General features: G+C 37.1%; 5 protein-coding genes and 1 long non-coding RNA gene across 14 annotated transcripts in view; 2 read left to right on the forward strand and 4 right to left on the reverse strand.

Moving 5' to 3' along the window:
* Positions 1–3,483: 3,483 nt before the first annotated feature.
* parvb (parvin, beta) lies at positions 3,484–20,633 on the reverse strand. 4 transcript variants are annotated; one of them, XM_048157891.1, is made up of 14 exons: positions 20,483–20,633; positions 19,401–19,529; positions 10,007–10,096; positions 8,519–8,589; positions 6,809–6,911; positions 6,546–6,686; positions 6,334–6,449; positions 6,190–6,251; positions 6,062–6,081; positions 5,670–5,731; positions 5,516–5,584; positions 4,678–4,779; positions 4,098–4,170; positions 3,484–3,872 (listed from the first exon to the last, which is right to left on the reverse strand). In XM_048157891.1, the coding sequence occupies exons 2-14, from the start codon at positions 19,510–19,512 to the stop codon at positions 3,796–3,798; spliced, it is 1,098 nt and encodes a 365-aa protein (XP_048013848.1). In that variant the 5' UTR covers positions 19,513–19,529; positions 20,483–20,633; the 3' UTR covers positions 3,484–3,795. The 4 variants fall into 4 exon arrangements, with proteins under 4 accessions (XP_048013848.1, XP_048013849.1, XP_048013851.1 ...); XM_048157892.1 differs by lacking the exon at positions 20,483–20,633 and adding an exon at positions 20,096–20,218; XM_048157894.1 differs by lacking the exons at positions 19,401–19,529; positions 20,483–20,633 and adding an exon at positions 16,637–16,770.
* A 297-nt stretch (positions 20,634–20,930) lies between these two features.
* hdac10 (histone deacetylase 10) lies at positions 20,931–31,296 on the reverse strand. 3 transcript variants are annotated; one of them, XM_048157865.1, is made up of 21 exons: positions 31,174–31,296; positions 31,000–31,073; positions 29,559–29,693; positions 29,376–29,472; positions 29,200–29,297; positions 27,688–27,792; positions 27,498–27,566; positions 27,081–27,207; positions 26,837–26,902; positions 25,614–25,673; positions 25,391–25,480; positions 25,178–25,284; positions 24,303–24,370; positions 23,439–23,700; positions 23,267–23,357; positions 23,106–23,191; positions 22,943–22,996; positions 22,727–22,805; positions 22,454–22,648; positions 21,231–21,426; positions 20,931–21,070 (listed from the first exon to the last, which is right to left on the reverse strand). In XM_048157865.1, the coding sequence occupies exons 2-21, from the start codon at positions 31,062–31,064 to the stop codon at positions 21,057–21,059; spliced, it is 2,064 nt and encodes a 687-aa protein (XP_048013822.1). In that variant the 5' UTR covers positions 31,065–31,073; positions 31,174–31,296; the 3' UTR covers positions 20,931–21,056. The 3 variants fall into 3 exon arrangements, with proteins under 3 accessions (XP_048013822.1, XP_048013823.1, XP_048013821.1); XM_048157866.1 differs by having other exon boundaries at positions 21,246–21,426; positions 31,000–31,076; XM_048157864.1 differs by having other exon boundaries at positions 31,000–31,076.
* Positions 31,297–33,921: 2,625 nt separating this feature from the next.
* Positions 33,922–39,229, reverse strand: LOC125246837. Its single transcript, XR_007179970.1, has 3 exons — positions 39,073–39,229; positions 38,899–38,975; positions 33,922–34,801 (listed from the first exon to the last, which is right to left on the reverse strand). It is a non-coding gene; the product is annotated as an uncharacterized LOC125246837 (long non-coding RNA).
* LOC125246829 (ladderlectin-like) lies at positions 35,610–37,583 on the forward strand. Of its 2 annotated transcripts, none has more exons than XM_048157901.1 (6): positions 35,610–35,733; positions 35,828–35,900; positions 36,070–36,167; positions 36,511–36,645; positions 37,114–37,225; positions 37,388–37,583. In XM_048157901.1, the coding sequence occupies exons 2-6, from the start codon at positions 35,840–35,842 to the stop codon at positions 37,465–37,467; spliced, it is 486 nt and encodes a 161-aa protein (XP_048013858.1). In that variant the 5' UTR covers positions 35,610–35,733; positions 35,828–35,839; the 3' UTR covers positions 37,468–37,583. The 2 variants fall into 2 exon arrangements, with proteins under 2 accessions (XP_048013858.1, XP_048013859.1); XM_048157902.1 differs by having other exon boundaries at positions 35,669–35,714.
* A 657-nt stretch (positions 39,230–39,886) lies between the features above and the next one.
* Positions 39,887–57,539, forward strand: LOC125246814 (GTPase IMAP family member 8). Of its 2 annotated transcripts, none has more exons than XM_048157878.1 (5): positions 39,887–40,034; positions 44,852–45,553; positions 49,891–50,592; positions 51,048–51,212; positions 57,188–57,539. In XM_048157878.1, exons 1-5 carry the CDS (start codon positions 40,028–40,030, stop codon positions 57,256–57,258), a joined length of 1,647 nt encoding a protein of 548 aa, XP_048013835.1. In that variant the 5' UTR covers positions 39,887–40,027; the 3' UTR covers positions 57,259–57,539. The 2 variants fall into 2 exon arrangements, with proteins under 2 accessions (XP_048013835.1, XP_048013833.1); XM_048157876.1 differs by having other exon boundaries at positions 39,894–40,049.
* Positions 57,540–59,669: 2,130 nt separating this feature from the next.
* Positions 59,670–70,730, reverse strand: part of myo5ab (myosin VAb) — a 26,133-nt gene continuing 15,072 nt past the window's right edge. Inside the window, exons 23-40 of one of the 2 annotated variants that reach the window (XM_048157823.1) lie at positions 70,487–70,580; positions 69,117–69,265; positions 68,867–68,980; positions 68,641–68,778; positions 68,485–68,541; positions 68,176–68,400; positions 67,939–67,976; positions 67,750–67,830; positions 67,267–67,465; positions 67,079–67,172; positions 66,340–66,483; positions 65,990–66,144; positions 65,756–65,842; positions 65,459–65,609; positions 65,097–65,379; positions 61,229–61,403; positions 61,031–61,111; positions 59,670–60,947 (exon numbers count right to left, since the gene is read on the reverse strand). In XM_048157823.1, coding sequence (XP_048013780.1) covers positions 60,795–60,947; positions 61,031–61,111; positions 61,229–61,403; positions 65,097–65,379; positions 65,459–65,609; positions 65,756–65,842; positions 65,990–66,144; positions 66,340–66,483; positions 67,079–67,172; positions 67,267–67,465; positions 67,750–67,830; positions 67,939–67,976; positions 68,176–68,400; positions 68,485–68,541; positions 68,641–68,778; positions 68,867–68,980; positions 69,117–69,265; positions 70,487–70,580 — 2,418 coding nt within the window. In that variant the 3' untranslated portion in view covers positions 59,670–60,794. Of the gene's footprint in view, positions 60,948–61,030; positions 61,112–61,228; positions 61,404–65,096; positions 65,380–65,458; positions 65,610–65,755; positions 65,843–65,989; positions 66,145–66,339; positions 66,487–67,078; positions 67,173–67,266; positions 67,466–67,749; positions 67,831–67,938; positions 67,977–68,175; positions 68,401–68,484; positions 68,542–68,640; positions 68,779–68,866; positions 68,981–69,116; positions 69,266–70,486; positions 70,581–70,730 lie in introns of both variants that reach the window. The other variant, XM_048157822.1, reaches the window with a different exon arrangement.

Consider the following 70,730-nt stretch of genomic DNA (forward strand, 5'->3'; position numbering starts at 1 on the left):
GTGTTTTCAGTTGGTTGTTTGGATGTTGTGGTTCCTTGCATGTTCTGAATGGATTTTAGTGAGTTACTATACAGTTGCCAAGGTAGCTTGAGTGCAATAACCACTCAGACCACATGTGATTACTTAGATGTTTTCTGTGGTTGATAAAGTATTCTGAATGGTTGCTGGAAGTTGCTATGCAGTTGGTAAAATTCTCTGGGTGGTTGCTAGGGTGTTACTATGTGGTTTCTTGGGTGTTGTGGGTGGTTAGAAGAACTGCATGATTAATCGTTAAAGGATTGTGATCTTATTCCTAAATGGCATTTCGGCTATGTCTATTAAAACTTTGATAAGTACGATCACAGTAAACATTCAGGTCTGCATTGATGCTGCTTCACAGTCTTTTCAACCACACAGTATCAATATTTCTGTTACAATTATTCAGATTATAGAGTAAATCACCTTTTAAAAGTAACTAAATAAAGATTGTATCAATTACATCATTACACCAGTAGGTGACGACAAGTGACTGTTAAAAAATGTATTTGTCATTGAATCATTCATTCAAGAGATTCCTTCAAAAACACTGATTCATCCATTAATGAAACAGGTGAAGGCTGTGTCCGAATTCACATACTCTCGAGTATGTACTTATTTTGAATAAGTAATTACTTTGCGACTGCAAAAAAAGGTCTGTTCTATATAGTATGAGTGTGTGTAGTACGAATGTAATCCGGATGTACTGCATTCGCCATGTTGTCAGTATCATGTGACCTACCAGCATCAGTTAAGTCACTTCAGTGCCATTCACAAATCCTCTCCCGTGGCCTTGTGGGATAGTAAAGTGTCCATCATATGCACACTTCAGAATCTTGACGGAAGTATAGATCATTGCTGCCTCTTTTATGACTACTGTGAATTCGGACATACTTCTTTTTGTTTTTCACCTACTATGTAGTAGGGGTAGTATGCAATTTCAGATGCAGCCGAAGTCTTTATGAGTGAGTCATTGAATCATTCATTCAACCTATTTTCAAAAGTAATTCATTCAAATTACTTAAACATTTTTAAATAAGCTGCGTTTCCACCGAAATTACCTGGAACAATTTGTCCCAGGAATTTTTTTCCCAGGAACTTTGTTTTCCCCAGACCTATTGCTAGTTGTGTTTCCATAGCGGTCTAAAGTACCAAGAAGATAGTCTGGTGACGTAGGACTGCGCGTGACTTTCCAGTTCCCGCTGGATTTTGTCCTCTGCATATACACTTAATAAAGCCTGAACCTCATCGTCAGTCCATCGGCCGTATTTTTAAACTCCATCGTTGATTCGAATAGCAAACATCTCTTGCTGCATGTACTCACGAGAACTCAACCAATCAGCATATTCAGCATATTCAACGCCCAAGTCCCACCCCCAAAAGTTCCAGAACTTTGAAAAAGTACTACCTTGCAAGCAGGTACTTTCAGAGAGGGAATTTTTTACCTGGAACTTCATTTAGACCCTGGTTCCTGCGGTCGAAACACACCGAGTACAACCCCAAAGTTCCTAGTCCCTGGGGAAAGTTCCTGTGGCGGAAACGTGGTTATAGACTGCAGCAATTAACATTTTGTCAGAAGCTCTAGTAAAATACACATTTTGTCTAGTTGTCTATTCAGAATCGTTGAAGAATTGTAAACTGTATTTTAAACCAAAAAATCGTGATTCTCTCAGTTTATCCAGACTAGTGCAGCTCTAGTTGTCTCTAGTAAGACTCTATTATAATAACTCTATAAAAAGACATAATAAATCATTAATATCTCCAACACAAACACAGTGAATTACACATCAAACTTTAATGTCTAACACTAGCAGTGTATCTGAAATCGCATACCGAGAAGGTACTACATTTGACTTTGAATTTACTTCACAAACGTTAAAAAAGTACATTCTATATAGTATGAATATGGGTAGTGTGAATGAAATACATCCGTCATGTTGTTATGGTCACGTGACCTACCAGCGTCAGTTGTTGCTTCACTGCCATTCATCACTGCATTCCATTCGGAAGGGCTCATCCCTATGCCCTAATCCCTTCAAAGGGTTTACCTTCCGGAGTGAGAGATTCGAAGGGATGAATTAAGGGTGTAGGGGTCAAAAAAAACTCTTCTTTTGGAATGGACTTCTGCGTCATCTTAACGAGACAATCAAGGAAGGTTAACTTGTACGCTGGTTAACCCCCCAAAAAACATGCATTTTGTTTAACTTTAGTTTATTTATTTACGTTAAATATAATGTATATTGTGTCTATATTTGAAACATTTGAATGAACTGATAAAGGTAGCTGTTAAGTATTTTTGTTTTAGTACAATATCATTTTGACCATAATAATGTACCAAATCTAACTTGTAAATAATACAGCAGTATAGAAAAATACTATACATACAATTATAGGTAAAATCGAACTCCGAGCCCCCTGTACCCATTCTGTGATGCCAAACAACTTCCCAGTGCAAAGGATCATGGGGGCCTGAAGTGTCCATCAGTTGCACCCTTCGAAATCCTTAATTCCTGAGCCCTTTGAAGTGGCCAGTTCTAAGCACTTCGGTTTGCAATGACCCTTCAATATGGCGGCCATGATTGTTTTCTCTCCGAAGTGCCATTCGGAGGGCGATATATCCCATTTGGAATGCACCGTACAAGTCCCCTCCCTCACGGGATAGTAAAGTTTCCATCGAACGCACACTTCAGAATCTCTGTGGAAGTAATAGGTCATCCGGGTACTTTTCACCTACTGTTTTTCGAATACTATAGTTGCGTCCCAAATGATGTTCAATACACTATGTGTGTATGAATTTTAAAAGGTTATTTTGTCATTCAACATCGGAGTCTGCGAGCCCCTCCCCCCTCCGCTACATAATTAAAGCTGCGACAGTTGAGTGAATGAAGTGTCCGACATTCAACACTTCTTTTTTTCGGTTAATTAAACAAATCATCCAGGTATTTAAAGTGTACTTTTTCTCTTGTGAAAATACATTGTGAACACAAACATATAGAATAGTGCATGAGTACACAATTTGGGATGCACCTTATGTATTTGGACATACTACTCATTTGGTACTTTTTTTGCATACTATATAGTGGAGAAGTATTTAATTTCAGATGCAGCATAAGTATAAACGATGTCACAGCAATAGCCAACGACAACCATCCAATTAATTCCTGATTGACAAAAGTCTCATCCTACATTTTGTCTTGTTTGAAAAGCCGTTTCACTCGGATATATGTCACAACATGGAAGAAAAGACTATCACTACTTCTGTTTCATGCCTACTCCAAGCCTGTGTGAGACATGAAGGTGAAATATTTATATGTACCAAGGTTGTTAAGCATGAATAATTCTGTGTATGAAGACGTGATATGCAACTGCTTATTTTGATCAAAAAACCTATATTGGTCGCTCATAAAATCATTTTAAAGACCATCAAGATCCAATTCAGAGATGTCAAAATGAATTCATTCCAGCATGTAGAAAGCACTTGTTTATTTGAAATAATTACAGCATTTCTACTAAAATAATACACAGTGCAGGTTTATGAATCATTCCAGGACAAACAGTCATTCCGTGTGTAGTGCTTAAAGCAGTGGCAGGTAAGTCAAAATAAAATATTTTAATGAGCTGCTACACTGACGGATCATTAAGGCTGAATACATTCGATTCTGAGCATAAATAAGCTAAATTATACAAAATATTTCATTCTTACATACAAAAGAAACACAAGGGATGTGTGAGCACAGAAGTCTTGGCATCAGGGAGGCACGACTAGGATCGCTTTCAGTGTTAGTCTGAGTTTTTGTAGTTTGTGAAAAGGTTATACAGCACCCTGAGAGTTGACTTCAGATTCAAGTTCACCACATCTGCAAGACACAAACAACAGAATTGCTGTTAAACAGACTGAGGCTTGAATATGTTAGCTGTCATTGTGAAAGAACAGAAAGGGAAGGTACAGTGTGTTGCATCTATTGAGGAACATCTCCATCTAGTGGATAATCTAGGTGACACCGTGAACCGGTTCAGATAATGAGCTAGTCTATTATGAAATCTGAAGGTTGTGTATTTAATGCTGATGAATTTTTTGGTACCTTCTGGTCGAGCTTTGGGTTTCTGTAATCCACCATCCTGCATGAGCTCAAAAGCAAATGTGACATTATGTACCTACAAGACAGAAAAACAACTCTAGCAATTCTTTTCCATAGCTAGTAATTAGTACAAACCAGTTTTTGAATGCTAGAAATAGAAATGCTCAGGTAATTTGTCAGTTTAATGCTATAAGAATTCTAGAACCATCATATTATCAGACTTCATGAGTCCACAACAAACCATATCAGAACCGAATTAGACTCATGTGGACTCGTTGAGACTGATGCGGTCTGATAATGGTGTGATGTCATCTGAAGAGTATTCATGAAATCTGATAAGGTCTGATGTGGACTTGTTGAGGCTTATGTGGTCTGATATCATGTGACGTCGTTTGATGTAGTCTGATGTGGATTCATGAAGTCTGACAGGTCTGATGCAGACCTCATCAAACCGCATCAGACCCTTTCAGTCTAATCAAGCACCATTATACTTCATTAGACCCTAACAACAGAACAAATCAGTCCTCTTTAGACCGCATCAGACCTCAGCAGTCCACATTAGACCAGCCTACAGCACGCTTACCTTTTGTTCGAAGCTTTCTGGCGTGAGGTAGAAGTTGTACAGGGGAACAAAGTAATTTTCCAACAGTCCCATCAGCAACACCAGATAGACACCATCTGCAAACTTCACACACACATCAAGAGATTTTGATTTACTCACCCTCGAGCCAACCTAGGTGTATATGACTATCTTCTTTCAGACTAACACAATCAGAGATATATTTAAAAATATGCTTGCTCTCCATCCATCATAAAAGTAATCCATATGGCTGCAGGGGTTTAATAAAGGCCTTCTGAAGAGAAGCTATTGGTTTTTGTAAGAAAAATATCCATATTTAAAACTTTATAAACTATGATAACTAGCTTCCGGCAGACAGACGTACGCATTGATTTGTGGAGGAAGAGAAACCCCTGACCCGATGCATGACGTAATGACGAACGCAGAAGCACAGAGGATAGAGCAAAACAAAACACCGGTCACGTGTCATACATCAGGTCAGGGGTTGCTAATATGGCGCAAGTCGTTTTGCGCAGTATGTGTACGGTCGTCCGCCGAAAGCCAGTTATTTGGATTTATAAATTTTTAAATGTGGATATTTTTCTTACAAAAACGCATCGCCTCGCTTCAGAAGGACTTTATTAACGCCCTGGAGCCGTATGGATTAGTTTTATAATGGATGGATACATTTTTTGGGGCTTCACAATCTAGCCCCCCCTTTACTACCATTGTAAAGCTTGGAAGAGCAAGGATATTTTTAAATTGATCTCTGATTGTGTTCTTCTGAGAAGATGGCCCGAGGGTGAGAAAATCCTGGTATAATTTTTGGGTGAACTATCCCTTTAAGAGATGATGTTTATACCTGTGATTCCAGTTCTGTAACCTCCAGGTTCAATTTGTTCAAGTGTTTATTCACAAATGTGATCAGCGACTGAAAAAACAAACATTAAATGTTAATTTTGGATAATCAGCACCATTACACAGAACTTCTCGTCCCGTCCGGAATAGCTTCTTACCGTTTTCACTACGTTCAGTTTGTCAGGTGCGTGATCCAATAAGGTGTCAAAAGCATCACGTTCTGCAAATGACAATACAAAGAAACTTTTTGGGACTAATAAAAATAGAAAATAAAAATAAAAAACTTTTTGGGACTCAAAATCCAGCTAAAACCAGCTCCTGGTGTTATCTGATTATATGGTTTCTACCTCAGGTCAGGTCGTTTCTACATTTAGCTGGTCTAGATGGTTTATTTTCACCTTGGTCAAGCAGATCAGGGCTTGTAAACCACCTTGAACCAGCTACAATGTGCAAAAAAAAGCTAATTTGACCTCTTTAAACTGGTATGCCTTGGATTTTCCAGCAAAGTATTAAAAAGGAAAACATGAAAATTGTGTGTGAAAATACCCACCTGACCTTCCGATCATCATTCTGTTGGAAACAGTGAAAACAAAGCAAACATCAGATCACACGCTCAAATAAAAAAAAAATTCATGTTATAACCATCTTTCATCACTAGATGGCCACATTGAAGCTTACTCTGTTGTGGTGCTTGTGAGTTGTTTGGTCACATGAGCAGTCTGCAGGATTCCCTCTTTTTTCTGAGACAAAAACAAACCTGTGTATTAGGCTAAAGGCATTTGAAGGCACTTTCACTTTCACACTTTACTGAAGTCGTCATACCTTGACCACGATCACCTGGACGGACACATGCTCAGGTAAGCGGATGGGAGCTGCGTAATACATGGCCAGCGCCAGCAGCAGGTACACGATGGACACCAGGTTCTTCGAGTGGATGGCTGAGGAAGAGACACAGACATAATCAACAATACATTTCTTTATTTTTGTTAATGTATTTAAAGATGATCTAAATTGACCATTTTTTCAGCACTCACAGTCGACACTCCACTCTGTGTTCCACTCCAGCGGTCTGAGAACTCCATTAACGGCTTCCAGAACCGTCTGCAGCTTCTGCTTCTGTCCGATCTCTGACTGCGTCACCTCCGCCACATTCAGCTTATAACCCGACAGCTTCTCTGAAGGAGGCGACCCACACATAGAACATCCTCACTAGTACCACACTGAAAACTTTTGGTACCATAACAAAAATCCAAAACAGCAGAGAATCATAAATGTAAAGTTCTTGTCTTGGTCTTACCGAAAAGTTTCTGCAGGACCTGTCCATCATACAGATCTTCTTCAAGGTCTTTTACGATGATTCGGTCCTCCTCCAGTTCACTGTTGATCCAGTCAATGAGAACCTGAGAGAAAGAGTTTATTAAAAGGTCAGTGAGTAGAATGGTAATTATGCAACGTCGGTGTGGCTTAGAAGTGTTGTGCCATAAATGACGGAAAATTCCATGGTGGGGAAAGAGTTAACTACATGTTAACATACAATATAATAATAAATACATACAATAATTAAAGGGTTAGTTCACCCAAAAAATTCAAATTCTGTCATTTATTACGTACACCCGTAAGACCTTCGTTAATCTTCAGAACACAAATTAAGATATTTTAGTTGAAATCCGATAGCTCCGTGAGGCCTCCATAGGGAGCAATGGACACTTCCTCTCTCAAGATTCATAAAGGTACTAAAAACATATTTAAATAAGTTCATGTGAGTACAGTGGTTCAATATTAATATTATAAAGCGACGAGAATATTTTTGGTGCGCCAAACAAAACAAAATAACGACTTATTTAGTGATGGCCGATTTCAAAACACTGCTTCATGAAGCATCGGAGCAAAAATGAATCAGTGTGTCGAATCATGATTCAGATCGCGTGTCAAACTGCCAACGGCTGAAATCACGTGACTTTGGCGCTCCGAACAGCAGATTCGACACACTGATTCATCTGTGCTCCGATGCTTCCTGAAGCAGTGTTTTGAAATCGGCCATCACTAAATAAGTCGTTATTTAGTTTTTTTTGGTGCTCCAAAAATATTCTCATCACTTTATAATATTAACATTGAACCACTGTACTCACATGAACAGATTAAAATATGTTTTTAGTAACTTTATGGATCTTGAGAGAGGAAGTGTCCATTGCTCCCTATGGAGGCCTCACGGAGCTATCGGATTTCAACTAAAATATCTTAATTTGTGTTCTGAAGATTAATGAAGGTCTTACGGGTGTGGAACGGCATGAGGGTAAGTAATAAATGACAGAATTTTCATTTTGTATGTACTTACTATATGGCTAGGGTTAAAGGGGATCTATTTTCCCCCTTTTTCACAAGATGTAATACAAGTCTCTGCTGCTCCCGCCTCCTTTCCAGAAGAGGGCGGAGCTTTAACAGCTCGTGCTTCGGTTGCTCAACAACAACAAAGGTGGAGAATCTCACGCAGCCAAAATGAGGATTGTCACGATGCTCAGCCTTACATTGATTGGCCTCACTGTTACTGACAATCGTCATTTTGGCTGTGTGAGATTCTCCAGCTTTGTTGTTGTTGTTGAGCAACCGAAGCGTGAGCTGTTAAAGCTCCGCCCTCTTCTGGAAAGGAGGCGGGAGCAGCAGCTCATTTGCATTTAAAGGAACACACACAAAAACAATGTGTTTTTGCTCACACCCAAATAGGGGCAAATTTGACAAACTATAATAAATGATCTGTGGGGGATTTTGAGCTGAAACTTCACAGACACATTCTGGGGACACCACAGACTTATATTACATCTTTTAAAGGGGGCATTATAGGTCCGCTTTAAAACAGCACTGGCTTGAGGGGTTTGAAGTAATAGCTAAAACTTAATCTCAAATTTACAGTCCCACTGGTGTTATTGTCTTTATCTACCATTTCTGTTCTTCTCATTGCATAATCTATTCAGAGATGTTAGTGTAAACAGTCCGAAAATGTGTTTTCTACCTTCTGCAGGTCTTTGAAATTGAGGTCTTCTCTGGACATGGGGTCTAGAATGGTCCTTTCTGCATTTTCCTCTGCAAAAATCAAGGATGAAAGTAGATCATAAACACAGTGTTTTTGCAGACGATTATGTTGGACCATCCTCTAGAACTGTCTTGGGTGTGGATGAATTTCTCCAGCTGTGTGACTCAGAAATCAGGGTGAGTAAGAGACAAGGAGGAAACGAGAAGTGTCCCCCACACCCAACACCACCACAAAATAGGGGTTAAGAGTTCTTAGTAATGTATTGCTCAAGTGCCAGCTTTGTCTCAGAAGCTTTCTCCTGAAATTCTTAAATAGGATAATAAAAACACACACAGATGAGTCAATAGTGCTGAGTTAATTACATATTTTTGTAGGTCAAAAGCTGGAAACAAGCATTTTAGCACTTCCATTGTCCTAATGACAATGGGCTATTTGAATAGGTTGACATGTATGACTTTAAAAAATACAGCAATAATACCCCAATTGTGATTTTTTTTAAGCTTATACTCATTCATATACTTCATATACTCAGTCACTTGTACAGTCTCATTATGTTTATATTCGTGCTCTTGGAAACTATAATAACTCAAACTTTCAAATGGTTGAAAATGGTTTGGAGTGAGAATTATGAAAGGGGGGGGGGAAACCTATCAGCTGGTAATATTATTAAAGGTTAAAATGAACAACTCATTCTTATACAATTAATATAATGTGTTTTTTATAATAATGTTATAATATTTTTTAATGATATAGGCCAAGAGTAAAAATATAATAAATATATAAAAAAGTGCATGTATTTAGCAAAATGCTCCTCTCTTTAGTTATTTTTTCTAGCTAACTAGCATGCTATATGGTCACTAAATGGCTTTCACAAGCTGTTTTATTCACATCTTTCCATGGTTGGAACACTCATTGAACAACTACATGAGACATGATACATAGTACATTTCAGTACTGTATCTTTCAGCATACCTTCTGATGTTCATTCATGTTTATTTGGTGCTATAACTAGTAATAAAGAGGAAGACAGAGATCTGTTTGAATTTTTAACTCACACTAACACATACATACGAAAACCAGGAAGTAACCGTGCATATGGTTAAATGTGCGGTCTCACGCTGAATGCATTGAGTGGGTTGGCAGCCCTGATGAAAGAATTGTTAGAAGCTTATGGTGGTGATGTTGAAGTCATGTGACCATGGTGAAGTTCACTTTAGATTTTTATTTCTGCCGATTGCATTTCAAAATACAAAAATTTTCGAAATACAAAAGTTGTGTTAATTTTTGATTATTATCATGATGAAGAAAAAAAACGTTTGTTGATCTACAATAATCCAAAAGCCAGTGTGAAAAGTCATATTGGGTTTTTGTTGGGGAAACCAGGCTTACAAAAATGCGCCATTGCTGCAGCACTCTATTTCTCCATATTACATTGGGTTTGATGGATGAAAAGGAGCAATATGTTACCAAGCAGTGTGTCCTCTGGGAGCAGCTCCGGGCCGGCGTGCAGGAGGGGGGCGTTGATGGCGTTCTTACCCTCTTCATGAAGGTCACTCACTAAGGAAACAAAAAGAGAATAATAAAGCATCATATTTTCTAAGACATGTACCATGGTAATATTATAAAAGTACCTTGGAGTACCATGTAAACACCATAGTATATGAATACAGTAATAATATGGTAAATATCAAGGTACTATGGTACACAGTTTCAAGAAAATATCAACGGCTAATATCATGTAACTCTCTGCTGTTTCTAGATCAGTAGATCGTTGCAGTCTTAATTAACTGATTAGTGTGCAGTAATTAATCAGCTGATTCATGAGTGACTCATTCTCTTCCTCCATCAGGTAATTACAGTTTGTGTATAAAATGAGCAGTAACCGACATCTCGATCCTATGGAGAACAGCTTCAGTTTAGTGCACTTCCTCTACAATGGAAACAGAGTTCCTCCTGTATGAAACCACACTCACACTAACACATACATACATTAATGTTTGAATATTTAGTCTAAAGAGAAGGTTTTTTTTAAAGAAAATAATAGTTTTATTCAGCAGGGATGCATTAAATGGATCAAAAGTTTCTGTAAATTAAAAAAAAAATGTATATTTCAATTAAAAGCTGTTCTTTTGAACTTTCTATTCATCAAAGAATCCTGAAAAAAAGTATGACATTTTCCACAAGAATATTAAGAAGCTTGTTTTCAACATGTTTGAGCAGCAAATCAGCATATTAGAATGATTTCTGAAGGATCATGTGACACTGAAGACTGGAGCAATGATGCTGAAAATCCAGCTTTGATCACAGAAATAAATTCTATTTTAAAATATAGTAAAATAGAATTCAAATAATATTTCACAATATTACTATTTTACTACATTTTTGATCAAATAAATGCAGCCTTAGTAAGCTGAAGGCACTTTTAAGGAAGGTAGGGAAAAAAACTGAAACTCAACTTTTGAACAGTAGAAGATATTGAAGATATTTGAGTATTTTAATACTGGCGAATGAGAGTAAAACCATAGATATGTATACATAGATGCCACATTCGACCACTCTAGACACGTCGGCGCCCCGCCATATTGGAACGGTTAGCATGCCGTCAGCTTCTAGTTGTGAAACCACAGACATTTAAATTCCTGAAGAAATGGGATAACCTTTCTCAGGTGAGAATATGTTTTTATATGTATTAACTCAATATTACAGGTTTTTACTATGGTATTTTTAATGTGTTTACTTTTACTATGGTAAATTTTTATTGTTGTGTTAGCTGACGCCTTCATCTTGTATTGTGCCAGTTTAGCAAAATCATCTGCTGAAGTCCACTGGAGATATAGATATTCATACATGCGTCTGATTACGGTTGCAGACGCTCAGTCAACTTGCTCTCGAATGTTCACGAACCGGCTTTGACTGTCCTAATATTGCGGATGGCTTACGTATAGTGGCCCATAGAAACAGCCGCTAATGAGGCATCTATGTTTATATACTATGAGTAAAACAGTCTACGATCATTTATTCTGGTTTAGCATTGACTGGCTAGCATGGTTAGCCCCTGGTGGCTGATGACGTAACTACACCATCTGGAGCCAAAAAAGCATTTTTCTCCACTGACAGTCGTTTTTTATGATAAAAAAAATTGTTTGCAAGCATCGCTAATATTTCAATATATTTAGGTAGATATTTTCGCCACTGGTAAATTCTTTTTAGAGGCTCTTAAAAGTGTGAAATGAACCTTTTGACAAATTCAAATCACATGCTTTCAGGAAGTCCTGTTCTGTGAAACTATCATTGAGAAGTTAGTACTTCAACTTAAAGTAATTGAAAATGAGAAGTGTTGCCTTTATTTTTTTCATATTTCAAGTTTCAGTCATTTTATTTCACGTAATGAAAGTGTTAGCATTAGTTAACGATGATAACCCTGTATTGAGATGAATAGGAATGCTAACAGTTTTCTCTTGCTGTCAACAGTAGAGGGTACATTTACACGAAAACGATGTACTAAAAATTTCCTTTGCATTTTTCACGTACAGACGACAACGTTTCAAAACGATCCCCGTTCACACGGATCTACGAAAACGACTAAAAACGCTGCATTCTGCTGCCAGGCCAGTAGTTGGCAATGTCACTTTGTAAAGAAACACTATGTGCCTATAGACTGAACATGTAATATGCATGCGCATGACATCACCCTTTTCGTAGTTTACAGTCTCGAAAACAGTATAGTTTTCAAAAATGTGCACTTTGAAACCCGTTTTTAAAAGTTTGAGTTTTCACGCCCCCAAAATGGCGTTGTCTGTAAATTAACAAAATGCATAAAAGTTTTCCAATTTTAGTTGAAAATGGTGAGAAAAGAAGACAGTAAGAGGCAAAAGCAAAACCATCAGCCATTCATGTGTTCAGCCCCCCATTTAAGCTCAGATAAACATTTGAGGTCCAAAGGGACAGTTTTGTGTTGGCAGTTCTTCATCTGCACTAGCCTATAGAGAGCACTGCATGCATCTCGCGCCCAATCTGCATTTCCTGCAAGATTACGCTTCTTGCTTTTCATCATAATAATGCATTTCTCCTCTGGGGCACCATGAAACATGCCTCATTTTCTTAGGATTACAGTTCCGTCCATGTTTCACGCACAGATAAAATCCTATAGGAAGAGACAGATGCTAGCCAGAAATGCTAATACTGTACCAGTATATTAAATACTATACTAGGTCTGTATATATTCACCATACATATATATAGCGTTCAATATATACAAATGCATTTTTATTTATATTAAATACTGTATATATGTATGCATTTAGGTTATTTTAAGTATTTTTAAAATACATAAAAGTTATATGTTAAGGTTAACACAATTTGTATTCAGATATATTAAATCACTGCAGTACAGATTTTAAGGTTACACTATAAAACAGTGATTTAATAATTGGTCATTTCAATGAACACACATAAATACTGTATAAGCACCAACTATACTATATAACAAATAAGAGTTTAAATATAATGAATAATATAAATGTTATAATATATTGCAGCAATTTTTCAGTGTTTGTTTGCAAAAGCATATACATTCAGAAATAGATTTATATTACGTATTTATAATGTAAATCTAATGTGTTGATGCTATACACACAATTTTAAATAATTTAATTAAGAGGTATTAAATCACTGCACCAAAAAAAACACAACACCATAAAATAGCCATTTACTAATCGCTAACCATAGTGAACATACTGTACAAACTATTCTATAAATACTTAAATAATATAATAATATAGCCTATATAATATATACGATAGTAATGTTTAATTGTATGATTGCAAAAGCATTTGTATTCATAAATAAATAAATATTTATTTATCATGTTAATCTAACATGGTAATGTTAACACAAACATTTATTTCAGATATATTAAATTGCTGCACAAAATAGCCCTAGTGAACACACACACACACACACACACACACAAACAGACCTGCTATCTAAAGTCTACCTTGCTTTCTTCTCTTCGTTCCACACAGTAGACCAGCCATGTCTCGTTAAACAGCACTGAATCCCGCTAATGTCCCTGCAGTAAGTCTTAGTGGCGAGTGTGTGTGGGAGGCCGCCAGTGTGGCTACAGCAGTTGCACTCGCGTCATCACATGTTATTTCTGTCCCTTTGAAACCCCCCACCCTCACTGCTCCTGTTTCAATGAGGAGGAGAGGCTGCTTACTACACACTAATGAATGAGCACACTAATGAGGGACTAACTAGAACAACACTTGATGGAGAGATGATACACCTCTGCTTTTTACAGTATTCTACATTTGTCGTTATTCATTCATTGTTTTCTTTTCTCCAACACAATAAATCTCTTATATTTTTTATCTTGTCTTAATTTTATATTATGTTTGATTCTATTCTATTATGGATTAGATATGCAAGTTTTTCTGCAATACATGAAATTTTCATGGATCTTCAAAAATTTCCAGATTTTAGATGTGTGTCATCTTAATAATTCTATTCTATTCTATTCTATTCTATTCTATTCTATTCTATTCTATTCTATGATGGATTACATATTCAAGTTTTTCTGCAATACATGAAATTCAAGTTTTTTCTGCAATATATGAAATATTCATGGATCTTAAAAGATTTCCAGATCTTGGATGCATGTTCTCTAATTAATTCTATTCAGTTCTATTCTATTATGGATTAGATATTCAAGTTTTTCTGCAATACATGAAATCTTCATGGATCTTCAAATATTTCCAGATCTTAGATGTGTGCCGTCTAAATAATTCTATTCTATTCTATTCTGGATTAGATATTCAAGTTTTTCTACAATACATGAAATCTTCATGAATTTTTGAAGATTTCCTTGGATGCGTATTGTCTGATTAATCTTATTCTATTCTATTCTATTCTATTCTATTCTATAATGGATTAGACATTCAAGTTGTTTCTGCAATACATGAAATCTTCATGGATCTTTCAAGATTTCCATTTTTTTGTGTGGCTTCTAAATAGTTCTATTCTATTTTCTATTCTATTCTGAATTAGATATTACTTTTTTCTGTTATACATGAAATCTTCATGGATCTTCGAATATTTCCAGATCTTAGATGTGTGCCGTCTTAATAATTCTATTCTATTCTATTCTATTCTATTCTATTCTATTCTGGATTAGATATTCAAGTTTTTCTACAATACATGAAATTTTCATGAATTTTTGAAGATTTCCTTGGATGCATATTGTCTGATTAATCTTATTCTATTCTATTCTATTCTATTCTATTCTATTCTAATGGATTAGATATTCAAGTTGTTTCTGCAATACATGAAATCTTCATGGATCTTTCAAGATTTCCATTTTTTTTGTGTGGCTTCTAAATAATTCTATTCTATTTTCTGTTCTATTCTGAATTAGATATTACGTTTTTCTGTTATACATGAAATCTTCATGGATCTTCGAATATTTCCAGATCTTAGATGTGTGCCGTCTTAATAATTCTATTCTATTCTATTCTGGATTAGATATTCAAGTTTTTCTACAATACATGAAATCTTCATGAATTTTTGAAGATTTCCTTGGATGCATATTGTCTAATTAATTCTATTCTATTCTATAATGGATTAGATATTCAAGTTGTTTCTGCAATACATGAAATCTTCATGGATCTTTCAAGATTTCCATTTTTTGTGTGGCTTCTAAATAATTCTATTCTATTTTCTGTTCTATTCTGAATTAGATATTACGTTTTCCTGTTATACAAGAAATCTTCATGGATCTTCGAATATTTCTAGATCTTAGATGTGTGCCGTCTTAATAATTCTATTCATTTCTTTTCTATTATGGATTATATATTTGAATATTTCTGTAACACATTAAATAAATCTTCATGGATCTTTGAAGATTTCCAGATCTTGGATTTGTGTCATCTAATTAATTAGATTTTATTCTATTCTATTTAATTTGATTTAAATTTTGATATTTCAGTTCATTAAGATATTTGATTTGTGTTGTGAATCTGATGATTTTTTTTTCCTGGAAAGCTGATTCCTAATGCTTAAATCAATTAGTAAAAAGCTGCACATCAGCGACTGCAAAAACAAGACATGACACAACAAACACTCCCCTGAAAAATCAACACACACTGCAGTGTGTGTGTGTGTGCAGTGCTTGTCAGCGGTGTGTATGTCTGTAGCACCTGGGGAAAGTTATTTATTACAAAGCCAACAAAAATAACAGTCCGGTCAGAGGAATGGAGCTGATCTTAAATATAGCAGCACTTATTTGTGGGATCACTGGGATGCTGGAGAGGGAAAGGGACGCCAGATGAGTAACACAAAGTTCAGATGTCAGAGAAAATAAGATTGTGTCATGTCACAAACACTTCCTGTATTACACACGGTCCACAGTTAGTCCCCAGACACATACTGTCTGTCATTACTACAGATAATGTCAGTCATTTGTGCCAGAAAACTATCATGATCTACTGCTGATTTTAATATGTTCCAACCTCAAACCAAAAGTACCATAGCTGCCTCAAAATTCAGATTAGTGGTCAGCAATATGTTTTTCAAAGGCTGATTCTAAACTACTAACTTAAGCTTGAATACAAGGTTACGGCCTCACTTATTTACCATTACTAACTCTGAAGAACACCACAACAGTGCTACAGTATATTAACTCAACTCTAGCAAAGTTTGTAACTGAATAAATTGAAAAAAAAGTGAAAAAAAAAAAAATTCAATTTTAATAATATAAAAATGTGTACACATTTTTGTATACTAATGGTCTATTTTAAAATACAATAAAATTAAACATTTTAAAAAATATATTTTAATTACTGTTGTACTGGGAATGTTAAGCGGTGATGATAACCAACCAATCTATTATAACAAGAAAAATGTATTAGTATTTTAAGCTGTGAGTAGTTTAAACTATTCAGTGATGACGAACTAAGCTTCTGCTTTCTATTGAAAGCTTTTCTAATATAGTTTCACTTCAACTGAGACAGCTATGAGCTATGAGAACCAACACAATGAGTTAAATACAAACACACCGACTCTCAATGTAAAAATTACATAGACAAGAGTGAAACTTACTGGAATCCATGTTCTTCAAGGGTTTCAACAAGTCTCAGGGTAATTAAAAAATGAAGGCAGCAACAGCCAGATCTGTCAGTATCTCTTATACACACACACACACACAATGTGTAATAGCCAGTTCAACATCCTGACACACACACATATTTAAAGGGTTTTCTGCTATCAGCGTCTGCACAGCAGCGATGGGAAATGTGTAGATCTGCTGTGTAAAGCTGCTGTCAATCATGACAACTGCTTTCCTCAAAAAACAAACAAACACTCTTTCAAGCAAATGTCCTCTGGGTGGTGCTATAGACTCATCTACACAAAACAACATGCTTGACCAACGTCACTCATCTGTAAGACACTTGACCAGCATACCATCAAATTTTCCACAGACTTCCATTAAAATGTATGCTTGTTCCTCCTAGAGTTTTCAAACTACATCCAACAAAGAGCACAGTTCTGACTACAGGTCAACCAGCCAGAACACCATAGCAACCAGCCAAAACACCCTAGCAACATCTTAACAATCAGTCAGAAATCCTAACAACCATCCAGAACACCCAAACAGCCAGCTATAACACCATAGCAACCAGCCAGACCACATTAGCAACATCCTGCCACCAGCCAGAACATCATAGGAACCATCTAGAATACCCTAACAACCTAAAATACATCCAGAACACCCTAACAATCAGCTATAACACCATAGCAACCAGCCAGACCACATTAGCAACATCCTGCCACCAGCCAGAACATCATAGGAACCAGTCAGAAAACACTAGCAACACCCTAACAACTTAAAACCCACCCAGAGCACCCTAGCAACCAGCCAGACCACATTAGCAACATCCTGACAACCAGCCAATCCATACAGGAACCATCCAGAACACCCTAGCAACACCCTAACAACCTGAAAAAAACACCCTATCAATTTTCAAAACATCCTAGCAACCAGCCAGACTACATTAGCAACATCCTGACAACAATCCAGAACACCCAAGAAACTGGTCAGAACACCCTAGCAACCAGCCAGAACATCTTAGAAACCAGCCATGCCATGTCAACAAATGCCATAGCAACACCTTAACAACCACCCAGAACACCCAAACAACCAGCCACAAATCCTAACAACCATCCAGAACACCCAAGCAACTGGCTAAAACACCCTAGCAACCAGCCATATCATCCTAGGAACCATCCAGAACACCCCACCCAAACAACCAGTCAGAATATCCTATGAACCATCCAGGACACCCTAACAGTCAGCAAAAACAGCATAGCAATCAGCCAGACCACATTAGCAACATCCTGACAACCAGCCAAAACATCCTAGGAACCAGTCAGAACACCCTAGCAACACCCTGGCAACTTAAAAAACACCCAGAACACCCTAACAATAAACAAAAACACCCTAGTAACCAGCCAGACTACATTATTAATATGCTGACAACCATCCAGAACACCCTAGCAACTGGCCAGAACACCCTAGCAACACCCTGCCCCAACAACCATCCAGAACGCCCTAGAAACCAGCCAAAATGCCATAGCAACACCTTAACAACCATCCAGAACACCCAAACAACCAGCCATAAATCCTAACAACCATCCAGAAGACCCAAGCAACTGGCAAGAACACCCTAGCAATACCCTGCCATAACAATTATCCAGAACACCCTAGCAACCAACCATAACACCCTAGAAACCAGCCTAAACACCCCTAGCAACACCTTAACAACCAGCCAGAACATCCCAGGAACCATCCAGAACACCCTAACAACCTAAAAGCAATCCATAACACCCTAGCCATCAGCAAAACACCCTAGCAACCAGTCAAATCACATTAGCAACATCCTGACAACCAGCCAGAACATCCAAGCAACTAGCCAGAATGCCATAGCAACACCCTGCCCCTAACAACCATCCAGAACACCCTACATTTAGCAACCATTTAGACCACTCAAGCCTGGCAAGCATTCAGAAGACTAACCACTTAGCAAGGCAATTACTTCAAACTTCAAAACTCTTTTCAAATGTCCCAAATAAATCCCTAAATAAAGAGTGACTAAAGAGCCTTTAACACATTGTGTAACTGCGTGACTGTGTGAAGGTTAAAACGGTACAAAAACTATTAAAATCAGCCCTTCCTCTCTGTTCCTTAATGAGACAGGAATGACACACACACACACACACACACGCACACGCACACACTTTACTGTGCAGCTGTTCACACAGACAGAGGCTTGGAAGGGGTGAGTTTGATCTAAAACTGTACAAAACAAGAAATCTAAAAAGCACAGACATAGATGTTTAACTCTTCAGAGTTTAACAGGGGAAAACAATATAACTAAAAGAAATACAACACAACCTGCTTCATTGTTATCTGAATAACCTTGAGCTCCTGACCTGGCTATTTCTGTCCCAGACAACAACACAAAATAACTGGGGCTGAAGTTATGCTGATGATATACAAAGAGTAAATCACATTTTATTTTATTTTTAAATTAGGATTATACAATTACTTATAATAGTCCGGTAGAAATACATATTACTTATATTAAATATTATATCTAAAATATAAATAGGCTATTTTAACATAAATAATAAAAGTGGTTAAATATCCCGCAGAGAAAGAAGCATTTTCATAAATCTATTTATTGATCAAGTGCAGCACCATGGACAGAGATAAAATCATTCACAGCATGATGTCATGTGCTCTTCTAATTACATTATTTTATCCTTTCTTTGTTTCACAGTAACAATATCCTAAAAATATTACCTTCTTTCAGCTTCTTTTTGCGAACTAACGTTCCTCCCAGTTTTCCCAGCAGCGACTCATCCTTCTTCACCTTGCCCGGCTGCCCGGACGGTCTCGTCGGATTCGCGGCCATCTGCTCCGCTGCGGTTTCTGTCACAGAAACGGAATAAGTGAGAAGAATGGAAATCAGCATTGTCTATAAGGGGCGGGGCGTAGTGGCCCGAAAACGCTCTCTAATTGGTCAGGTACGACGTGCTAAAATAATTATTTTACCATTTTAAATTCTTTATTATGTGCTTTCAATTCAACAGATACTAAATTCACTAAGTGTCATTTTTCATATGCAAAATATTGTCTAGATCGGTGCTAAATCTAGGCGGCGATGTCACGTGGTACATGTTACTTTTCTCAGCGCTGAACAAGACTAATCAATTTACTAAAAAAAAAAAAGTATTTGAGAAAAAATTATTTGTATTTGTTTATCGAATATTAATACTGTAATGATTTATTGCAACATAAATTTAATGTTTGACAGGAATGAATATGAGGCTGTGAGAGAGAGTATTTTCAATAGATTGTACTTCATGTTAGTCGATCAGATGACAAAACATTAACAAAACAAACAAAAAAAACATTCAAAAGACAAACCTTTTTAAAGTTGTGAGTTTTGAAACTTTTCAACTGAACAACTTTTTCAACATTTATACAGTACGTACCACTGTAAAGAGTGCAAGTCTATCCCTCACAGCTTCATCCACGTAAAATCAATATTGATCTGCTTTGACTAAGATGTAAATTCAAGTGGTTATACCATTATCGATAATAAAAGTAAGATCAACTGAGGATTCGGGCTAATCAGCGTCCCCTGCTGGACGACCGTTTATAATTTCAATGTTTTAGCTGGTAACATTTTCCACACATGGAACAGCATCACATGCCATTCACAATCATACAAATCATGAATAATAACAGCAAAGCACTAAAAAAAGATGATAAAGTACGGGATATCTCTAATACTATTTGATAATGATTGGCTAATAACTAATAATGAGAAACAAATAATCAGAAAGAATAAAAAATACAACATTGTATAAGCTACTCACCGTTTCTCTGGGTGTGGTGAAGAATTTAGCACACAAAAACAGATAATAATGTAAGATGCAGTAAAAAAGGAAGTATGACCAAATTGTCACTCCAGATATACTTTGAGAATTAGTCATAGTCATGGAAAAGTGTCATAACAAACATCACTTCCGTCGTCTTGAGACACACCCTTACTGTCAGAGAGAAACCAAACACAAAACACACGTCTACCTAGCTAGCTAAGATGTCTAAATCTAATAACAATTATTAACCCTGGTTCATTTAGCAGAAGCTTTTATCCAAAGCAAACTAACAAATGAGGAACACAGCAAGCAATTTATAATTCATAATTCAAAATTTATAGCAATTATAACTCGCTTACATCCCCAAATGAAGGTCAGATTTAGCTCACTTCTGATCAGACAAACACACATACACATCACAAACAAAAAATACTGTACCAACAAAGACTGTTATCAGGTTCATTTTTAATGCCATACAAAATGTAAAAATCACAAAAAGGTAGTAAAAAAGTCATGATTTTCCATATCTGGACATCAAAACGGAGGTTGTTCAATGTTCAAGAGGCTTCCATCAGCTTTCTGAAACTGCACAAACACACACTGTTATCCATCTATTCTTCATGTAGGTACATTAAAGTATTCTAAGTTCACAGAATGCATATATATTTGACTATATATGAACGTAGGCACGATTAGATGCACATATGTGATGTATGTTACATGTTCCATCTAATATTTTAGTTACCTTCAGTCTCAGTACCTGTGCACCGCAGCAGACCCCAACCTTCCTGCACCAAACTCCAGCGTTTCTGCAGCCTCTGTCTCTGCTTTTCTATCAACTGAACATCTTCAGGTCTGGGAGCCCCTAAAGCCCCGAGGGGAGGGACAGGATTCCCAGAGAGGGCAGCGACTGTAACCTCCACCAGATCTTTGTCGTAGCCCTGAAGACATGCATATTGTGATTCACTAGTAGCAAGCAACGTTAAGTAATGCATGGGCTTAACCACTATGCCATGTCACAAAACACCGTTTTGTATGGTAACCCAACAGGTTCTCAGTTAATATTCTGGGCCATAGTGATAAGATGATATATCACAAAAAAAAAAAAAAAACATGTATTAAAAATCCATGTCTCTCACAAAAGAATACACAAAAGAAAATACACAAAATAAATAAATATATTTAAATACATGTTAAATAAATAAATAAATAGAGTTATTTATTTTAAATGTATTTATTTGTTTTAAAAGTATTTGTTTGTTTTAAATTTATAAATGTATAAAAAATACATTTAAAATAAAATCATTTAAAACAAATACATTTAAAATAAATAAATGTATTCATTTATTTATTTCAAATGTATTTATTTGTTTTAAAAGTTATTTGACTTAAATATATTTTAATTTAAAATAAATAAATACATTTAAAGCATATACATTTGAAATAAATTGATTTAAAACAAATAAATATATTTGAAATAAATAAATAATTGTATTATTGATTTAACATTTATTTATTTGTTTTAAGTTTTTTTATTTAAAATTTTATTTTATTTTTAAATAATACAATTTCAAAATTTAATTATTTAAAAATAAAATAATAAAATTCATTTTCAAATTGAAAACAAATACATTTAAAATAAATTCATTTATTTATTTTAAATTTATTTATTTATTTATTTGTTTGTTAGTTTTAAAAGTATTTATTTGTTTTAAACTTAAAAATAAATATAATTTTATTTAAACTGAATAAATGTAAAATAAATGCATTTAGAACAAATCAAATTTAAAATAAATACATTTAAAACAATTAAAATAAATAAATAAATTCAGAATAAATACATTAAATTTAGAATAAATAAATATATTTAAAACAACTAAATTTAAAACATGTAAATACATTTTAAAACAAATAAATATAATAGATGGATATTTTGGCCTGTTTAATAAATAAAAAACTGAATCTGACCTGCAGTAGGGTAAGCGTCCGGCCCTGTGCCACACCTTGAAGTAGGCTGGTCAGGTGACCCCAGACTGGTGCCAAATGAGTCTTCATGCTTTTCTCTCCCACAACCCCCAGCACCAGACCAGGGTTAAACTCATATGCCAGGGGGAGGATCAGGCCCAGAACTGCCTGTATGAAACCTGCCGTGAAGCTCTCGCCCTGGAAACAAGCAGAAAGAGGAAGTGAATTCATAGAAACAAGCTGAAATCTGAGACAATATCAGGAGTGATCACGCACCTCTCTCAGACACAAGGACAAGCGGTTCACACACTTTTCTTCGGTTTCTTCAGCACAGATCTGGACTAGAAACACCTTCCTGAGGAGAAAGAAGCCCACTGTGGTCAAGGAAAGCTAGGCATTGTTAAATAACTGACCAAAAACAGGGCTATAGATAGATAGATAGATAGATAGATAGATAGATAGTTAAAAAAATATATGTAATAACTGGCTCACCCATCATTAGTAATTACTGGTATATTCCCATCTCCAATAAAAACAACCATCACCCTTCATCAAAAACACAAGCATTGTATTTAATATCACATATCAGGTAATTATTGATCTGATCAAGGTGATTTTTAAAAATAATTCTCTCTTAGTCTTAGAAGTGTTGTACCGTTCAGCAAGGCCGATTAGTGCGTGTTGAAAAGCACAGCGTACGGACACACTCAAGTCAGACACCACGATGCATCCGTTACACACCTGATGAAGTGTTACAGTCCGTTACCAAATACTGCACACAAAAACAACCACCAGACCCTGTTATCGCTTCCTCACCTCTTTATTCATCATTTGGTCAAGAACTGAAATGATATTTCCAAGAGGCTGGAGGATGTTTTGGTCTGTTACGTCTTGGAAATGTTTATCCCTAGAGATGGAAAAAAACAAGTTACAATGAGACCCTAAAAGAGTGATGCCAAGTTTTTTGATTTGATAGTATTGTACCAACCGGATACTTTGCACTTCTTTAGTGGTACTTTGGGAAACGTCCTCCAAATGCTGACAGCCCTCTGGCAGTGAGAGCTCCACACCAGGAGGGGGCGCTATGACTGTTCGCACGCAAGCTGATGTCCTGGCTAAAGGTTCAGGCCACACAATATCCTGTGTCTTCTTCTCCGTATTGGTCTCTGGTGCAGGTTCTGCAGGTTCTTTTGTTCCGCCGTTCTTCTCGTCCAGTTTGGGCCGCTTTGTGCTCGTTTCTGAATGAGCCTCTTTAAGAACAGGGGCGATAAAAAAATATCTAATCATCTAATCTAATATACAGTACAATTCAAAAGCTAATAACTGTATTCAGCAAGGATGCAATAAATTGATCAACAATAACAATAAAGACATTTATAATGTTAGAATCATAAAGGTATTTTAAATAAATGCTGTGTTTTTTTCAGGATTCTTTGAATGAAAAGTATCAGTTTCAACTGTTTCAACATTTATATTAATCAGAAATCTTTCTTGAGCAAATCAGCATATTAGAATGATTTCTGAAGGATCATGTGACACTGAAGACTGGAGTAATGATGCTGAAAATCCACAGGAATAAATTGCATTCTTAAATATATTTACATAGAAAATAGTTATTTAAAATTGTAATAATATTTCATAATATTACTGTTTTTTTTTCATAATATTTACTGTATTTTTGATTACATAAATGCAGTCTTGGTGAGCAAAAGACCTTTTAAAAGCATTTTAATTTAAAAAAGCAATTTTGTATATGTCTTTGATCTTACTACTTGAATAATACAATTTGACTTTATAATAAACACAATTCCTTTCATTTTATTTAAGTAAAAATGAGTAAACAAACACTAACCTATGTGTTTAAAACAGCTCCAGTAGGATGATTGAGCTTTGCGGACATTTTGAATAGATTCCAATGCACTGCGAAAGAACACACAACATATTACTCCAGCTTTCTAGTGACAAGTAGTTTGTTTGTCCATGTTAAAAGGAAAAATGTTGCACATTGCAACCAATCAGGATGTATTTGATGTTTAACCTATGCAGGCAGGCCTTTAGACCAATAAGATTACCTGATAATTTACTCACCCCCATGTCATCCAATGTGTATCTTTCTTTCTTTCTTTCTTTCTTCAGTCGAAAAGAAATTAAGGTTTTTAGTATATATGCTTTTTAACCACAAATGCTCGTCTTGCACTAGCTCTGTGATGCGCCACGCATTACGTAATCATGTTGGAAAGGTCACGTGTGGCATTGGCGGAACCTCTAAATTAAAAATCATCTGATATCATTGTTTTACCTTTTTTTTGTAAAGGCCGTTTGACTTAGTCTTTGCACGATTGCTTTGTATACATTTGCTATATATTTCCACCTATGCCAAGTGTGACCTTTCCAACAAGAAAGATGAGCATTTTTGGTTAAAATTGATATAATTTTTTTTCTTTTTTTTGAAAATGGCAGATCATTTTGCTAGATAAGACCCTTATTCCTCATCTGGGATTGTGTAGAGCCCTTTGAAGCTGCTATTCGGACCTTCAACCCTTTGAAGTCCACTATATGGAGAATAATATTGGAATGTTTTCCTCAAAAACCTTAATTTCTTTTCGACCGAAGAAAGAAAGACATGAACATCTTGGATGACATGGGGGTGAGTATATTTTAAATTTGAATTCTGAAGTGAACTAATCCTTTAAAAGTACTCGCCGCTTGATTGACAGCTCAATTCACCTCTCACAAGCAGCTCCGAGCCCTAATAGCCGCGGGGCCGGATCTCCAAGAAGGGTCTGGACTGTTTGGCAAACTGACTGAGCCAGAGAAGTCAGGTTGTAGCCTCCCTAAACATGATCAAAAGAAACCAAGAGAAGTTTATGCAATCTGAAGATAAAACTGAACAGAATGGGTATTTAAGATGAAATGTTTTGTTTGAGAATGACACCTGACCTCCAGGACGACACACAATTTGCCTGCAGCCAAAGGCATCAGCAGTTGGGTAAGGTGGGCAAAGATCTCAGGAGAAGCACACATTTCACCCTAAACCAGAAAAGATAACAGATATCATCCCATACGGACCATGAAATAGGGCTCAAACTTTGGAGAACGGCCTGATAGATGGACTAAACAAGATCCTGAAAGGGAAGTAACAGGTTTACAAAAAGTCTCTTACTTCTGGGTCCCCAATGGCTGAATCAAAACCAGCTGACACCAAAACCAGTTCTGGATCAAACTGAAAGTGAAAAAAAACTTAGAAACAATGAAAATGGTCCAATGGCCCAACAGTTAAAGGGTTAGTTCACCCAAAAACGAAAATTCTGTCATTTATTACTCACCCTCATGCGGTTTCACACCTGTAAAACCTTGGTTAATCTTCAGAACACAAATTAAGATATTTTAGTTGAAATCCGATGGCTCCATGAGGCCTCCATAGGGAGCAATGACATTTCCTCTCTCAAGATCCATAAAGGTACTAAAAACATATTTAAATCGGTTCATGTGAGTACAGTGGTTCAATGTTAATATTATAAAGTGACGAGAATATTTTTGGTGTACCAAAAAAAACAAAATAACGACTTATTTAGTGATGGCCGATTTCAAAACACTGCTTCAGGAAGATTCGGAGCGTTATGAATCAGTGTGTCGAATCATGATTCGGATCGCGTGTCAAACTGCCAACGGCTAAAATCACGTGACTTTGGCGCTCCGAACAGCAAATTCAATACACTGATTCATTTTTGCTCCGATGCTTCCTGAAGCAGTGTTTTGAAATCGGCCATCACTAAATAAGTCGTTATTTTGTTTTTTTTTGGCGCTCCAAAAATATTCTTGTTGCTTTATAATATTAATATTGAACCACTGTACTCACATGAGTACCTTTATGGATCTTGAGAGAGGAAATGTCATTGCTCCCTATGGAGGCCTCACGGAGCCATCGGATTTCAACTAAAATATCTCAATTTGTGTTCTGAAGATGAACGAAGGTCTTACGGGTGTGGAACGACATGAGGGTGAGTAATTAATGACAGAATTTTCATTTTTGGGTGAACTGACCCTTTAAGGCCTGTTCACACCAAGAACAATAACTATAAAGATAACTATGACAATAAGAATATTAGCATTCACACCAACGGATGATATCATTCTGTTTATTATATTCGTATGCTGCAGTTTTGTCATCTGTCGCTTTAAATGCTTGAACTCTTTAAAGCAGGATGGATTCTGATTGGCTGTCAATGTTTTCATCGTTCATCAGCTGGTTATTTCAAAGATATCGTTCTTCTGTGCCATTATCATTATAGTTGTGGTACCAATTCTTTTATATTTCTAGAACTATATTATTGTTATAGTTATCATCCATGGTGTGAACGGGCCTTTCCTCTAGTGTGACGGTACCTCGTATGCAGCAGGTAAAAGAACATGGAAGAAGGCAGCGAGATAGTCACTGTTCGTCATGCCCACCTGCAAAAACAAGGCACTGAAACCACATGCATCATGAAATTGTAGTTTGTTTCCTTTTAAGAAAAAACGAATAAGAATGGTTGTTCAAAGCTGGATTGGATTGGCATTCACTGCTGTTGTGAAATACATTTCACTCATGTAATAGTTTGATGATTTTTTGAGCACTGATTTTGTTTGCCTTGTTCCAGGGGAGGTTGATGTTGAAACCAGATCCTTTGCCTTTCCCGACGCTTGTGTAGTCTGACTCTGGGAGATTGGGCCAGAAGGTCTGATGCTCATAACGATGCCAGGAAAAATAAAGCACACTAGAGTAAAAGAGAAATCATTTTAATTCCCTTAAATTATTAAAGGCATCACTACTACAAGTGCTCATACTTAGAGAAAGATTGTGCTATCTGCATAAATGATTCCTCAAATTGTGCAGGTCGTTGACATTATTTTCATCTGGTGGATGATAAAACAGATGGGGAAAATGTAAATAATAAAATAAAATAAAATAAAATAAAATAAAATATTGCTTGGGGAAAGATCACTCACATTTTCTTCAGATCTAGATATTAATTTATATTGTCCAACAGAAGGGAGATGGACTCACCTTGGGTCCTCCTCAAAGCAGTACTGGACACCTTGTCCATGATGGACGTCCCAATCCACAATCAAAACCCTGGAAAGAAATCACAGATGGAAAATCTTTCTGCAATGGCAGCAGTTTAGTTCTTCTTCAGTGAGTATTAGAGGTGTAAATTACTGTTTTGTTCAACAGTCAGATTGTAACACCCGTTCACCTGTTCAGGTTGTAGATCTGTTTAGCATAAAGAGCAGCGATGGCCACGTTATTAAACACACAGAACCCGTTCGCAGCAGAGCGCTGACTGTGGTGTCCTGGAGGCCTGAGGGTCACAAAAAAAAGAAAGGGAGGAAGTGAACAAGAATTAATTACTAAAAATAACTAGAGAGCGACATATATTGTGTTGTTTATGACCGATACGAGTACAGATTATTGATCTAATAACCAACATGCAGAAGTGATGATTAGTTATTGTTTTTATTTATTTTATTTTTTTTGACATAATAAAATCATCAGTTCAATAGACTACAATTATTTTATCAATATTATTAATAATCAAATATTACTTTTAAATTAATTTTCTCATCTAAAAAAAAAATTATTTATTTTTTACTATTAATAATAATAATTGAATGCATTATTAAATTAAAGAGAGTACATTTATGTATTCCATTTATTATTAAATTAAAACTTTAGCTTTATAAGGATTATTAATATTTAATATTAACAATTAAACATTGCTAATAATAATAATAAATCAAATTAAATTATACATTATTAATATTGTTAATATTAATATAATAATAATAATAATAATAATTTAGAATTAAATGTATTAATTTAAAATTGTATTAAATATTAATATTTAAAATTAACAATTAAATATTGTTAATGATAATAAATAAATGTATTAAATTAAAAACATTACATATAAGTGTTACATTATTAAATTAATGTTATATTTAAATTGTATTAAATATTACTAATATTTAGTGTTAAAATAATTAAACATTGTTAACAATAATAATAATAATGTATTAAATTAAAAACAATGTAAATATTAAATTTATAAATGATTGTGTAAATAATACTAACAATTATTTTATAATATTAATGTTTAATATGAACACAATTAAACAGTGTTAATAATAAATTATTCAATTAAAAACATTACATTTAAATATTACATTTATACATTATATTGTTAATAATACTAATAACAAAATCAACAATACATCATAATTAAACGTAACACAAACTTAAATTATTAAATATTACTAATACTTACTATTAACAATTAAATATTGTAAATAATAATAATAATAATAATAATAATTATATATATTATTAAATTAAAACATTACATTTAAATGTTATTAATATTGATAATAATAATGTTTGTGTGGGTTTTTTGTCAACATTGATAGGATCAGCACTTCAAAGTGCATAAAGGGCTAAACAATGACTATCTATAATAAAAATGTTTTATTTTATTGTGTTTCGTTTTATATTAGTTTCAGACAAACAAGGAGTCCTGCTTCAAACTCACAGCACTGGCAGAGCAAATATTCCTATGTTGAGCTAGTGGTGTTTATGTTAATAGTGTTGGTGTTATGTTAGTGTCTAGTGGTGAAGATAAGATATCACACACTTCACCTTTAAGCAGGAAGGTCAACTTGGTGAAGATCTTGCTAACATCTTGGCCATTTATTTCTGATTGTGTGCTCACCTGACCAGCGCCATGCCGTTCCTGACCTCTCTCTTCATCACGCTGTCCACCAGCTGCAGCGCGGCGCCCACCGCCAACTTCGCACAGTGATAGATGTTCTGCAGTCACACGAGAGGCTGCGTTAGAAAGCGTTTACTGTCATCTGAACCCAATGAGCACAAACAATCTGGACGTACCTGGTGGAAATAGACGTCGTTGTACTTCTTGGAAAATGCCTTCAGCTCTTCCACGGTCATTTTCGGAGTCTGTTTAACGGCCTCCAGATATTCCTCACTATATTAAACACAAAAGATTTCGAAACCAAACTTAATTGTATAGGAAAAGAAATATGCCCGGTCATGTGCCGAAAGTCCACCAACCTGTGCGCGAGTAAAATCTCCTGCTCGGTGGCCTGACGGACCGGCACATGTGTGCACCTCTGTGCCACGCCGTGGGTCTGGAGCGCTTCATAAGACACGGTCAAACGCTCGGGCACCTCGATCTCACAGGCTGGACTGGATAGAGAAACAGCAATTAGATTTCAATCATGACAACTCTCAGAATAGTTTTAGCATGTTACTGAATATGGAAATGTTAATGTATTTGCTCTTGGTGGACTAGATCTGCTGCTGCTGCTGCTGGTTATTATTGCTGCTGCAGAGCAAGTATGGACTTGCTACTACTAACAGATACAAAGACGTATTGCTGAGAGCATGTAAGATATGCTGCTGCATAAATAGACCCACATAAATCCCGTAGCAGATCTAGGCAGGTGGAGCTGGGGAGGTGGAGGGTTCAGATGAGCGTGTTGCACGGATTTTCAAACAGCAAACACTGAACCAGACTATTTAAATGATGAACAAGCAATCTCATTGGCTGCAGAATAAGCAGAGGCCAATCAGCTTGTGCTGTGTGGTAATGATGTTGTGCGGTACGGACAGATCAGCATGCGCCCTCTTGAGTTTCATGAATAAACTAGATATTTCTGTGAAAACAGACCAGGTTTATTATCTACTGCATGACTATTGATAGATTTTAGAAATGACAGAAAGGAAATCTGCCAAGACTGCAGTTATTGATTTATGCCGATACATTCAAAATGGCCAAATATCGACATATTAAATGGTCACGATCAACAATGTAATTATTCCCAGTAATAAACTAATTAGTGATATCAGTCAACTACTGTAATTTTGTTATTGACTTCAAACTGCAATTATTACTCTTTTTTAAGAGGTTGCTATACTAAAAACACATAATATACTTCTTACAAATAAAACTTAATTTTTGATATAATTATGTTATTTGAAAGAAAATAAACATTATCTGAAACAAAATCAAATATTTTCAAAAACTTATTTTATTTCAGCTAGTTGTCAAGGTAAGATTTCCCATTTTCATTTAGTTTAACTTGTACTAAAAATGTTTTATTTTTAATTCTCAGATATCAATTATGATCATTTTGGATCATTTTGACATGTAAGGGATGATATGTAGATCTCTACAAATCAAATCCCTTACAAAAAGAATTATGGATATATATATATATATATATATATATATATATATATATATATATATATATATATATATATATATATATAGATAGATAGATAGATAGATAGATAGATAGATATGTATGTGTGTGTGTGTGTGTATATATAAAACACACACACACACACACACACAAACAGAATGATTACCGTATTCATGTGTCATGCATTTGCCTAACTGTGAGGTTCTTCACTGAACGCTATGGTACCACCATAATATCTAATAATAGTATAACATGACACTTTTGTAACTGATTCGATGACTTACTCTGTCCAGAGGAGTTTATAACGAATCATTTCCTCATCAAAGATCAGTGCGCTTCCTGACGCCATTTAAACACTCTGCTGTGGATGATGTCAATACAAATCACTTATTAATAACTATATATCATCAGTGTCATTTATAATTTAAATTCACTCTCGATGAAGCAGGCGTGCTTACTTTTAAAGTCACAAGTTTAAAGTCTGATGCTGTTGGTTCATGCTGTGTCTTTTTCTTCGCTCTTTGAACGCGGCGCGGCTGTTGCATTACCGCCCCCTACCGGACGATCCATTGAATAACAATCTGAGAAACAAGTTCAAAAGACATTTACCATTAAAGATGGGGATTTAAGAATGTTTAAGTATTAGAGACAAACTGGTCTTTATGCTACAATTAAAATGAATCCACACGTGCATATACCTGACCATTGCTTTGATTGTTTTCTTTGCTGTTTAAGGATGAACTGTTTGTAACTTACATTCACCAAATGCACCTGTGAATGTTCCTGCAACTGCGGTCACTTCTGATCTTGAGAACTTTTAGAAAATAAACTCTTTTAAATATACACTTTCAATAGTTACATTTGTCTTTGTTGGTTGTTTTGACCTCAATATTGGAATATAAATGACATACTAGCATAACATTCTAAGTATTATTGCAATATATAATATGTATGCAAATTTTTATGTGTGAAATACCCATACAACCAAATACATTTGTCCATATGTATACAGCAGAGAACACATGCAATATTGTATCCCAAAATGCAATTTGATCGATCAACATCCGATTTTCAGTGTGATGAATGAACCGAAGGTTATTACAGCTGTGATTTTTTTATTCGTTTTGATCTGATCTTTGACTCTGACTTTGATTTAATCGTACTACCAGAAGTTGAGACATTTTTAGACTCTTTTTTTTTAAATAATAAACAGACAGCACTCAAATGCAACATCTCATCTACTGTTTAGCAGTTAGTGAGTGAGTGAGAGAGAGTGTGTGTGTGTGTGTGTGTGTGTGTGTGTGTACCTACACTGTGTGTGTACTGAACAGCATAAACACATCACACAGCTAATATAACCCTCAAAATGGATCTTTACAAGATGTTCATCATGCATACTGCATGCATGCGTCGGATCATGTGAGTATAGTATTTATTAGGATGTTTACATTTGATTCTGAATGAGTTTGATAGTGCTCCGTGGCTAAAGCTAACATTACACACTGTTGGAGAGATTTATAAAGAATGAAGTTGTGTTTATGAATTATACAGACTGCAAGTGTTTAATAATGAAAATAGCGACGGCTCTGGTCTCCGTGAATACAGTAAGAAACGATGGTAACTTTAACCACATTTAACAGTACATTAGCAACATGCTAACGAAACATTTAGAAAGACAATTTACAAATATCACTAAAAATATCATGGATCATGTCAGTTATTATTGCTCCATCTGCCATTTTTCGCTATTGTTCTTGCTTGCTTACCTAGTCTGATGATTCAGCTGTGCACAGATCCAGACGTTAATACTGGCTGCCCTTGTGTAATGCCTTGAACATGGGCTGGCATATGCAAATATTGGGGGCGTACACCCCCAATATTTTGTTGAGATATAAATGCCTTATGTTGAGATTCGCCTGTTCGTCGGAGGTCTTTTAAACAAATGAGATTTTTTATAAGAAGGAGGAAACAATGGAGTTTGATACTCACTGTATGTCATTTCCATGTACTGAACTCTAGTTATTCAACTATGCCAACGTAAATTCAATATTTAATTCTAGGGCACCTTTAAAACACCTGTGTGTGTCTGTTAACAAAAACACAACTGCGTTCCAGTTTATCTCTTCACTTGATCTCTCTCTCTGTTTATTTACCATATATTAATATGCAATACTCATTTACTTGTTGCACACCATTCTATGGTTTGTTTAATCTTCTTCTGTATGAAAGGGAGATGTCTTCATATCAGTGTCATCAAGGACAGTGTTGTGCATCAGGAGTTTTCCATTAACTATACGTGTTACATATTTGCCAGTCAGATGACATCAGGAAGGACACAGCTAAAATTAATCTGTAATGTTTAAGGTGTGATTCAGTTTATGTATGTGTGCATGTGTATCCTACTTTTCAAAAGTTTGGGGTCATTAAGATTTGTTTTAAAGAAACTTATATTTTCTTACCTACTTCAAATAAATGGTGTTTTTCTTTCTGTTTTTTTATAATATAAATGTTATTTTATATTTTTGTTATTTTCATCAAGCTACTATTTCAGGGATATTAAAAACTCCTGTAGGTTATAGATATTAAACTGGGCCATAACTTTAAAACTGTTTAGCTCTGTCCCAATTTTTGCATACACACATTTTGTGTACATTACCTAAATAAATGTTTATATATGAAAATGTAAGCAGTTGACATGAAATTTCAAATATTCAAATTAAAAATTTAAACACCACACACACACACACACACACATGCAGGTTTTATGACTTCATTAATTTCCGCATGATTTATTCGTACATTTAAAAGAAATAGCAGCTGTACTTGCATGACTGAAAAAGCTGCCCGGGAAGCGTTTCAAAGATGGCCGCTGAGTGAAGTGACTTGCCTTAAAGGGAGTTTTGATTATATTTAGCAACTATTAACCCAATATTAAGAAGGTGAATTCGAAAGCCAGGCAAGAGCGTAAAGCAGGAGTCAAATTATTATAAAATTGAGTTTATTGAATAAGATTAGTTGTGTGTTTTAATGCTCAGACTTCGTCTTGCTAATTTTAATAACCTTTTGGCTTTTAGTAGGTCACCTACATAGTGGTGTAATAAATGAATTATTAATGGGAAATCAAATTCTCCAAAGCTGTTCACCAAGCTTACGATTAAATTTCATATTTGAAATCACCTGTAATGGAATCCACTGGACGCGAGTTGCAGTAAAAACCCATGTGTAGTTTATTTAACCAAAATGTGAACCAAATACAAAAAGACTTGACATGATAAAACTATGACCATAAACAAAACTTGAACATAAACCTGGACTTGACATGGACTCACCAAACAGCAGCTACAGGGACAAAGCTAAACCGGAACAGGTGTAATGACTAACAAGGAAACAATGAGAAAAAAGGACACATAACCAGAACAACAGAACCTGACACATAAGATTTGGGAAGCACAGGACATGATCACATTATGGGAACAGGGAATCACACGAAAAACAGAAAGCAGGAAACATGATTAAGGCAAAATAGGTTGTTTGCAATCACATGGTTCTGATGACACGTGAAAATATGGTGGCGAGCAATGAAAATTAGAATGGGAGAGATGGAGAAAAGTCCGTTCTGTGCTGGTTTAGAAAGGTATAAACAGAAAATCATAACATATGTTGGACGTGATCCTTATGTTATGAAGAGGAGCGACTTTTCTACTGAATTGAAAGACTTGCCAGCCATCGAGGCGATAGATATAGAGAATGTGACGCTGGCTCCTTTATTAATGAATTATTCCATGTATCATAGGCTGTCAGGTAAAGCTTTGCTCTAGACCATTTTGCAATGTTTTGCACTGTAAGAGATGTGAAGGTCCAAACGAATGGTGTAAACAAACCTGGAACCACATGCAAAATAATTAAAGGTTTATTGAGCAGTCTGTGACAGGTTCAGAAGCTGAAGATGTAGATGTCCTGTCTCAGGTGGGGCTGAATGGCGTCCCATGTGATGCACCTGTGGCTGATCTCATTGCAGCTAAATACATCTGCCAGAGACCCGGTGGCCACGGAGCCATTCGGGAGTTTGCCGAGTACATTCTGACGCTGGAGAAAAAGAGCACGTCACAGGTGCACCAGAATCGCATTGACAGGGCTCATTTTTAGAACGTTTCTGTTTTAAACAGTCAGTTTGTGTCGCTGTGATAACATGACATCAGATCTAATTTGAATAAAACACCTGTGCGTGTCTGTTAACAAAAACACAACTGTGTTCCAGTTTATCTCTTCACTTGATCTCTCTCTCTCTCTCTGTATATTTACAATTTATTAATATGCAATACTCATTTACTTGTTGCACACCATTCTATGGTTTGTTTAATCTTCTTCTGTATGAAAGGGAGATGTCTTCATATCAGTGTCATCAAGGACAGTGTTGTGTATCAGGAGTTTTCCAATAACTATACGTGTTTCATTTTTGGCAGTCTGAGGATCAAAGATGAAAACATAAGCATAACTTTTTTCAAAAAATTATAATATACTGTAGACTGCACATAGTCATCTGTTATAAACATATTTGTTTAAAAACCTGAGTTATGAAAAAAATATAAATGTTACAATTGCCTCTGATGTGCTTTAAATTTTCCCTTCATTCAACCAAAAATTAACTGAATCAATCACATTTTCAGCAGGTGTAGTAAAATGGAAACAGACCTCTCTGTTTTATTTGCCACTGGATGACTCTAAAATATGACATCCTATCAGATACATTGCTATTTGTATCCCATTTAATCACATTACAATGACAATTTTTTTATTTCAGTTAACAGTAATAAACTGACAAGAACATTGCACTGAAATTTGCAACACAATGTTACATCATAAATAAGGATGTTCGGAATCGGGTTTTGTTTACCTAAGGCGCACACATTTGCGACAGAGCAGCTGGGTATAAATACAGCTGATTTCAAGCAATGATCTGAGTACTGCAGAACAGAGTGTTACAAACGCTATTGCAGAGGTGAATTTTGATACACTTGGTATGACATTTTGCTGTATTTCCATTCTTAGTGTTTTAAAACTTGCTCATGCATATATTCAATACCTTATTTATAATAATGTTGATTTTAATAGGGCTTTGCCAGCATGTGGATTTCAGCAGCATTCATTCTTTTTGCACTGGCTGAAAGTGGAGTCATGCAATCAGGTACAGTAAATGAACAAAAAAAAGTTTGTTTTGTTTTTTTGCATCTGTTCAAACTGCAGATAATGTGGAAGTTTGCAGATTCTGCTTTCTTTGATGAAAGTGCTTACATTCACGATTTTCATCATTCACTAAATACTAATCTCTTATTTTTATTCAATATTCTTTACAGATTATTCTATAGGCCGAAAATGCCTCGTTGGCTGGGAAAAATTTGGAACACAATGTTTTAAATTTTTCAGCGAACCCAAGTCATGGGCTGATGCAGAGGTAAATTTGTGTTTTCCATAATATAGATATTACATGATTAAGTGCTAGTTACACTTTTTACACAGGTAGTGCTTATGGGTCCCCAAATGCTGTACCATATTAACTGTGCACTTAGGTATACAGCTAAAAATATAAACAAGTTAAAAACTAAGTTTGTATTGTGTTCTTGTTTATTTCATGCATTTAAAAAAAATCAGTAAATGTTAAGCGTTTTAATTCTCAAATAAAAATCCTGCTTGTTGGTTATTATGCCATGCACTTTTCAAAGATTATGACAAACTATTTATGTCACGTACCCCCCGCCCCCCAATGCAGTGTACTTTAAAACTCTTTCTCCTTACAGAAACACTGTGTTGAACTCGGAGGAAACCTTGCAGCTGTCCACATTGAACTCACTAACTCTTTTCTAAAAACCTTTGTGAAAAAACTATCCAATAGCAACACCCGATCCTGGATTGGTGCTCATGATGCACCTAAGGTAGCTGATTTTTTCATTTCCCTTTAAATATCAGGAAGGAACACATCATGCTCTGGTAAGTCATAATTATAGTCAAAAATATGACATAGAAAGTCAGATATATGAGATAAAAAGTTAAAATTCATGATAAATTGTCAGCATTATGACATACAAAGTCAAAATTATGTATAATTTCGACTATTTATGTCATGATTATGATTTACCAGGGCTTTTTTTTTCTGAAATGGGCTTCCATATAAACTATTAATGTGAAACTTAAAATATTGTTGAATTATATATTGTTGGCTTTTATCAAATAAATTGTTCATGCTTTCTTGTAAAGGCTTGCCCAAAGCAGTTAAAATGAACAGCACATTTTGTTTGTGTAAACATATCCTACCAATCAGAGTTTCCACATAAAGATAACAGGAAAAGAAAATATGAAGTAAATATGAATATGCTTTCAGTAATGATAATACCGTTCTTCAGGCATTTGTCTGGTTTTGGAGTGACGGATCAACGTTTGACTACAGTGACTGGCACAGTGGTCAGCCAAATAATGGAGCAAATGCTGAAAGATGCGTGGAGATGGGCTATGGAGGTAATATATAGCCTACACATCATTTTACCATCATTTTTTTTTTTTTTTTTCTACCAAATGTGATTTCAAACCTTGCCCATTTCATCACACGTTTATGTCTATGGATTCCTGATTGCACTAAAGCATATTTTGCCATGTCATTTTCTGAATATATTTCCACAGATGAGAAGCGCTGGAATGATGCACCCTGTGAGAATCTTCTCCCTTTCATCTGTTACAGAGTGGCTAGGATTGAGTTTTGATTGATAAACTAATTTCTCATGTCTGTCCATAAATCGCTTATTGTAACAGACATACTTTGCCCTTTGCATTTTAATATCCATTTTTGCAAAAATAAAATTTAAGCAACAAATGTAAATCTTTTTTTTGTTTCTTTCTTTCTCATACACTGACTGAGCATCTACAACAATGAACAAAATGAACAAAACTTGATGTTGTAGTTACGATATCTACCAGTAGAGGGTTCTGCTAACCTGCCATTTACTTTTTGTAATGCATTTATTCATGCCAAACAATTTACAGGAAATGATCAAACAGCAACAACAAAACACACATAAAAGTGCAACAAAAACCATAAGTCAGAGAAAAAAACATTTATATGAGGTAAAACATTGAGAGTAATTTTTCAACATTTATTTTGTTTTTTATGCCTTTCTTTGTTTTTTAAGCCTACTGAATACAAGATGTGTGTTGTAATAAAGAAAAATATTAAAAGATTTACAAATTTTTCACAGAAAGAGCATTTTTTTCCCTCAACACTTTGAGTTTAAACCTTCCATTTACTGAGTCCATAACTTTTCCAGCCAAAGCTTGACTGACTCCTTGATATTGACTTTAATATCTAATCTTAGGCCTCTTTAGCTAAACCAACCATTATTGTAAAGGCTGTTTTAATTGTACAAAAGTGCATCAATTAAGCAAACAATCCTGGCCAGAATTGGTCACTGGTTGTTTAACACTCCAGTGCTTATTGAGCTCAGTGTCTGCTGTGAATGATCAACCCGAAACAAGTATTCAGAAAGCTGTATAAAAAATCTAAATGTCATGCACTATTATGCACACTATGTGTGTTTTTGTGACCTCATAGGCTTTTGTTTTTATTCTCAAGGGTGTGTGTTTTTGTGTGTGTGTGTCTGTATTATTAGATTATTATTTATTATGAACTGAAGACACCTGATGATAACAAGCAGATTCACTGAAGGAAAGAGAAACACAATAATTAACGGCGGTTTAGATGTTGATTTTATTGAAAATTAATTGTTTGGTCACCATGATGGTGATACGTTCGGTAGTTTGATTCTTTGCTTCTTATGTCAGTTTGTGGTTTTTGTAATGGTGTTTGTTAATTTTACACATTTTAAATGGTTGACTTTTAAGCAATTCATCTGATTAATTCTAACTCAATTCTTATATGTTGAATTTAATTCAAAATATTGCTCGTAATCTGTTGCCACGATTTTATTGAGTAGAAAGAGCGTATTACTTTTTTCAGTAAGGAGTCAGCCTTTATTTCATGTCCTGATTGGATTATTTCATTGTCCTGATTGCTTTGAATTGTATTGTGATATGTTTATATGTAGTGTGCTGTTGTGTTATGTGTTACCGCTATGGTACCACCATAATATCTAATAATAGTAAAACATGACACTTTTGTAAGTGATTCGATGACTTACTCTGTCCAGAGGAGTTTATAACCAATCATTTCCTCATCAAAGATCAGTGCGCTTCCTGACGCCATTTAAACACTCTGCTGTGGATGATGTCAATACAAATCACTGATTAATTACTATGTATCATCAGTGTGATTTATAATTTTAATTCACTCTCGATGAAGCAGGCGTGCTTACTTTTAAAGTCACAGAAGTCTGATGTTGTTGGTTCATGCTGTGTCTTTTTCTTCGCTCTTTGAACGCGGCGCGGCTGTTGCATTACCGCCCCCTACCGGATGATCCATTGAATAACAATCTGAGAAACAAGTTCAAAAGACATTTACATTAAAAATGGGGATTTAAGAGTATTAGAGACAAACTGTTATTTAACAATATTATGAAGGCAAAGCAAAAATAGGTTTCCAAAGCTGTTTTTAATGCTTATTATTTATTTAACACTCATAATTGTCACATGATACCTGTTACATGGTTACACACTGGTTACGATGGACCTGAATGGGAAGACACAATGACAGATTATTTTTTCTGATGACAGAAAAACAGAAAAAGCACTTTTCTGATGCCTTTTGGAAAGAAACCAGCTGGAGTAACGGGTCTGCAGTTGAACACACACATAAAAAGAGAAAAATACAAGTTACATGTGCAGTCATGTATTCTCGAAAACCCAGTTCAACAAAAACCAAAACCTGACAAAATCTCCCAAAACCTTCCTTTAGGGACATTCTCATTTGTAAAACTATAAAATAAAGTAATTAAAGGTTTTTCAAAGATGTAAAAAGTTAATATAAATGTAGATTCTAATTTCCACTTCTTGCTGTAAAGTTTACTTTTTCATGATGTCTTTTCATATGACAGTATTAAGAGGGTTGGGGGTTTATGGTTACGTTATCAAGTCATCTTAACTTGGATTTAATCTTTAAACATAAACTACTGTCTCTTAAAACAACTGCAATCAGCTTGTCTTGATATAACCTTAAGCATCAGCCGTACATCTATAGACACTCCTCACGTTTGTCTCTGTTCTGAAGCAGCAGGAAGTGAGTCTCGTCAAACACACTTTGAAAGAACATTGCAAGTAAAAACTACTAGACTGCTGGTGGATCTATATTTCCTTTGGAGCTCCAACTAGAATATGTCAGGTATAATGGACCTCGGTAAGCTTTTCACTCATAATAGAAGCTATTTTTATGAAAGAAAATGTCAACTTGTTTGCAGTTTTTGTGAGGCCATTTTACTGCTTTCACTTTCATATTGGTCAGTACAGATTTTTGGATCTTTATGCCACTTTAGGCTTAGTTTTCCTTTTCACAATTAAGTCTTTTATAAATATAAGCAGTCACAAATGGTCTTTTTTTCCATCTAATGACTGTAAATGTAATACAGGTATGTCTTTGCTGGAGCTAATATCCACCAGTACATTAATGAGAACATTTGGTTTAATCACCGAAACACAGCAGTATGTTCTTCTTTCAGTTTAGTTCATTTAAAATTCAGTTAATTCAATAGCAAATAATTCAAGATACATGTTTCAAATCACCCTTGATGCTGATATAATTAGTTACACAGGCTACAGATGCCATATTAGAAAATATGTGTTTTGATGAAGTTATGAAATGATCACTTGTGTGGAAAAACTTTGCTGCCAATACAGTAAATGTTATCACTGAACCATATCTGAATCTACATTGTAGTTGATATTTACAGATGAAGGGTGAGTTACAGTAATGTGACAATCTCTATAGCAATCTGTTTACAGTATCACATAGCATACTTACTGTAATATAAAATGCTGCATTTGATGCTATCTCTCTCTCTTCTTTTGATGTATATCTGATCAGTTTGACTGTTTTCCTGTTTTCCTTTGTACTCCTTCCTGCTCTTTTCAAGAATTGCAAATCTCTCTGTCATGCACACACACACACACGCACACACACACACACACACACACACACACACACACACACACACACACAATGTTGGGTTTCCATGTTTTATTGGGACATTCCATAGATGTAATGTATATACTGTACAAGATGTATATTTTATCCCCTACCCCTAACCTACCCATCAGAGAAAACTTTATGATATTTTAGATTTTCAAAAAAGATCATTCTGTTTGATTTATAAGCCTTTTTCTTTATGGGGATCATGTTAATTGCCACTTCAAGGGAGGTTGCATGCCTGACAGCTCAAGTAGCAGATCTCAATCTCCAGATACAAGAACTCCAGTGGAAAGCTTTGGCCAGCAGATCAGCTGCCACTTTTAGCCATTCTCCCTCTCATGCTAAGCCTGAACCCCATGCTAATAGTCCACCCCCCTACGACAGGGATCCCAACTCCAGCCAGACCTTCCTGTCCCAGTGCTCTCTTGTCTTTGCACTCCAGCCTCGCTGCTATACAGAAGAATTCCAGGTAGCATTTGTTATCACCCCCCATGAAAGAAAGGGCTCGTGACTGGGCAATGGCTGTATGGGATGCTCATGCTCCATTCTTCACTTCAGACTGAGATGATCTAACTGTTTGACCGCTCTGCTCAGGGTGATAAGGCAGCCTCCCAGTTGGTGCGGTTCAGTCAGGGTAGATGTTCAGTTCAGAAAACTGGTGGCCACCTGCGACTGGAACGAGGCGGCTTTACGTGCAAGGTTTCGGGAGGGGTTGGATGACGATATCCAGGATGAGATCGTCACTCACGAGTTGCCTCATGATTTTAACTCCCTTGTGTACCTGGCGCCTCATGTGGAGGGGTGTCTTCAGCTCAAACCCCCTGGATGTTGGAGGAAGATGCCTCCAGTACTGCTTCCACCTCCTCGTCTCCTTCAGCAGAACCTGAGCCCATGCAAGTGCGGTGTCTTCACCTTACCCCTAAGGAGAAGCAGGATTGTTTGACTCGGGGCCTTTGCCTGTACTGTGGGAAGCCAGGCCATCGGGCTATCTGGTGTCCTTTAAAGGCCGGAGCCCATCAGTAATCCGGGGGATCCTGGTGGGTGCTACTCCTTGTCTCAACTGCTCCATCTCACGTACCCTTCTAAAAGTCTCTGTTCAGTATAAGGACACTGTCCATTCCTGTTCTGCACTGATCGACTCAGATGCTGAAGGCAACTTCCTGGAAGTCTCTGTTTCTGCACTGTGGGGTATTCCTGCCATTCCTCTTCCTTGTCCTATCTCTGTCCGCTCCCTTAATTGTCTCCTCATCTTCTCCATCACCCATTACACTCCTTCCATAAGTCTTACTGTCTCTGGCAATTACCGTGAGGTGATTGAGCTGTACCTTCTAGATTCTCCAGTTGCTCCCATTGTCCTTGGGCCCCCGTGGCTGGTGCAGCACAATCCTCACATGGATTGGTCTGGTAATTCTGTGTTCTCCTAGAGTCAGTCTTGCCTTACATCTTGTTTGGGTGCTGCCTTGTCTCCTGGCTCTGTTTCTTCAGTTTTCCAGGTTGAGGAGGTCGATCTTGCCGGGGTCCCGGAGGGGTACCACAATCTTTGTCAGGTGTTCAGTAAGTCCCGGGCCACAACCTTACCTCCTGAACTGGCCGTATGACTGTGTCACTGATCTCCTCCCATGCACTTCTCCACCCAAGGGTTGTCTGTATTCCCTATCTGGTCCTAAGAGAGAGGCCATGGACAAGTATATTCTGGAATCCTTAAAATGCCGGCCTCATCCGTCCCAGTTCCTCACCCACTGGGGCTGGGTTCTTCTTTGTTAAGAAGAAGGATGGCTCCCTGTGACCTTGCATTGACTACCGGAGTCTTAATGACATCACTATAAGAAACAGGTATCCTCTGCCTCTGATGTCATCAGCTTTTGAGTTGCTACAGGGAGCCAGGGTCTTTACTAAGATAGACGTCCATGATACCTACCATTTTATCCACATACGTGAGGGGGATGAGTGGAAGACAGCATTCAACACCCCAATGGGACACTTTGAATACCGGGTACTACCCTTCGGGCTCACCAACACCCCAGCTGTCTTTCAGGCCCTGGTGAATGATGTGTTGAGGGACATGGTGAACAGATTTGTCTTTGTGTACCTTGATGATATTCTCATCTTCTCTCCCTCTTTGCAGGTACACACTCAACACGTCCATCAGGTGCTGGAGAACCAGCTTTACATCAAGGCAGAGAAGTGCGTGTTCCATGCCAAGTCTGTTTCATTCTTGAGGCATATAATATCGATGAAAGCCGTGGCTGAGTGGCCAACTCCTGCCTCTCTGAAGGTGCTGCAGCAGTTCTTGGGATTTGCCAACTTCTATAGGCAACTTTAGCCTGGTTGCTGCACCCTCGACAGCACTCACCTCACCTAAGGTACCATTCAGATGGAATGCCCAGGCTCAGGAGGCCTTTGATGCTCTTAAGTCCTGTTTCATCTCTGCTCCTTTTCTTTGTCTTCCAGATCCTGAATTCTTTGTTGAGGTGGATGCCTGTGATGTTGGGTTAGGCGTGGTCCTGTCCCAGCAGTTCCCCAGAGATAGGAAAGTGCACCCATGTGCCTTCTTTTCTCACCGTCTGAGCCCTTCTGAGCGAAATTATAGGGAGTGGCGTTACTGGTTGGAGGGAGCAGTGCAGCCCTTCTTGGTCTGGACAGATCACAAGAATTTAGAGTACATCCAAGAGGTTGAATGCTCGCCAGGCCCGCTGGACACTCTTCTTTGGGTGGTTAAACTTCTCCCTCTCGTATTGGCCAAGCTCCAGAAATGTTAATCCTGATGCCCTTTCACATTTTTTCGAGGGTCCTGTGGAGGAGGCGACCCCCTAATCCATTCTCTCTCTTGAGGTGATTCCCTTTCCTGGGATGTGGAGTGGCAGGTGGGGGAGGCTGTGCGAGGGGGGGATCCTGATGGAGTGTCCAGGAGGTTGTTTGTTTGTGCCGGCTGTGCTGCGTCCTGGGGTCTTTCAGTGGGTTCATGAGTCAACCCCTGTCACCCTGGAGTTCGGAGGTCTCTGGCTGCCATTCGTCTGCGATTTTGGTGGCTATTCATGGCCCAAGATGTCAGGCAGTTTGTGTTGGCTTGCTCGGTGTGTCTCCTGTTGGTCTGTTACAGCCTTTGGCCATTCCATTTCTGCTTCGCTCTTGACCATCTTTTCATGTTTGCCTCGTCTTGCCGTGTTGTGACTTTTTAGGCTCCAAGCGTTGTTTTGTTTCTTTTGTTTTGGACTGCTCCTTCTCATCCTGCCAGATTATATTTGCTCTGCTGCCTGCCCTGGCTATCTCTGTTTTCCTTGAGACTTGGATGCACTGCCCCAGCCCCTCCCTTAATGCTCAACGCTTCAATCAGGAGCTCAGTGAGATTTCGACGCTGCGTCACGGACAAAGCTATAGCCAGTGTGACTTTCACACTGTGTCACGGACGACGTTAGGATCTGTCCCTGCTGAGAGGCTCTTTCCTGGTCCTGTGGACTTTGATTTGAACTTTTGTGTTCCTGTTGTTTTTCCCTGTGCTAAGTGAGAGCTAAATAAACTTTTCTGTTACCTGCAACTGGATCAGTATTTTTTCCCTGACACTGTATCTATAGAAATCACCAAATGATTAATTGATTAATCGTTAAGATCATTAAATAATAGACAAATATATTAAAATGAACGAAAAGAGATGCAAATCAAAATTTTGATAGTAATAGCATTATGAAAGACAGTTACTGTGAATGAAACATTTATATAGATGAAACACTTATTTTGTGCAGTGAAAAGGATATTTTGTGATTTTGTAAATTGTACAAAATGCTGAAATGTTTGAAAAAAGGGCACTTTTGATGATCTGTTGTGATGTTAGTACAAAGACTTTTGAAAATTTATTAAATGCTTGTGAAAATTGCATTTAAAAACTGTTATGGCACCCATACCAGATACAGTGAACTTTAGTTCAGTAACCCATTTTTTCATACAGACTGATTACTTAAAAATACTTAAGGTGTCACCCACCTTAATAAGTGTGTTTTGTTCTCTGTTTGTTTCAGGTGACACCCAACATCTCTCAGAGCTGAGGATTATGTTGATGGGGTATAAAACTGTTGGTAAGAGTTCAACAGGAAACACCATCCTGGGCAGAGAGGAGTTTGATTTGAAGAGATCTGCTCAGTGTGTGAGGAGACATGGAGAAGTAGCAGACAGACACATCACTGTCATTGAAGCTCCAGGATGGTGGAAGTGTTACGCTGTAGAGGACAGTCCTGAGATACTGAAACAGGAGATTTTGCTCAGTGTGTCTCTGTGTCCTCCAGGACCACACGTTGTACTACTGATCATACCTGTGAACATTAAATTTAAAGAGAGTGAGAGGAAAGCAGTGCAGGGTCATCTGGATCTTCTCGGTGAGAGAGTCTGGAGTCACACTATAGTTCTGTTCACCTGTGGAGACTATCTAGACACATCTATAGAGCGGCACATTGAGAGTGAAGGACAGGATCTCCAGTGGCTGGTGGACAAATGTGGGAACAGGTATCATGTTCTCAACAATCGCAACAGGAGTGACGACACTCAGATCAAGGAGCTGCTGGAGAAGATTGAGGAGACAGTGGCACAAAACAACGGTTGCCATTTTGAAATAGACAGAAATATTTTACAGGAGGTGGAAGAAAGAAAAAGAGCAGAGGAAGAGAGAGCAGAAGAACGAATGGAGAGGATGCAAGAAAGGAGAGAAAACATCAGATCACAGATGAGTGAGTACACATACTTTATATTGCAGATATTCACACTGAGTATCAATAATCGTGATAATGAGTATTCATAAATCATGAATATGTAACAGTCACAACAATAACAACAAAAAAACTTCTTGTCATTAATCTCTATTTGTCGAGGCATTGCAACTGATGATTAAATGCCTGCCAGGCCCGCTGGTCACTCTTCTTTGGGTGGTTAAACTTCTTCCTCTCGTATTGGCCAAGCTCCAAAAATGTTAATCCTGATGCCCTTTCACATTTGCTAGAGGGTCCTGGGGAGGAGGTGACCCCCTAAGCCATTCTCTCTTGTGAGGTGATTCCCTTTCCTGGGATGTTGAGTGGCAGGTGGGGGAAGCTTGTTGGGGGGGAATCCCGAGGGAGTGCCCACGTAGAAGGCAACATTCTCAGGACCTTGCGCAACGTTCCCTGAAAGTTCTCAAAAGGTGATGAAAATACTGAACCTTTACAGAACATTTGGGACGTTCCTAAAACATCCTCTTTTGGTAATGAAAGTGCTGCAGTTTAAGGTTCCTTATATGACTTTAGGGGAGCGTTCCATTTAGGTTATTTTATGGTAAAAAAAGAACGTTACAAAGAGGACATTTAGGACATTAACAGAAAGTTCCCACATGGTCCTCTGTTGGTCATTTAATAACGTTCCTGATATGAGTTTAGGAGAACGTTCTGTTTTGGTTATTTTATGGTCATGCAAGAACGTTACAAAGGGGACATTTGGGAAGTTAACAAAGCATCCTATAGTAATGGTCCCCTAAACATTCCCAGAACGTCCTGAATGTTCCCTGAAGGTCCACCAAATAACGTTCTCCAAACCTTAAAAGAACTCCACATCGTGACCATCTCTGAACGTTCTGGGAGATTTGTGAGATTACCATTGTGCTGGAGAGTAGTGCCAGTGCTTCAGTCAGTGATGATCCAGAAACACTGATGTTCTGCTGCATGTTGCTTTATTTAAAGACAGTAACTGTGTAGTTGCTGATGCAGTGATACAGCAGTTACATTAGCTCATGCATGTGCTGTTGTCAGCTAATGACTGCAAGAGATTTGCAATTTAAAGAAAAGGTTTCATAATATTAATCCAGGAAATATCTGTAAAGAGCTTTTTTGTTTTTTGTAAGACCTTTAAGAAAAAATAGTTTTTGTTTGAACAGCCACATTTATTAGTAAATTTAGCTCTTATTTTCAATTCAATTTTTTGATAAGGGCAGCAGGGACGTTCTGAGAACATTTCCAAATAAAGTATGGTTCCCTAAACGTTCAGAGAACATCTTGAATGTTCCCTGAAGGTCCACCAAATAACGTTCCCCAAACCTTAAAAGAACTCCACATCATGACTGTCTGTGAACATACTGGGAACGTTTCTCAACACCAGTAGGGACGTTCTGAGAATGTTCTGGGAACATAAAATTTCTAGTGGGGTGTCCAGGGGGTCGGTTGTTTGTGCCGGCTGTGCTGCATCCTGGGGTCCTTCAGTGGGTGCATGAGTCAACCCCTGTCACCCTGGGGTTCAGAGATCTCTGGCTGCCATTCGTCTGCGATTTTGGTGATGTCAGGCAGTTTGTGTTGGCTTGCTCGATGTGTCTCTTGTTGGTCTGTTACAGCCTTTGGCCATTCCTTTTCTGCTTCGCTCTTGACTATCTTTTCATGTTTGCCTTGTCTTGCCGTGTTGTGACATTTTAGGCTCCAAGCGTTGTTTTGTTTTGTTTCTTTTGTTTTGGACTGCTCCATCTCATCCTGCCAGACTATATTTGTTCTGCTGCCTGCCCTGGCTATCTCTGTTTCCCTTGAGACTTGGATGCACTGCCCCAGCCCCTCCCTTAATGCTCAACGCTTCAATCGGGAGCTCAGTGAGATTTTGACGCTGCGTCATGGACAAAGCTATAGTCAGTGTGACTTTCACGCTGTGTCACAGACGACGTTAGGATCTGTCCCTGCTGAGAGGCTCTTTCCTTGTCCTGTGGACTTTGATTTGGACTTTTGTGTTCCTGTTGTTTTTCCCTGTGTTAAGTGAGAGCTAAATAAACTTTTCTGTTACCTGCAACTAGAGCAGTATTTTTTCCCTGACACTGTATCTATAGAAATCACCAAATTATTATTTGATTAACCATTAAGATCATTTGGATTAAATAATAGACAAATATATTGAAATGAATGAAAAGAGATGCAAATCAAAATTTTGATAGTAATAGCATTATGAAAGACAGTTACTGTGAATGAAACATTTATATAGATGAAACACTTATTTTGTGTAGTGAAAAGGATATTTTGTGATTTTTTATATACTAAAACATTTGAAAACTTGCTGATGTCACAGTTCCCTCGTCTCCAGGACTCCATTTCCCATGATCCTCCTGTTTCTTCACCTGCACTCACTTCCCTCGTCAGCTCCTCTTCATCACTCATCACCTGCACCTGGACTCCATTATCATCACTCCCCTTTATATGGCACTCACTCCCTGCACTCCTTGTCTGTCCTAAATGTTATTTGAAGTGTTTGATGTTGTCTCCTTGTCTCTCTAATAAATACCCATTAATTGTGGAAATCCGTAAACGCCTCATCTCTACAGCATCGAACCGTAACAGAAGGACAGACCCGAACCGTTGGACTTCCACACTTAAGAGATGGGTATCTACCTGATCCCCGAGCGTCCAGAATCTCTCCAGGCGGATAAAAGACTTTACCATTTGCGGCAGACTGGCAGGCCGTTGGAGAGGTATGTGGAGGAGTTTTTGGAGGTTTCTTATTTGGTGAGCTGGACTGATGCTTGCCTTAATGCTGTTTTTCTGATGGGACTGGACAAGGACGTAATTCGTTATAACGAACCAGCCTGTAATTTCTCCTTAGTCGATTCTCTGAATATAATTCTCCTTTTAAATGGTTCTAATTTTGAAGTGGATAAAGTTCAAAGGAACCAGAGTCCTTGTCCAGCCCCATCAGCAGCTTATCGGGCATCAGCAGCTCACCTCACCCCAGAACCCTGCACATACCGCTTCAACGGTCCTGCCTACTCCTGGCCGCCAGCCGCCACCGAGCCCTCAGCTCCAGCCGCCACTGCCGAGCCCTCTGCTCCAGCCGCCGCCGCCGCCGAGCCCTCAGCTCCAGCAGCCGCCGCCGAGCCCTCTGCTCCAGCCGAGCCCTCTGCTCCAGCCTTTCACGGGCCGCCAGAGAATGCTGGCTGGTTAATAGACTTCACTACAGAGCCCGTCGCTCCAGCCCTCAACGAGCCCTCAGCTACAGCCGCCGCCGCCGAGCCTGCCGCTTCAGTCTCAGCCGCCGAGCCAGCCGCTTCAGCCACTCCATGCTCCGCCGCCCACGAGCCCACTCCTGCCCACAAACCCACGCCATTCCTCAGTCTCCTGAAGTCCTTCCTTAACCGGCAAGTACCCATGGGTGGGATACATGTGGGCGTCCTACATGGGGGTGGGCCTCAAGGAGCACCGTGGCGCCCCACTGCTCCTGACCCGCCGTGGCTGCCCGCTGCACCTGAGCCTCCATGGCAGCCCGCTGCACCTGACACGCCGTGGCTGCCCGCTGCACCTGACCCTCCATGGCAGCCCGCTGCACCTGACCCTCCATGGCGGCCCGCTGCACCTGACCCGCCGTGGCTGCCCGCTGCTCCTGACCCGCCGTGGCTGCCCACTGCTCCTGACCCGCCGTGGCTGCCCGCTGCTCCTGACCCGCCGTGGCTCATGGACCCGCCCTGGAGACCTCCACTCCTACCCATGCCTCTCCCTGCACCGGCATGCGGTCTCCAGGGTGCCCACCCCCCCTCCCCGGTGTTACATCTACGGTGCGAGGTCGCGCCTACCGGGAGGGGGCGGTACTGTCACAGTTCCCTCGTCTCCAGGACTCCATTTCCCATGATCCTCCTGTTTCTTCACCTGCACTCACTTCCCTCGTCAGCCCCCCCTGATCACTCATCACCTGCACCTGGACTCCATTATCATCACTCCCCTTTATATGGCACTCACTCCCTGCACTCCTTGTCTGTCCTAAATGTTATTTGAAGTGTTTGATGTTGTCTCCTTGTCTCTCTAATAAATACCCATTAATTGTGGAAATCCGTAAACGCCTCATCTCTACAGCATCGAACCGTAACAGCTGAAATGTTTGAAAAAAGTGCACTTTTGTGATATTAGTACTAAGACTTGTACTAAATGCTTGTGAAAATTGCAATTAAAAACTGTTATGGCACCCATACAGATACAGTGAACTTTAGTTCAGTAACCCATTTTTTTCATACAGACTGATTACTTAAAAATACTTAAGGTGTCACCCACCTTAATAAGTGTGCTTTGTTCTCTATTTGTTTCAGGTGACACCCAACATCTCTCAGAGCTAAGGATTGTGTTGATGGGGTATAAAACTGTTGGTAAGAGTTCAGCAGGAAACACCATCCTGGGCAGAGAGGAGTTTGATTTGAAGAGATCTGCTCAGTGTGTGAGGAGACATGGAGAAGTAGCAGACAGACACATCACTGTCATTGAAGCTCCAGGATGGTGGAAGTGTTACGCTGTAGAGATGAGTCCTGAGATACTGAAACAGGAGATTTTGCTCAGTGTGTCTCTGTGTCCTCCAGGACCACATGTTGTACTACTAATCATACGTGTGAACATTAAATTTAAAGAGAGTGAGAGGAAATCAGTGCAGGGTTATCTGGATCTTCTCGGTGAGAGAGTCTGGAGTCACACTATAGTTCTGTTCACCTGTGGAGACTATCTAGACACATCTATAGAGCAGCACATTGAGAGTGAAGGACAGGATCTCCAGTGGCTGGTGGACAAATGTGGGAACAGGTATCATGTTCTCAACAATCGCAACAGGAGTGACGACACTCAGATCAAGGAGCTGCTGGAGAAGATTGAGGAGACAGTGGCACAAAACAACGGCTGCCATTTTGAAATAGACAGAAAGATTTTACAGGAGGTGGAAGAAAGAAAAAGAGCAGAGGAAGAGAGAGCAGAAGAACGAATGAAGAGGATGCAAGAAAGGAGAGAAAACATCAGATCACAGATGAGTGAGTCCACATACTTCATAGTGCAGATATTCACACTGAGTATATTAAATCATGAAAATGTAACAGTCACAACAATAACAACAAAAAACTTCTTGTCATTAATCTCCATTTGTCGAGGCATTGCAATAGATGGGCTCAGAGCAGTTCACAGTGACGGCCCTAAAAGCTGTTGAAGAAAATACATTCTTTTAACTTCTTAAACAATACTGTTCTTTATCAGGTCTGCTTTTAAAAACAGAAATCCCTTTACCTAATTTAGACAACAATGCAAAAAAGAAATGTTATACTATATATACTATATGTGCCACTGAAATGCTTTAATTGTTTTTTGATCTTGTTTTTGAGAGGACCAGATCAGAAGGGTACTCATATTTGTTTTTTATTATGGTGGTCAAAACCCATGAATCCTCAAGCACACCATTAATGTGTTACACTGTTCTTATAAAATATTTCAGTGAGAGGAGTTGGGAAGTTTGACACGTGGTCTGTGGGAAGTTCTGCTTACGGTTCATTTGGATCACACTCAGGAGCAAGCAGCAGGTCAGATTCACCCTTCAGCTCTGTGGACGGCTCAAATCTCCAGAAAGGAAGTAAAAGCATGGGATTACCATCACCATATAGTGAGTATATTTTTTATATTTATTAGTTCATGTTTAATGGATTGTTTAAAACATATATTGGTAACACTTTAGAATACTGTATCGTACTTACTGCATAACTAATAAGGAATTACTGCAGAATTAATCGGTAGTTCTTCATTAACACTCAAGTAACTACTATTAACTACTAAGGAATATGTGTTAACTAATCAGTATGTCATAGCGTTTTTTAATTGTGTTAAGTAACTATTAGTTAATCAGTAACTAATCAATTCAGTCATGCCTCCTGAAGAACTACGATTAAGTAACTACTAATTCAGCTTCAGGAGGAATAACTATTAAGTAACTATTAATGAACTGTGAAACTCAGTATCAGGTTATGGCCCTTTCTTCTTTACTACTAATGTTAGTTGATTTACTTAGATTTATGCCTACTGTACTGATATATATATATATATATATATATATATATATATATATATATATATATATATCAGTATATATATATGCTCTGCAAATATTGTTAAACATTCGTTCATTTGCGCCACTGTATGTTTCTGTCGGTGGGTGCTATAATGTTGCACGTCTTGCATCACATGCAGGTCAAAGTTTGAGCGCACACATGTAATATCTGTGAGTTTTGTAATATCTCCCGTTTTGCAAGAGAAAAGGGACTGGGATTCCAACTGTCAGCGGAGAGGTACATCGCTCTCGCATTATAACAATGCGCTGGCGACACTTAAACTAAACACTGTAGATACCACATTAATGAACTGTAGAATTAGAAGAAAGTTGTTTATTCATTTATGTTTTTTAAACGAATGGTGAATTCTTCGTGTTTTTCCTCGTGCTCGACCATTTCCGTGGATGGCGCTTGAGAGTGTTAATTTTTTTATTCAAGTGTTGTCTGCAACCAGAAAATCAGGATGGATCCATGACCTGCCAATACCTCAGGTATGTTTATGGCCTTATATATATTTTGTGTCTGTTTTTACTCAAGATATTTCACATTACTATTATAAAGTGATGCCAAATGAGTTCTGTATTTAAGGCAATGATCATTACCACATCATGCTCAAAGAATTACTTCAAACCCACTGATAATTAATAAAGAATTACCACATCATTCTCAAGGAATTACTAAGAACCTGGAACAGTATTCTAAAGTGAAAACAATGGGAACCCATTGATAATTAATGAAGAATTACCACATCATTCTCAAGGAACTACTAAGAACCTGGAACAGTATTCTAAAGTGAAAACAATGGGAACCCATTGATAATTAATAAAGAATTACCACATCATTCTCAAGGAATTATTAAGAACCTGGAACAGTATTCTAAAGTGAAAATATCCTTGTGCATAAGTAATAAAGCCTAAAGTAGTACTAACATAAAAAATGTAATTTTACTTTAAAAGATGACACATTTTAAGAACATTTACATTTATTGCAGTGTTAATAACATTTTCAAAAAAAAAAAAAAAAAATAATATTTCCATACTACAAAACAATGAAAAAAGTGAACACTAAAACAAGAAAACAATACCAAAATTTTACATCAGATTACTAGGAACTTACCAAATATAACAACAGAAGACAGCAAATATGTGTATGCCTAAACTTCAACTTTCAGCCAATGGTTCTCTAATACATCTAATTCATGTTATTTTTTTCTGGCAAAGTCAATAAGCATGCCATTCTTCTTTTTTTCCTCGATGATGCTTCGAAGTGGCTCCCTTGTGCACATTTCTTTGCACTGTTTGGCAAACTCTGACAGTTTCTGGCCTCTGTGGAACTTTTCACGCAATGTCTTGTAGGCTTCAGCATCACAATACTCCAGCTCTGCTATCGCTGCCGTATCCACAACCGTTTTTCGATCCACCCCACACTTGTATTACGACACATTGATGTCCTAAGACACGAAACGATCGGTTTTTGTGAGAAACCGAACGGTATTTATATCATTTTTTAACTCTAATACACCACTATGTCCAACTGCCTTCATCCTCCATGTTAATAAGGTCAAATTGCATTCTGGACGGAAGTGATGTCGCGCGCGTAGACTTCAACGTGTGCTAGAGATCACTTCCGTCATGGAAGGATGAAGGCAGTTGGACATAGTGGTGTATTAGAGTTAAAAATTGATATAAATACCGTTCGGTTTCTCACAAAAACCGATCGTTTCGTGTCTTAGGACATCAATGTGTCGTACCACAAGTGTGGGGTGGATCGAAAAACGGTTGTGGATACGGCAGCGATAGCAGAGCTGGAGTATTGTGATGCTGAAGCCTACAAGACATTGCGTGAAAAGTTCCACAGAGGCCAGAAACTGTCAGAGTTTGCCAAACAGTGCAAAGAAATGTGCACAAGGGAGCCACTTCGAAGCATCATCGAGGAAAAAAAGAAGAATGGCATGCTTATTGACCTTTGCCAGAAAAAAATAACATGAATTAGATGTATTAGAGAACCATTGGCTGAAAGTTGAAGTTTAGGCATACACATATTTGCTGTCTTCTGTTGTTATATTTGGTAAGTTCCTAGTAATCTGATGTAAAATTTTGGTATTGTTTTCTTGTTTTAGTGTTCACTTTTTTCATTGTTTTGTTGTATGGAAATCTCTATATATTTTTTTTGAAAATGTTATTAACACTGCAATAAATGTAAATGTTCTTAAAATGTGTCATCTTTTAAAGTAAAATTACATTTTTTATGTTAGTACTACTTTAGGCTTTATTACTTATGCACAAGGATATTTTCACTTTAGAATACTGTTCCAGGTTCTTAGTAATTCCTTGAGAATGATGTGGTAATTCTTTATTAATTATCAATGGGTTCCCATTGTTTTCACTTTAGAATACTGTTCCAGGTTCTTAGTAATTCCTTGAGAATGATGTGGTAATTCTTCATTAATTATCAATGGGTTCCCATTGTTTTCACTTTAGAATACTGTTCCAGGTTCTTAGTAATTCCTTGAGAATGATGTGGTAATTCTTCATTAATTATCAATGGGTTCCCATTGTTTTCACTTTAGAATACTGTTCCAGGTTCTTAGTAATTCCTTGAGAATGATGTGGTAATTCTTCATTAATTATCAATGGGTTCCCATTGTTTTCACTTTAGAATACTGTTCCAGGTTCTTAGTAGTTCCTTGAGAATGATGTGGTAATTCTTCATTAATTATCAATGGGTTCCCATTGTTTTCACTTTAGAATACTGTTCCAGGTTCTTAGTAATTCCTTGAGAATGATGTGGTAATTCTTCATTAATTATCAATGGGTTCCCATTGTTTTCACTTTAGAATACTGTTCCAGGTTCTTAGTAATTCCTTGAGAATGATGTGGTAATTCTTCATTAATTATCAATGGGTTCCCATTGTTTTCACTTTAGAATACTGTTCCAGGTTCTTAGTAATTCCTTGAGAATGATGTGGTAATTCTTCATTAATTATCAATGGGTTCCCATTGTTTTCACTTTAGAATACTGTTCCAGGTTCTTAGTAGTTCCTTGAGAATGATGTGGTAATTCTTCATTAATTATCAATGGGTTCCCATTGTTTTCACTTTAGAATACTGTTCCAGGTCCTTAGTAATTCTTTGAGAATGATGTGGTAATTCTTTATTAATTATCAATGGGTTCCCATTGTTTTCACTTTAGAATACTGTTCCAGGTTCTTAGAATTCCTTGAGAATATGTGGTATTCTTCATTAATTATCAATGGGTTCCCATTGTTTTCATTTAGATACTGTTCCAGGTTCTTAGTATTCCTGAGAATGATGTGGTAATTCTTCATTAATTATCAATGGGTTCCCATTGTTTCACTTTAATACTGTTCCAGGTTCTTAAGTTCTTGAGAATGATGTGGTAATTCTTCATTTTATCAATGGCATTGTTTTCACTTTAGAATACTGTTCCAGGTTCTTAGTAATTCCTTGAGAATGATGTGGTAATTCTTCATTAATTATCAATGGGTTCCCATTGTTTTCACTTTAGAATACTGTTCCAGGTTCTTAGTAATTCCTTGAGAATGATGTGGTAATTCTTCATTAATTATCAATGGGTTCCCATTGTTTTCATTTAGAATATGTTCCAGGTTCTTAGTAATTCCTTGAGAATGATGTGGTAATTCTTCATAATTATCATGGGTTCCCATTGTTTTCACTTTAGAATACTGTTCCAGTTCTTAGTAGTTCCTTGAGAATGATGTGGTAATTCTTCATTAATTATCAATGGGTTCCCATTGTTTTCACTTTAGAATACTGTTCCAGGTTCTTAGTAATTCCTTGAGAATGATGTGGTAATTCTTCATTAATTATCAATGGGTCCCATTGTTTTCACTTTAGAATACTGTTCCAGGTTCTTAGTAGTTCCTTGAGAATGATGTGGTAATTCTTCATTAATTATCAATGGGTTCCCATTGTTTTCACTAGAATACTGTTCCAGGTTCTTAGTAATTCCTTGAGAATGATGTGGTAATTCTTCATTAATTATCAATGGGTTCCCATTGTTTTCACTTTAGAATACTGTTCCAGGTTCTTAGTAGTTCCTTGAGAATGATGTGGTAATTCTTCATTAATTATCAATGGGTTCCCATTGTTTTCACTTTAGAATACTGTTCCAGGTCTTAGTAATTCTTTGAGAATGATGTGGTAATTCTTTATTAATTATCAGTGGGTTTGAAGTAATTCTTTGAGCATGATGTGGTAATGATCATTGCCTTAAATACAGAACTCATTTGGCATCACTTTATAATAGTAATGTGAAATATCTTGAGTAAAAACAGACACAAAATATATATAAGGCCATAAACATACCTGAGGTATTGGCAGGTCATGGATCCATCCTGATTTTCTGGTTGCAGACAACACTTGAATAAAAAAAATTAACACTCTCAAGCGCCATCCACGGAAATGGTCGAGCACGAGGAAAAACACGAAGAATTCACCATTCGTTTAAAAAACATAAATGAATAAACAACTTTCTTCTAATTCTACAGTTCATTAATGTGGTATCTACAGTGTTTAGTGTAAGTGTCGCCAGCGCATTGTTATAATGCGAGAGCGATGTACCTCTCCGCTGACAGTTGGAATCCCAGTCCCTTTTCTCTTGCAAAACGGGAGATATTACAAAACTCACAGATATTACATGTGTGCGCTCAAACTTTGACCTGCATGTGATGCAAGACGTGCAACATTATAGCACCCACCGACAGAAACATACAGTGGCGCAAATGAACGAATGTTTAACAATATTTGCAGAGCATATATATATATACTGATATATATATATATATATATATATATATATATATATATATATATATATATATATATATATATATATATATATATATCAGTACAGTAGGCATAAATCTAAGTAAATCAACTAACATTAGTAGTAAAGAAGAAAGGGCCATAACCTGATACTGAGTTTCACAGTTCATTAATAGTTACTTAATAGTTATTCCTCCTGAAGCTGAATTAGTAGTTACTTAATCGTAGTTCTTCAGGAGGCATGACTGAATTGATTAGTTACTGATTAACTAATAGTTACTTAACACAATTAAAAAACGCTATGACATACTGATTAGTTAACACATATTCCTTAGTAGTTAATAGTAGTTACTTGAGTGTTAATGACGAACTACCGATTAATTCTGCAGTAATTCCTTATTAGTTATGCAGTAAGTACGATACAGTATTCTAAAGTGTTACCCATATATTGTAAATGATTAAATTCACTTTTAGTTTAAAGTTTTCTAAATTAATTAGCTTGTTTTCATTCATTCTCTTGCGCTTCTGAACACTATGGTTTTGATTTGTGTCGCCATCCATCCTGCCAGTGTGTTGATTTTAATCTAGTACCGTAAACTTGTGCTATTTTTATTTGTTAATGGCATATTAATACAATTTATTATAAATTATTAAATGTTAGAATTGTTACACTGTGTTGTTTTGATACAAAAAAAAACTTTCTTCTGTTTTCTGCTCTTTCTTAGTGAGTGGAGATGAGCGTTCTGATACAATGTCTGTGGGAAGCTGTGCAGAATCAGAAGAAGACAGCAGTTAAAGACCACATGAAGCCACCCAACAAATATAATTTTCTTTCCTGTGTTGACATATTTCAAATATGTCAAATATGTTTCAAATATGAAACAGCTTGTTCATTTCTCAGATTATAACTAAAGATTATAATTTTTTATAACAAAGATTGTATTGCCGAGGGGTGTTGTGGTTTGTGTAGCCCTAAATGATGTCAGGAAAAATAAAATATCAGGTCAGCATTCATAAAGCAGTGAATAATTAAATATATTATAGATAATAAAGAGAAAACCTTTACATGTATGCGAAGGCACGGCTCCAAACCTTTTCTTCTAATATTCACAGCTAGCTTCTTCAAAAGCTAAATGTTTTACAAAACTTTTACTTTTATCTCTTTATGTAGCCCTCTCATCAATATACCTTATATATGGCTCAAATGTAAGAATACATCTAGGGGAGCTTCCAAATTAACAGTAACCTAGTGAGAGGCTCGTCTCTAAGGCCCCGTCCACACAGAGATGCTTTTCTGTGTATACGCACAAATTTTGTTTGGGATAGGCATTTCATCCACACGGATCCACTGTTTTCGGAAGGTTAAACCACTATTTTTTGAAACCAGGTCCCAGAGTGACTACCACAGAATGACAAAACCCAGATCTTCAGATACTCTGTCAGTTTAGTGTTTTCTATATTGAAGAGTGTGTGCAGATGGCTGAAGGTTTGGGGAGAAATCCTAAAGGATGTGCGCAGGATTGCCAAAGGAATTTCTTGAACCGAAAGGATCCAAATTGGATCAAATAGATCCCTGGATTTAAATATGATTATATTACAACTTATAAAATAGGTTTTTTACACAGACTGTAAGGGTTTATTATTATAATTATTATTATTATTTTTTTTTTTTCTCAATAAGATCAGGTTTCCCTATGAAATTTTATATGTTGATATTCAAATATTTAATGAGGAAAAATAGTGCTGTTCACTCATGGAGACTCTCTGTTAGACACATCTATAGAGTGGCACATTGAGAGTGAAGGACAGGATCTCCAGCGGCTGCTGGACAAATGTGGGAACAGGTATCATGTTCTCAACAATCTCAACAGGAGTGACGACACTCAGATCAAGGAGCTGCTGGAGAAGATTGAGGAGACAGTGGCACAAAACAACGGCCCTAGGAGGAGGGCAGCCCTAATAAAATACAGAAGATGGATAATAGAATGAAATCAGAAGAGCGAATGCAGCCTTGGACAGAGGACATCAGATCACAGACGAGTGAGTGAAATCATGAAACTATAGTGTCCATCAGTATATTGGTGTCTTAATATCCACACAGGCTGCTGGAGCTCTAACTCATCTTCCAGCACAATCTTAGATTTTCTCAGATCTAGGTCCAACCCTGCTTAGCTTTACTAGGAAACTAGTGTGTTTGCTGCTTTAGAAATCAATACAGAAATCAATTTGAAAATCATAGAATATTCTGTACTATTCCTGTGTGAACCAAAGTGCTGCAGTGAAGTGAAGGTTCTCCATCTGAATGAATCATGATCGCTCACATTATCTGTGTCCACTGCTGTACTGTTTTAAGCCTTTGATTTTCTGAATGTCAGAATTATTTTATACTATTCTGTTCACATGAAATGATAGGATGGATGCTTGAATGTCTCTTTTTATAAAGGGGTCTTCCATATGCATTAATGTAATGTCAGCGTTCTGCTGCTGATCTGCTCTATCTTTCATCATTACAGTCAGTGTAGCTGAAGGATCTGATTCACATTGGGAAGTTCTGCTTATTAATATTAAATCATTTTTAAGGAACAATGAAGGTGAATTGATATGTTCTGTTTCTATATTTTTCCAGTGAGTGGAGAAGAGCGGTCAGACACACGGTCTGTGGGAAGTTCTGCTTACGGTTCATTCAGATCACTTTCAGGAGCAGAGAGTGATTCAGCTTTAGGCTCATCACATGTAAAAGTCTCTCACAGCTCAGGATTCAGGTCTGTCGAGAGCATTCAGGAACAAAAGAAACACAAGATGTGTCCAACATCTCAATACATAAAGACACTGAGAAGACTTGAATGATGTTGAATTAATGAAAATGAAGTGATGGCTGCATAATCTTTTAACATTTTAAATCAGCTTTAACAACCAAATATACAAAACAGCATAAAGTTAAAATATTAAACCTGTATATCAAGCATTATTTACATCTCTGTGAAACTACTAACATGTACATTTGTAATATAATGTTTTTCCCTCAATTTTTCTCATTAGCAAATGGAACAAAAGGTCATCTTGGGTGTTACAATGTCAAATATTCAGTATACATTTTCTACATCTTGATATACATCACACTTTTCTCAGTGGTTTATATACATAAACCATTTTTCCTAGTACTTGTCATATTTTTCTAAATGAAGCCTTACAATAAATGTCTTTCTATACAGTATATTTCATTTTTAATCACTATCCATTGGTTTCTTGTTAGAGAATTTCCTAAAACTTGCCAAAAGTTTTATTTATTATTGCCAATAAATTAAATCAAAATAACGAATTGCCAAAATTCACTTCAATTAGCTTTTCAATTTCATCTGCCAATAGTTATATATTCAAGACCCAAAAATATGGATATGATCAGCCTTTGAGATTCCACATGACCTTCACTGCATTTCTGTTGTCTGTTATTTCATTAGATACACATTACAGAATATGATAATGTTATAATCATTTGTCTCAATGTTTTTACTTTAAAGTACCTGTAAAAGTGAATACATTTGATCAGATTTGCAGTCTATAATGTCAAATTATCTGAAGAAGTGTGCACTGGACTCAAAAAATTTTGCATACAATATTTTTACAAAAAAACTTCCATGAGGTAATTAAGTCATGTCTCAGTTACAAATAATTTCCATTAGCTCAGATATTCTTGATATGTCTTCTTGCTGACCCACATCAGCCACAAACACTATAGAAATGTTCCATCAGATTTCAATGTGTAAAATCTCTCCACAGATCATACTGACTGACATGCCAAAACTTAAAAATATTCAAACTTATCAAAACTTGGGTCCGTACGCAACAATCATATAATGTCAAATCAGTAATGAACACTCTATGAATATATGAAAGCTCTTTTTATAACATTCAACTTCATATTTCAAATGGAAACACTGATTGACAGTTTTTACATCCAACTACAGCACATAAAATACTTAAGATAGTCCTAAAGATCAAGAAAAGTGTTCCTGTCCATTTTCAACCATACAAGAAGCCTTATTAATATGCTTTACAACATTTCATTCAAACATTCAGAAAACACATTTTAATATACAGAACAACTGAAGTCCTAAACATTACAAACCCATTTTAGCCCCAAAAACACATTGCAATAAACCAGCAAATACAGTGAAATGTGTTTAAAATTCATCTCTTGAGTGAAATCCTTTACAGTGATAAAGTGTAAACAATCATCCCAGAAAATGTGACCAAATACATACAATCCAAGGCTTTATTTCAAAATTCTACAGTATCGGTTCGGTAGGTACCGTGATGACATCACTGGCGTGTTTAAACCCGTGTCAGGAAGCTCAGATTGAGGCTGCTGGGGATCTGGATGGTCTCGAGGGCCACAGATGAAGGGTTGAAGGGGAAAGTGACTGAGAAAATGATCTTAGCGTCCATCAGTAACTGAGAAGACTCCTTACGGTCCTTTAATAAATTCTGAGTAGAGAGAGAAGTGTTGAATATGAAAATCAAACAATATCTGCTTTAAAATACAATTAAAACATTGAGAAATGACTCACCTGTACAGACTTTATGAATGATATAGACACTCTCTCCTCAAACTCATTCACTGGTGTGTACAAGCTGAGGATCTTCACAATCTGTCAGAGAGAAACAGACACACAACATCAGAAGTTTCATTTGAAAGGCTAAATTCACCTCCCTCACACACACACACACACACACACACACACACACACACACACACACACACACACCTGTTGGGTGGTGAGAGCCGAGCACATGGTGCAGATGGCGTCTGCGTCGTCCTGGCTCTTCTTCTTGATCTGCAGAAGCTGAGCCGCCTGAATCAGAGGCTCCAGAGACTCACGAGCTCCACTGCCCTGAAGATCTTTATCCAGCAGCCACTCCTCCAGCTGACACACATTATACCTGATGTGAGGAGAAAAACATTTCAGACACAGCAACAGAGTCGACAGAGAGAGTCAATTCCTGTGCTGGAGACACTAGAGCAGTGGTTCTCAACCTTTTTTGGGCCAGCGCCCAAAATCCATTATCCAGGTCCTTTACCCCCCCCCCCCCCAAAACACACGCACGCGCACACACACACACTCAAACAAAAAGGGATAAATATCTTTATTGAAAGTATGCTGATTATTATTCTGTAGCTATTAATAACAACAATATGTATAATTCACATCTGTGTTTTCTTATTATTCTTATTCTTATTATTCTTAATATTAATATTAAATCCGTAACTTTTTTGTATTTAAAATGTAGGCTACCAAATTTAATCAGTGCATGAGTAGCCTACATCATGAATCCATTTTCCAAACCGTGTTTTTGTCTTATCCTGAATATACGACACACCTATAATAAGTGTTTATATTGGGACTGGTTTGAGTCGACACCGCTGCGGAGTAAGTTACAGACTGCAGCTTTCATAATTAAAAAGCATGTCACTGAAAGCCAAATAACAGATTTGATTTGACTGAACAGTGGGAGGAAGCCCATAATTTGTGCAAGGACATGTTGGAACCGGAACCTCCGAAATCTGATCCGGCACATCATTTGGGGATCCCCCTCTCATATAACACCAAAAGTGGTCCATGCCGTGTTTTGTGTTTTCCGACACATAAGCAACATATAAAGCAAAAGCAGTGGCTGTCAAACTTTTTTTAAAGAACGACTTTTTTTTTTTTTTTAATTGACGCGACCAAACCAAGTCAAGCCAAGCATAAGAGTACTAAAATATATAATATACATCTACAGAACAAGAATAAAAACTTATAAGTAGCTTATAAACAAGCCCAAACGAATTAATTTGAAGCGAAACTGAAAGTAAAAACCGGTCTTCTTAAGCAGCCTCGAATTCGGCACGAATTCAAATGTTTCCATATTAGCAATGTATTTGGATGCTGAACTTTTATTTATTATGTCAAATAGGATTTGTACTTCACTCCCGTTTCAATATCAACGAAAACAATCATCCTCTTCACATGAGCAAAAATGTGTTTGGCAGGACCAGTTTCAGCAGTGGTCACGCTGAACGGCACAGATAGGATACTACGGAGTATGTAAAATGAGCAGTGTAATTTTTTATATGTTTGGCTGACGGTATTTTGTTTTGATAATAAACAGGCTGCAATGTCAAGTTTGCAATGAATATGTTGAGTGTGCACGCGAGGCGCCGGCGCGATCACTTCAACTGATACCAGCAGAAACAAAAATACTCCGTAATTTATAGATATGAATAAGACATTATTCGATACTGCGAAATTTACTTTTATACACTCACACTAAAAACAGAACATTATGCTTTTGCAAAATAAAGAAAACAGGATGCGCTTTTTGCCATCTCAGTTTCCTTTCCTTGAACTTGTTAGTGGAGCGCCGCGCCTCACAAAAATGAATCAGACTCAGCAGTATAGGCTAGGCCTACTATTGGGCACAGTTTTTTTTCTTTCGCTTTGTTAATCAATTAAGTCAAATATATTTTGTTTATTTATTCATTTCAGACTATGCTTTTTATGAAAATGCCAACCCATTTTTAAGTCTCGTGACACAGGATTTGAAATCCTGTGATATAAAGAATAAATTATATAATTACATAAATTATAGACATATAAACTTCAATGACGATGTTTTCTGAAACTTAAGCGTGCAAGTCGCATGCTTTGCATTATGAAGGGAATTTGTGACTACAGAGAGAGCTATTTGTGTTGTTGGATATCGTTTTATTGAAATGCTGTGAGGAGACGCAGAAGAACTGATGAAATACTGGTTAAACGCGTATATGCCCATACACTGGCAGTCTCCACATGAACGCGCTCGCGCACAAAATACGAGTTTAAACATCTGATTTCTATGTCGAGGGCTGTTTGTCAGACTTTGTTGGGCCCAATGCATAATACCATGGTGTTTTACGCACAAATGGTCACTACACACCATGAGTATGCCAATAAATGGTTTCCATCACCTTAAGGCGCATTTGAACTAACGCAAAACTCAAGATAATCTGCGTCTGCCTATTGAATTTCTTTGATAATTCTGACATTATTATGGCTATTATATTATGAATGGAAGAATAGGAATGCAAGATTTGTTGTGACACCTTATAAACCGAAAGAATAAGGAATAGCATAAGTCAATTTAATTAAAACATAAAAATGTAAATTAATAAATTATTTTAAAAAGGACAAATGAGTAGACATTTAAAATTGTTGTGCAATACTTGTTCTATGTTAAATGTTTGATTATTCATGTTAAATGTAAAAATGCTAAATAAAATAGAACAATAAATTAATAAATATAGTAGGCCTATATTAAAAATAAATAGACATATGAGACTGTTTATTGACATCTTTAAAACATAGTTTAATAAAGCCAGCATTTAAAAACAATTTGACAGTTTTTTTATCCATTTGAAAATATAGTTAAAATATGCTATTATAAACTCGTAGGGGCAACAAATCAACTTCCGACTCTCTCCCATGACACTCAGAGTGTGGGCTGTCATTGGACAGTAAAAACGACCGTACGATCATTTCAGCGCTAATGTGTGCACTTAGGTTTTATTACGCATTTAGGAGAGTATTGCTTACATTAATCTTACTTTCGAAAAAGATAAATAAATACAATCATGATTTTTCATGAAAAATTGTTATAATTATAGGCTTAAATACCTTGGTATCAGCTTGTTATCATCAATGGTATAATTTATTTGGTTTGTCATGATTAATTTGTGTCCATAATCAGTAAAAAAAATAAAATAAATAAAAATAAAAATAAAAATCTTCTAACAAGAATAAACACATGAACAATTAGATTAAATTATTATTGTATTATTAGTTATTTTTAACTAGCTAGCCTATCTTGAAATTATCAAAGCAGCGTTTTGCGCTCAGATGTGACGGCGAAATTAGGCTACCTAAATGTGATTACAGAATTTTAAATTAATTATCCATCAAATTGTCATTTTCTCCTTACAGTCTTGCGAGTTAACAATAATGCCCAGTAAATTACTTTGTGAACAAAGAAAACATTTTGTCATTAGGCATTAAAAATGTAAAAGTTTTACCTTATAAATAGAATTTAGTTTCATTCATTTTAAAATTCGTCACTGGAGTGAATGGGAACATGATTTATTGAAAATATTTGAAAATATAAGTGGTTCTTAAGTCAATACTATTTTAATGGCTTGTCAACTTTCCATTCCTCCGCTGTGTGGTTCAGTGGTGGATTCAAGCCACCACCGGATTGTTGTCAGCGCGAAACACATTTTTGTGCACGTGAATTCTTGTCAGCGCTTGAGCGCTGGTCTATGACTGGAAAAATAATCGTTGCAAAAGAAATGATACATAGCCTAGCTTACATGTTGCGTGAAACTGGCAGATTTTAGAATGTTGTATAGGCAATTCTTTTGTAATTACAAGTTTAATCTTGTCTTGCCTGGATCTTTGGTGTAAACTCGTGAACGCCCCCCAAGAACACCAGAACGCCCCCCTTTTAAAAATCTTGCTTCCAACGCCCCCCGTTGTTCTCTGAACGCCCCCTGGGGGGCGGTACCGCCCCCGTTGAGAAACACTACACTAGAGGAATTGACTCCCCATCACTAGTCAGTACCTGATCTGCAGGCCTTTACTCCAGGAGCACATGTCCTTGCGAAGCAGTAAGTTGTTGAGTGTGACGCAGCAGATGAGGTAGAACTGCTGTTTGATGACCTGTCGGACCAGATCTGTGTCGTTGCCGTGCTGGAGCAGTGTGTAATAGAAAACATCCAGCTGTTTCAAAATGGACTCCAGCGAGTGAGAGCTGTCCTCTGGGAAACTGGACGTGCGCTTCCTCATACCTGTGGGCTTCACGCCCATCACTCCCTGAATGGTCTCCTGCTCCAACATGGCTGGTGCTGGGATGAGGAAAAGAGGGAATGATCAAGAACGGATAATAAATATTGAAATCTTTATAACCTGATCATGCAGAGTTACCAATCATGGGGTGTAAAATGTTCTCTATGACCCTGATGAGCTGCTGGTAGATCTGGATGGCTAGATCGCTCAGAACCTGGCAGTACTCAGACAGGTCAAAGTTCGTCAGACAGTGTTCGTTTTGCCGAGGGGTGTTGTGCTTTGTGTAGCCCTGAATGATGTCAGGAAGAAATAAAATTCATATAGCAGTGAATAATTAAATATACATGTATATATTAGGCATGTGATAATGCCTAAAATGCTTTCTAGGTAGGCTGCACACTATGGTTTGAAACACAGCCAGACAATCATGCCTACCTCTTCTCCGCTGTACTGCTTCAGACAATGTAAGAAGCGACAGGTGTTTGCCAACCAGAATGAAATGGTCTCAAAATCCCCCCGTTTCTGTAAAGACAATCGGTTATTATTGAAAAGGTTCACAGTATCTTCTATCAGATGTTTTTTTTTAAAAGAATCTGCACAATGTTTTTAATGTAAAGATGTTTTAGTCATCTCATATTCCAGCATTTTCTGTCTGCGAGAGTCTCTCACCTTCAGTACGCTCTTGATGGAGTTGATGGAGGAGTTCAGGAGGGTGGAGACCCGCTGGTCATCGTTGGCGTAGTCGGCGTGCCGCAGACACATGAAGAGAACGTACGCAGGCAGGCCTGGGATCAGATTCACCGCCACACCTCGGGGTTTGAGCTCTGGTAGATAAACATCATGATCAGAACACTGAAAATGACTCTTTCCAATGAAATACAAACTAGAGTCAAAGGTCAATAAATTTGGAATCCATTTGTTTTTCTTTCCATTCATCTTTGCATTGATGAAGCAAAAGAAACAATATGAATACATTTGTGTTTTTAGTGTCTGTGCGGATATTCTGATGTTCATGTCACCTGTGATGAGTATCTTGAATAGTTTGTTCTCGTCTTCTTTCCTGTACTCCAGCATGCCCCGGAAATCCCTCTCTTTCCGAACGATGCTGACCATGCGACCGCTCTCGCCGACCACGTCCGGAGAGGACTGCTCGATATGAACACCTGCTGCCACCAGCAAAATATCAATATTAATATTTTATACATAAAAATCATCCTGGGATTACGGAAGAGGATTAGGGCCAAGCAATAATAAAAAAAATAAAACCATCTTGAGATTAAAGTTGTTAAATTTCGAAAAAAAAGTCGTTAAATTACAAGAACAAATTCGTTAAATTATGAAAAAAAAGTCGAGATAAAATGTTGAGAATAAAGTCATTAAATTAAATTAAAGTTTTATCTCGACTTTTTTCTCGAAATTTAACGACATTTTTCTCATAATTTAACGAATTTGTTCTCGTAATTTAACAACTTTTTTCTCGTAATTTAACGAGTTTATTCTCAACATTTTATCTCGACTTTTTTTCTTGAAATTTAACGAGTTTTTTCTCGAAATTTAACAACTTTAATCTCGAGATGGTTTTATTTTTTTATTATTGCTTGGCCCTAATCCTCTTCCGTATGGGATGCCGCTGCAACAGTAAGTCATATGTAGGCACATAATTGCATTTTTTTAACATGACAAAAAACATGAATTCAGTTAAATGGGTCCAATCTTGACAGAGTATTGATATTATGAATTCAAAATAAAAATCTTTACCCTCAGCCTCTCCAAACTTTTTCATATATATTTTCAGGTGTTTCTTTAGTTTGCGGATCATTTTGTCCTGTTTCCCCGTCTGTTCCAAGAGGTCCTATAATTGACAGAATTCATTTTAATACAGAAGAATATGATCATCGATTGATGTCAGCACATGTATATTTTTCAGAGTGAGAATGCATGCACACCATGTTTTGTTGCGTGAGGCGACTGATCTCGTGCTGCAGGCCTGCTTGTATTCGAGCGTCATGCGGAAGCTCCAAGCTGTCTGACATCATCTGCTGCTGCTGGTCAAGCTCCGCCTTTAACCGCTGAAGCTCCGCCCTCAAACCCTCCACCTCCTTCTCGTGGGACTGTCCCTGAGTTTGCAACTGTGACGCCAGAATCCTGCAGAGAGATGTATTTAAATATTACTCAAAAGATAGATACTAAAAATCATGTTATTATTCACTAAAACAGTTGGATTTTTACACAAATTGTGTGTTTAGATCAATATTCAACAAAAGGATTTTTTAGAAAAAAAAAAGTTTATAAAATTTTCTTTAATGGTGGCATTTAGCCCCTTTGTATCCTCAATATAAAAAGCAACAAAAAAGGCTTACTGGATGGTGTGTATGCTAGTGCGTATGAGAAAGATTAAGTCTTCATATATTTCATCTATTTTATTTTACCTGTTAGTTTCTTTCAGGCTCTCATAAGCCATCCAGAGCTCTCCATCCTCATTGAGCTCATGAAGGTCCAAAGTCGGGGATCTGAGAGAGAAACGGTCATGAGTGACTTCCATTATAAGAAATGTTACGATGTGAACATGGGTATGATGAAGGTAAATACAAATTTATGAAATATAAAAGCTGATTTACCTGCTTGATTCACCTGAATCTCCTTCACTTCCTGTTTCCTGAAAAGAGAAAATATTTACCAAGCAGATTTATCAGGTTTTATCTATAATTCAATAAGAGAAAAAAAATATTTATAAATGAATATAAAAATAAATATAATATAATATTTAATATACAATTTTAATTATCTCATATAATTTTTTAGGTTTTATTGTCAAATACCGTCAAATGTCTGAAAGGAAAAGGTTTGCACCCTACCTTATGTTTAAACGCCTCCTGACTGACCAGCTGAGATCGCAGAATAAGCACCTCCTCCTTTCGCACCTCGAGCTCTTCATTGGTGGAGTTGAGCTGCTCGAGGACCACGTTATACGCCTGACCTCCAGGAGACGCCACCTTTGACCCCTTCCCCTTACTGAGAGACTGACGGAGCTCCTGCAGATCTTTCTTCAGCTTCTTATTGTCAGACTCCAGCTCCTGACGCTGAGAGCAGATCAGAACATGAAGATGCACATCTATATATTTCTCTGAACATGACAAAGAGTTTGTTTGGTTATATTTTTGTACCTTCAGAGCCTCATAGTCTCTCTCAGCCACTAAAATTCTCTGACAATCTTCCAGTTCCTGAAAACACAGAGAACAAACTTGCATGACTTCCAGTACATGATGACAGAATTTCATTTTTGGTTCATTATTGGGCCTGAAATATATAACACTATTTACTTTAGTTTGCTGCTGTTGTAGCTGCTCTTCTTTGGTGTCCATCTCACTCTGCAGGTCCATGTTCTCCTTCTCCAGCTCAGTGACTCTCCTCTGCAGCTTCAGCAGGAGGGAAACATCAGCTGCCGTCTGCACAGCGTCCTGGACGCATCAAACACATCCATTATATTCCATCATGACAGAAAAAATGTCGAGAAACTCAAGAGCCATACTGTCATTCAAAACTGACCTCTTTTTCCATCGTGCTGACCTCTGACCCTGTGAGCACAGAGCTGTGGACGCTCTCTGTTTGGCTGCTGCCGTAGCCAGAGTCGACTCTGTTATGTCCAGGTTTGGAGAGATCCTGTTTAAAAAGATTGGTAACACAAATTGGTTTATAATATTGAAAATGTTTACTTTTAACACCAAATATATCATTATTTAATTTCATCATTGTGATCTCATGTTTGTATAAGTAGCATGGCATATCTTTTTCTTACCACAGCCTCCTCTTTTTCTGATCTCAGATCAGCGTAGCGCTCCTCCAGTTTCAGGTGTTCGGTCAGAAGGTTCTGGTAACGGAATCGTTCCTCGTTCAGCTGTGCTTGCAGGTGCTCAGTGGACTCCTGATGGGTCGACTCTGCTTTTTCTGTTCAAGATAAAATCAGAAGGAATGAAGAAATGATTTTGTTTAAAATCACTTTCCTGACATGTAAATCCACCTATTGTACATTTTTAACCATGACTCTGTTTATCTGCTATCCTATGCTGTAGAGTGAGTGCCCATTGAGATGAATATGAATGCTAATAGTTAATTTTCTCCACATATTATAGATATATTACTTTTGTATTTTACTGACTAGAATATTGAAGGTGCCCTCGAATGAAAAATTGAATTTATCTTGGCATAGTTGAATAACAAGAGTTCAGTACATGGAAATGACATACAGTGAGTCTCAAACCCCATTGTTTCCTCCTTCTTATATAAATCTCATTTGTTTAAAAGACCTCCGAAGAACAGGCGAATCTCAACATAACACCGACTGTTACGTAACAGTCGGGGTGTACGCCCCCAATATTTGCATATGCCAGCCCACGTTTCCAACATTATAAAAGGCATTAGACAAGGGCAGCCAGTATTAACGTCTGGATGTGCACAACCAAATCATCAGACTAGGTAAGCAAGCAAGAACAATAGCGAAAAATGGCAGATGGAGCAATAATAACTGACATGATCCATGATATCATGATATTTTTAGTGATATTTGTAAATTGTCTTTCTAAATGTTTCATTAGCATTTGCTAATGTACTGTTAAATGTGGTTAAAGTTACCATCGGTTATTATTGTATTCACGGAGACAAGAGCCGTCGCTATTTTCATTTTTAAACACTTGCAGTCTGTATAATTCATAAACACAACTTCATTCTTTATAAATCTCTCCAACAGTGTAGCATTAGCCCGTTAGCCACGGAGCACTATCAAACTCATTCAAAATCAGAAGTAAACAATATAACAGTATACTATACTCACATAATCCGACGCATGCATGACGAACACTTTGTAAAGATCCATTTTGAGGGTTATATTAGCTGTGCAAACTTTGTTTATGCTGTTCAAGGCAAGCGCGAGCTCTGTGGGCGGATAGCACGGGATTTAAAGGGGCCGCAGCATAAAATCGGTGTGTTTATAATGATGCCCCAAAATAGGCAGTTAAAAAAAAAAGAATAAAAAAAAAAAATCTATGGGGTATTTTGAGCTGAAACTTCACAGACACATTCAGGGGACACCTTACACTTATATTACATCTTTTAAAAACATAATCTAGGGCACCTTTAAGATTTGAAGCTTTCCTCCGCCAAGCAAATCACCTTTTATCTGCTGCTCCTGTTCCTGGATCAGTCTGTTCATCTCATCTTTCTCACTCTTCAGCAGTGTGTTCTTCTCATTGAGATCAGCGACCATCTACAGATATCATATTTGGCAGTATGCATACTTTTTATAAAAAAATATAACATCCTTTTCTGACCTTTGTAAGTGGTGGTTGAAATTCTGCTTTCATAAAGCACCATGGTAATATCGTATTATCACATTTTGGACATGTACCATGCTATT

This window comes from Megalobrama amblycephala, linkage group LG15 (genome assembly GCF_018812025.1).
Source record: "Megalobrama amblycephala isolate DHTTF-2021 linkage group LG15, ASM1881202v1, whole genome shotgun sequence".
NCBI lineage: Eukaryota > Metazoa > Chordata > Actinopteri > Cypriniformes > Xenocyprididae > Megalobrama > Megalobrama amblycephala.

Excerpts from the sequence above, each read along its gene's own strand:
- parvb (XM_048157891.1), bottom strand. The coding sequence starts at position 19,512 with ATGGCCGCGAATCCGACGAGACCGTCCGGGCAGCCGGGCAAGGTGAAG. Across the intron at positions 6,687-6,808 it reads GGTCCTGCAGAAACTTTTCG|AGAAGCTGTCGGGTTATAAG; the intron begins GTAAGACCAAGA and ends CGCCTCCTTCAG. Across the intron at positions 6,450-6,545 it reads CACAGAGTGGAGTGTCGACT|CCATCCACTCGAAGAACCTG; the intron begins GTGAGTGCTGAA and ends TCTCTTCCTCAG.
- hdac10 (XM_048157865.1), bottom strand. The coding sequence starts at position 31,064 with ATGGCGTCAGGAAGCGCACTGATCTTTGATGAGGAAATGATTCGTTAT. Across the intron at positions 23,358-23,438 it reads AAAGAAGTGCAAAGTATCCG|GGATAAACATTTCCAAGACG; the intron begins GTTGGTACAATA and ends TTCCATCTCTAG. Across the intron at positions 22,806-22,942 it reads CCAGTAATTACTAATGATGG|GAAGGTGTTTCTAGTCCAGA; the intron begins GTGAGCCAGTTA and ends CTTTCTCCTCAG.
- LOC125246829 (XM_048157901.1), top strand. The coding sequence starts at position 35,840 with ATGTGGATTTCAGCAGCATTCATTCTTTTTGCACTGGCTGAAAGTGGA. Across the intron at positions 35,901-36,069 it reads AAGTGGAGTCATGCAATCAG|ATTATTCTATAGGCCGAAAA; the intron begins GTACAGTAAATG and ends TATTCTTTACAG. Across the intron at positions 37,226-37,387 it reads CGTGGAGATGGGCTATGGAG|ATGAGAAGCGCTGGAATGAT; the intron begins GTAATATATAGC and ends ATATTTCCACAG.
- LOC125246814 (XM_048157876.1), top strand. The coding sequence starts at position 40,028 with ATGTCAGGTATAATGGACCTCG. Across the intron at positions 40,050-44,851 it reads GTCAGGTATAATGGACCTCG|GTGACACCCAACATCTCTCA; the intron begins GTAAGCTTTTCA and ends TGTTTGTTTCAG. Across the intron at positions 50,593-51,047 it reads AAACATCAGATCACAGATGA|TGAGAGGAGTTGGGAAGTTT; the intron begins GTGAGTCCACAT and ends AAAATATTTCAG.